General features: G+C 36.5%; 3 protein-coding genes and 1 long non-coding RNA gene across 15 annotated transcripts in view; 2 read left to right on the forward strand and 2 right to left on the reverse strand.

The window, feature by feature from the left end:
• The first annotated feature begins 6,892 nt into the window (after positions 1–6,892).
• On the forward strand, positions 6,893–9,479 carry LOC131954047 (uncharacterized). 2 transcript variants are annotated; one of them, XM_059317530.1, is made up of 2 exons: positions 6,893–6,970; positions 8,529–9,479. In XM_059317530.1, the coding sequence occupies exon 2, from the start codon at positions 8,546–8,548 to the stop codon at positions 9,293–9,295; it is 750 nt and encodes a 249-aa protein (XP_059173513.1). In that variant the 5' UTR covers positions 6,893–6,970; positions 8,529–8,545; the 3' UTR covers positions 9,296–9,479. The 2 variants fall into 2 exon arrangements, with proteins under 2 accessions (XP_059173513.1, XP_059173514.1); XM_059317531.1 differs by lacking the exon at positions 6,893–6,970 and adding an exon at positions 6,994–7,097.
• Positions 9,480–10,309: 830 nt separating this feature from the next.
• On the reverse strand, positions 10,310–24,346 carry LOC131954075 (glucokinase regulatory protein). Of its 8 annotated transcripts, XM_059317587.1 has the most exons (20): positions 24,331–24,342; positions 22,396–22,479; positions 21,688–21,749; positions 20,412–20,480; positions 20,155–20,220; positions 19,804–19,877; positions 18,865–18,931; positions 18,162–18,310; positions 18,003–18,043; positions 17,768–17,832; positions 17,329–17,432; positions 16,971–17,066; positions 16,653–16,750; positions 16,344–16,361; positions 16,222–16,280; positions 16,009–16,099; positions 15,699–15,775; positions 15,231–15,485; positions 11,738–11,872; positions 10,310–11,118 (listed from the first exon to the last, which is right to left on the reverse strand). In XM_059317587.1, the coding sequence occupies exons 1-20, from the start codon at positions 24,335–24,337 to the stop codon at positions 11,008–11,010; spliced, it is 1,728 nt and encodes a 575-aa protein (XP_059173570.1). In that variant the 5' UTR covers positions 24,338–24,342; the 3' UTR covers positions 10,310–11,007. The 8 variants fall into 8 exon arrangements, with proteins under 8 accessions (XP_059173570.1, XP_059173571.1, XP_059173569.1 ...); XM_059317588.1 differs by lacking the exon at positions 16,344–16,361 and having other exon boundaries at positions 16,222–16,298; positions 24,275–24,346; XM_059317586.1 differs by lacking the exon at positions 16,344–16,361 and having other exon boundaries at positions 16,222–16,298.
• A 269-nt stretch (positions 24,347–24,615) lies between these two features.
• LOC131954068 (uncharacterized) lies at positions 24,616–56,266 on the forward strand. 4 transcript variants are annotated; one of them, XM_059317571.1, is made up of 21 exons: positions 24,716–24,892; positions 27,409–27,706; positions 28,160–28,283; positions 28,838–28,964; positions 30,691–30,789; positions 30,985–36,226; positions 36,491–36,870; positions 37,105–37,286; positions 38,656–38,759; positions 38,945–39,137; positions 39,434–40,201; positions 40,376–40,628; positions 40,775–40,940; positions 41,303–41,442; positions 41,666–41,741; positions 44,661–44,717; positions 45,337–47,202; positions 47,233–49,980; positions 51,552–53,945; positions 54,416–54,471; positions 55,191–56,266. In XM_059317571.1, exons 2-21 carry the CDS (start codon positions 27,451–27,453, stop codon positions 55,458–55,460), a joined length of 15,501 nt encoding a protein of 5,166 aa, XP_059173554.1. In that variant the 5' UTR covers positions 24,716–24,892; positions 27,409–27,450; the 3' UTR covers positions 55,461–56,266. The 4 variants fall into 4 exon arrangements, with proteins under 4 accessions (XP_059173552.1, XP_059173554.1, XP_059173551.1 ...); XM_059317569.1 differs by lacking the exon at positions 24,716–24,892 and adding an exon at positions 24,616–24,684 and having other exon boundaries at positions 45,337–49,980; XM_059317568.1 differs by having other exon boundaries at positions 24,717–24,892; positions 45,337–49,980.
• A 14,198-nt stretch (positions 56,267–70,464) lies between these two features.
• The window catches only part of LOC131954076 (uncharacterized), an 8,904-nt gene continuing 7,279 nt past the window's right edge, over positions 70,465–72,089 (reverse strand). The window contains exon 5 of the long non-coding RNA XR_009388731.1: positions 70,465–70,518. This is a non-coding gene — a long non-coding RNA (uncharacterized LOC131954076). The remainder of the gene's footprint in view (positions 70,519–72,089) is intronic.

A 72,089-nucleotide genomic window follows, 5' to 3' on the forward strand; every position in this document is an offset into this window, starting at 1 on the left:
TTTTTAGTGCATCATTACATAAAAGCTTGTTATTAAAACGTTTTTTATGAATTTTTTTTCAGTACTTTACATGTTTTATCTACAATAGAGTTACATGACTAAAAACCATTGCGCGCCTACTGAATATCACGTTCAGTAGGCGCGCAATGGTTTTTGAACGCAGCCATTACGTGGTCGTGATGGCGCAGCTATTGATGACGCGTGTGGTGTGGTTGGCTAGACAAGCCTACTAATTCGGTCCAAATTTTAATTAATTCATAAAAAATTAATTAGGCATCCAATCAAGTCAAATTTAGTTTCAGATTGCATTGTCTTCATGTCTTGACCCACGTGCTAACTTTGAATCGTATCGGTCAAGTAGAACTGTCCGAATTTTCACTCCTGCGTTTCCGTCTAGACTGACGACTGACGACAGACTGACGAGGAAGTGAGTTAAATAAAAGCTTGTAACAAGACACAATAACCAGGCTACAAACCATTGTAAAATCGAAATCATATCAGCGCCATAATAGCGGACTACTTAACTAAAAACCACAACAATCCTCAAAGGAACATAAAAAGCGACATTCGCCTTCTTAGTTACAAATAATTATAATAACAGATAAACACACTCCAGCCGCTCACATACACGCCCCTTAAAGCTTGCGGTCACCGCAAGCTAACAAACTTGAAAAAAATCAGCCCACAGGGCATAATCATAAATGTTACAAAAAAACAACAAAACTTTGCAAAAGAACTTGCAAAAAAATCAGCCCACAGGGCACAATCATAAATTTTACAAAAAAACATTGCCAAAAAAATCAGCCCACAGGGCACAATCACAAGTCTAGCCTACTAGGGACTCTGCGCTCCCTGACCGACCTACGCAGAGGTATGTCAGGTGCTGTGGGGTTACCGGCTGCTCTGGTCCCCGGTATTTGGACCTTATAAATTATGTGGCTGTAGCCTGGAGCAGCCGGCGGTATCACTTTGACCGGCCTTGGGGATTGAGCCCTGGCAGGCACATATCTGGTAATCTGGGTGCTTGCCACCCGGCGGGTGCCAGAAGGGCCATCTTTCTTTTTAATGGCGTAACACCCGCCGGTGATCGGAGGTACTTCGACCACGACATAAACTGTCGGGTCGTCCAGGTCTGCCATTTTGCGTCTGCCTAGTGGGGGTTGTCTCAGAAGGACCAGATCGCCTATGGCCAGTTCAGCTACAGGTGCCTTTTTGACCTGTTTGTCCTTCTTGCTTGACTCTGTCTGGGGGCATGCCCCAGCACCCGGTACCTTAATTAAGGATGGGTTAGGTGGAACCATTGCCTCTAGTTCCTCAGATTGGTCCACCTTTACACTGGTTATGCTGGCGCGTAGGCAGGATGTTGGGCCTGATACCACTGACGGATCTGGGTGAAAAGGTTGGTCTAATGGCTGTACCACCTTGTCGTCCTTCATTCTGGGGTCTCCTTTCGTCGCCTGAATGGTTGGTACACTCTTGGCAGGCACCAGAGTCCTTTTGTGGGGGCGGAGGACCTTGTCCCCTCGCCATACCTTCGGTGTCACCCCTGGGGGCTTGATCAGGTGGGCCAATGTGGTCAGGTCCTGGAGAACGTTCATGCCCAACAAACAGGGTGGAGCTGAGCCACCCACTGGATCCTTTATCACAAGGAACCCCTTGTCGCGTATTTCTTCCTTGTCGACCTCCAGGTCAGTAATAAAATAGCCATTGTATGGGATGGCCAACCCATTTGCTGCCCTCAGGGACAGGGGTGTGTCTGTTCTTAGGATAGTGTTCTTGAGGCTACTGTAAAAAAATGTTTCAGTGACCGTGCTGACTTGCGAACCACTGTCTATAACGGCCGTCACCGGTACACCTTGTAAATAAACAGTCAGGGTGGGGCACTGTCCAGCCAGCTTGTGAATGGTGGAGCTTGGGCTCTGCCCACCAGCAGTAGTAAGACTCTGAATCACCGCGGCCTCCTGCTTCTTTGAGTTTTGACAATGGCGGGCGAGGTGACCTTGCTGGTTACAATTGTAACACATTCTTGTTTCCGCCTCTGGACGTCGGCGGGGTACCCTTCGGCTAGATGACACTTGAGTGTTCTGTGCCAAATGAGTCAACAGAGCGGATAGCTGCTCTGCAAGCTTGTCCACCCTGTCTTCCAGCTTGGACCTGGGCAGGGTGGGTTCTTCCTTGGGGTGGGCATGTAGAGCTGCCACATAGGCAGGTTCTGTCCCGGGGTCCTCGTCTCCAGACCATCGAATGGCCGCATCCCGTATGGCCAGGAAAGGGATCTTAGGGTCCCTGAAAACTAGCTCTTGCAACTGGCGTCTGACTGAGGACTGGCTCAGCTTTTCCATAAACTGGTCCCTTAGGAACTCAGCATTCGTCTGAGGGACCTGCAGGGTGCCCTGTCTGGCAACAAGGGTCTTGAAGGCCCGGTGTAGGCGGTGTGAGTAAGCCCTCACAGACTCGTGTTGGCCCTGTACAACCCTCTGAAACTGGGCCATGAGCTGCGGTACGCCCCTCTTCTCGCCGTACACCTCTCGGAGGAGCCTGAGGATGGCTTCTGGGTCATGCTGCAGGTCATCACCCCTGCAGCTCAGCTCCTCTCTCACCGCTTCCCCCAGGTACTGCCAGAGGAGGTCCTTCCTCTCTTCTACTGAGAGGTCTCCCCTGGCCCTCCAGAGGGACTGGACCTCTTTGATGAACCGGTCCACCTCATAGCCATGGCTGTCCACATGAAACTTCCTGATGAGGATCTCCCTGGGTGGAACGATGATGATGGTTGGTGCCACCTCTGCCATCTCGTCCGAATTGGGTGTTTTAAACAACAAACGATTCCTACACTAAACAAAAACTAAACACATATCGTTCCATAAAGGGCCTATCAAGAAACAAAAATTTATCTAAGCTACACTAGCCCTAGAAAAACAAAAATTTAACTAGACTAAAGCACTGACCCCACTCGTGCTACCAATTTGTAAGCCCTGCTAGGGGGGGATACCTAAAATCTACCCTTCTAGGCTTATCTAACTAACTACCGTCCGGTCAGTGCAATCCCGGCTAAACCCAGGCTGGTTAATAACCTAACCTTAGTCTAAATAATGAAAACAAAAAAAAGCTTTAACAATAGTATAAAATTTATTTAACAAAATATGGAACCAAAGTTAAAAAAAAAAAACTAGAATCTAGATCTAGACAAAATAAAACACTCAAGACATACAAAACAAACAGAACTCAACGAAACAAAACACCCAATCTCGGACCACCGTCCATACACCACATAAACGTGACACAGAAACTCTTCAACTCACAGGCCTCGACATTCCAGCAGAATGTCCCTCCATGTCGACACACCACATTCACGAACCAAGAAACCAATGCTACACACAAGAAAATAGTCCCTAATACAATAATAAGTAACATTCAGGACATAAAGCAAAGTGGAGCAACAATCCAAAACAAAGTTTGCATAAATAATAACATTAAAATATAAACAAGACACAATAACCAGGCTACAAACCATTGTAAAATCGAAATCATATCAGCGCCATAATAGCGGACTACTTAACTAAAAACCACAACAATCCTCAAAGGAACATATATATATATATATATATATATATATATATATATATATATATATATATATATATATATATATATTATTTTCAAGGGATCTAAGCCTTCCTTAACTGCGCCCAAGACCATTAAAATTGCCACCAAAACCAAGAAGAAAAGATTAAAAATTAATTATTTCAAAATATTATTTCAGACAAAAATTCAGATGAATTTTAAAAAATATATAACACGCCGTAAATTTCCAAATTTTAATTATACTTTCCAAGCTTTGTTTGTTCCCAGCTACGCCCATAGTTCGGCCTATGAAGATCTTTATAACATCATCTGGATAAAGTTTCATATAAGAACACTTGCCTGTCTGGCTATTGAAGTAACACTCCCCACATTGCCTTTCATTAAACACAATATACCAGTGGCGGAACAAGACAAAAAGGGCCACCCCGCAAAAAGATTTTTAGCCCCCCCCCCCCCATATATATATATATATATATATATATATATATATATATATATATATATATATATATATATATATATATACAAACATATTGTATTTATATTATTAATTTTAAATACATTTCCTTTTTATTCAATGTCATTCTTTGGTAAGTACTTTGTAAAAAAATTATAATTAAGAGAAGTAATTGCTTTTTAATTTGTTTAGTACAAAATCAATTAAAAGGAGCTTATGAGCACCCTTATTTGACTATTTAAAAAAGGGGAAATAAGTCATGGAAGTGTTTTGAACATTTGCTTATCTTTGATAAGTTTGATTTTAGGAGAAAGAGGACTCGGCTTTCACAGTGGTTTAAAAACAAAGGGAAAAAGAACATACAAGAATGTGGGGTGCTGTCTATAGAATAACGATAATCCAACCGCAGCTACGGTAATCTTTTTACAAAACAACCATCAAGTCAAAAATGAAAAAAAATGTATTTATTTTTAACTATAAAAAAAATATTATGGTCGGCTGTGGGCCCCTAAATGGCGTGGGCCACCCCACATGGCGGGGTCTGGCGGTACTGTAGTTCCGCCCCTGCAATATACACTGTCTCTACCCTGGAGCACAGTTGTGTTTTGACCATGGGTTACAGGTAGCTGGGCGTTGTTTTATGATTCAACGAAGACTATAAATTCCGTAAAACGAAAGTGGAAACAGTTCCAAGAATTTAGAGTGCTGGCTGGTCGCAATTTATTTTTGTCATTCGATTGTGTACACATTAATAACAGCCTGAAAGTATGGTAAAGTAGCTTTCTAAAATAACAATCAGTTTAATATCTTGCAATGTGATCAATCAGATACTCTGTACTCTCAACATATACCTCTATATCTCAAGAAATAGGGTGTGGCCTAGACTCGCTAAACACCCGACCACCAGCTGTAGCCCCAACACACGACCACCAGCTACCAGCTGTAGCCCCAACACACGACCACCAGCTGTAGCCCCAACACCCGCCACCAGCTGTAGCCCCAACACCCGACCACCAGCTGTAGCCCCAACACCCGCCACCAGCTGTAGCCCCAACACCCCACCACCAGCTGTAGCCCAAACACCCGACCACCAGCTGTAGCCCCAACACCCGCCACCAGCTGTAGCCCCAACACCCGACCACCAGCTGTAGCCCCAACACCCGACCACCAGCTGTAGCCCCAACACATGATCACCAGCTGTAGCCCCAACACATGATCACCAGCTGTAGCCCCAACACCCGACCACCAGCTGTAGCCCCAACACACTGACATTATCTTAGACGGGGACAACACACCATATGGAGGAATAACAGGAATAAAGACATTGGTTCAATATCCACTTAATCGGTTTGTGGTTGGATATTGATCAGCCTTACTTTCCCAATGTCTTACCGATGTGTTTCATGAAAACAGTTTCGATTTAAAATCAGAAGTTGTTTTATTGCGTGTTACCACCACCGTCAAGATGGCGGAACTTGAAGCACAGAGGCGTGCCATAATCAACTAGTACAATAGTGTCATGACAATAACATTAAAATAATTTTATTATTTAAACTTGGAATAGAAATTCAAAATTTGGGGCACACATCTTTTTAAGCTAATGCATGGTGTAGTAGATGGAAGTGGGGGTGGGGGTGGGGGGGGGGTGGGAAGAGGGGGGGGGGAACAGAGTGTTTAAGTGCTTCAATTTTCGATTCCTTCACGGCGCAAAAATTTGGATCCCCTATATATATATATATATATATATATATATATATATATATATATATATATATATATATATATATATATATATATATATATATATATGTAGCCTGCTGCACTAAATTTTAAATTAATCTATTCCCTAATTTTGTAATTTTACCTCTTTCATTGCAAAATATAACCACCCTGAGACAACAAGCAAGGCAAATATATTTCCAAACCTATTTCGGAACTCAAATAATCAAGGTTTTAAAATGTTATCGCATGTCTTGTTTGCCAAAATATAAGCTTGATTTGTGTAATGGTTTCTTGCGTTATGTTTATTTTTATGATTTTTTAAATTTAAATATTATTACTTTTGAATCTATTTCTTTTTTATAGCTATACCATTCTTTGGTAATGGTATGTCTTTTAAAATAACCCTTAAGAGAAGCAATCGCATTTTAATTTACTTAGTACACACCTATTTAAAGGAGTATTATGAGCACCCTTATTAGACTATTTAAAAAAGGGCAATAAGTCATGGATGTTTGTCAACGTTTGTCTATATTTCACACTACAGCTCATGTAGATTTTAAAAATAGTTTCATACGCAACAATGTGTGTTAGGTAACTGTAGATTCTACAGTGTAGAACAACTACTGTTATAGTAAAGTTCCATTTCAAACCTGACGGTCTATAGTGCAAGTGAAGTAGAGTTCACTTGTTTCTGTGACCTCGGCATATGAAGAGATAGTGTGGTCAGCACTATGCCCAGCCGCCTTTAATTTCCCTAATGTGAGTTAGGTACCCATCAGAGTTGGATGGACTCAGGGACGGTCTACTGACTTGAACCCGGAATCGAACTCGAGACTTACGGGTTAGCAGTCCAGCTCTCTACCGCTAGACCACTCCGTCCCATACTGTTATAGAATACCTGTTTTTTTCTTTTTACAAAACCACTATCAAGGTGGACGAAAAATTTATGAAACAAAATTCATTTTTTTGGTCGGATTTTGGGCCCCCTAAACAGCATGCCCCCCGCCCCCTTGACATTGCGTGGCCTGTCGGCATGGTAGTTCCGCCCCTGATGGTCGGACACAACAAAATTCGACTTGGCTGACGTTGTTTCTAAGAAACGTGTGGCCGTAATGGTTATTTCCAGAAAACCAGTATAAAAAGCACCAGACCTCCCCCACACTATCAGAATTATTGGAGCAAATGCGGAAGTAAAACGTAGATCTATCTGTGAGGAATATGTTGTTTTCTTGCTTGGTTATAGTTTGATAATTGTTCAAATTATTGGACGGTTTTTCTGGACGGTGTTATGCGTAATTAAAACAGTTCGTGTAACTTTTGAAAACTTTCAGCGAGGGTATGGAGAAAAAAAATGTGTTTTAAAATGATATAACAAAACACTAGATAGTGGCTTTGTGATTTTAGAATTTTTTATATATTCATTCCGATTGTTGATCCAACTGCTTATGAATAAAAAAAAGTAAAACAATCTTTAACAAAAAAAAAATGGACACACCTTTGATTTAATCGACACTTAAAATTACAAACCTTATACACAGTTTTTCTTCCAGACTTTTTTTCTCCGGGAGGGGGGGCACTTGAAAATATTTCGGGGGGGGGGGGGCAGTCAACATTTTTCGGGGGGGGGGGGTGGCGACACTAGTAAAAGTGTATGTTTACTATATATACTATATGTTTACTATATAAAATCCATCTCGTTCGGGGGGGGGGGGTGCGGTAGACTTTCTTCGGAAAAAACTCTGCGTATACAAAACAATTTCCTTACATCCCCCAGAAGTGTGAATTAAATAAATAAATAAATATATATATATATATATATATATATATATATATATATATATATATATATATATATATATATATATGGAATAAAATACATTAACATCGAGAAAGTACTTTTCATTTTCTCGAATACCTAGGGTGATTGCTACCCGTCCGCGTCATTATCTCGTTATCATACGGATGACGGACTTAGAATTCATAAAGTCGTTTCTTATAAATAACTGTTGATGTAATTGTTGTTTAGAAAAACGTACATAGACCTTGACCACAGTCTACTTGGAGAAGTTGTCGTGCTGTAAAACCAATGTCTCTGGTCCTGTTTGGTTGTCAAGTCGCCCTGGCCTCTTCCACTCTCTCCTTATGTTTCCGTTTGTGGCTGTGCTACTCCATCCCATGTCAATCCTCCCCTTATTTTCTTACATCAGCTTTTCCCTGTTGGATACATGATACATGGGGCCGCCACAGAAAGCTTTCCACATTTGTTGGTCTCTAGTAATGTAATTTTTCTCTGCAATATTTAAATTTGAAAAACGTTTCACCAGCCTATTCACTATTTGTGCCCCCGAAAGTTTCAGCCATATTTTTTTCCGCATATATTCTTGACAACAAAATGAACTCATCAGTAAATGCATCTCCATATCTGGTAACCTACCAATGCTAAACATACCTAGGTCATATAAAGACCTGCTTCAAGAAACATTTCTAGTTCTATAAGTTAGAGTTATGATTATAACTCACCCTTCTGAAGCGTAAAATGTTAAAGCTAGAGACATATATATATCTAGTATTATTTTATCACTAAACCAAAACCAAACTTACAGTCGTATATTTGAATAGGTATTGGGTGTTTTCGCTATTGGAATACAGAGACCACGTATAAAATAAACAATCTATAAATTGTGTAAAGCCATTTTTTTAAAAATATTTAGAACAATTTCAAAATGGTTTTTTACTTTTAAAAACGTAATTTTTTTCTTTCTATTAGCCTGACTAATTTAAAAAATGGAGAATTCCCCTTGTACCTTCACCATCAATCCTGATCCTAGCCGTGCTGATCTAATTAAACTGGGCGCGTTGAGAGCTAAACTCATTGATGAAATAAGGAAGCAAGATGACGACGTGGTTAATCGCATCAGAAACGGTAACCTCCTCACCTGGATTGAGTTCAAGTTGGGCAATGTTCAAGCCGCGCTTGAGGCCAACAACAACGTTCTGGAATGGTCTAACGACAGCGACATGGCGGCCCTGGCTAACAAGGTCCATCTGCTACAGCTGACCCACCAAGATGCCTCGGCTGCTAAAGCTAGACTAGCTGAAGTACACAGACGACTTGGAGCAGCTGGTATTGCTGCCGCTAAAGCTGACCAGGCATTTTCGTACTCTAGAATTGGCGGACCAGCCAACCAACAGAGTACGATTGATCTTTACGAAGAAGCTCTACAAACCTGCCCGGACAACGTCCACTGGAAATTCGGACTTGCCTTGGCCTACAGAAGAACAGTGCACGAGGGCATGTCGGACTACCAGAATTTTAAATCTTCATTCCAAGAGCGAACCAAGAAAGCTGCCAAATTCTTGTTTGACATTGTCCAGTCGCCGGACGCCACGTATCGTAAACGTGGCTTTGCGGAGTTATCTTTTCTTAGAGTAATTGCCCAGGGAAGCAGAAAGTTGCCTTTACATGAAATGAATGTTATCTTTAAAAACATGAGCGTTCGCGATCTTAAACAAGAATCGCAACGAACCAAATGAACATTCACAAGTAAATGTCCATTAAATTCGAAAACAGGAAATACTTCCATCAATTGTTCTTTAGTAACAGATTGTGACCTTAATTTCAACGGAAATGTCATGTTATTCAAAATTGATTCACACCACTACATCCGCAATAAAAGATTTTATTAAACCCCTGGTTAGCCTACATTGATAATAAAATATTAACAAATATCTTAAATTGTTTTACCTCTACTTTTTTAACTGGTTGGTACAAATGGAATGTATTTTTATTTAGGTCATGTTTATGATACTAGGCCCTATCAACGTTTATTTACATAGGTTATGTAGACTATATTTCGCAACGGGGAAGTGAATTATGTTGGTAATCATACTGGAATATAGCAATCGTTGACACAGTTAGGTCCTTCTATTAGAGGACCATTTCGACTGTTTAAAGCTAGGTCCTAGTATTAGTGGGGAGGGGCAGGGCGGGGGGGGGGGTGCAATGCGACTGTCTAAATTTAGGACATGGTATTAGGGGGGGGGGGGTCAATGCAACTGTCTAAATTTAGGTCCTATATATTTGCACTTGTTTGCATCAATTAAAAAAAGTGGTAGACTTTCGGGATTTCAAATATAACGCAATGGTCTAAGAAACCTTGATGATCTAGTGCTGAATTGGGTCCTTCGTGGGATGAAGTTTGCTCCACGAGAGATAGGCAAAACACATGTTGGACCAGTGCTAATCACTAACAAGTCCCCATCATCAAATGCTGACGTCAGAACTTAACCTGCTGTCAGATGTGGCCTACATTGTAATTAACTTGCTGTCACTATCCCTTCATATAACGAGGTCTCTGAAGAAGATGAACTCTACTTCATCTGCCCCATGTGTCTTGGGCACAAACTGGAAAAGATGATGACAATTAGGCCTACCGTTGAGACAAATATTTACTGATTATTAAATTGAACAGGCTGATCATAGTGGTTTGTTGAATCTTACAGATAAATTTATTTGAAATGTAAAAAAAAATGCGTAAATTTGGGTTAATTAATTTTTATTTATGCATGAATGATCAGTGTATAGTTGATTAAAATATATATTTAATTAAAAACAGCACCATCAAATCAATATTAATCACAATGCTTTCAAAATATCTATCACAGTTATTTAAATCAAAATGTAATCATTTATTAAATAGTTGATATTACAATTAACACCAAAACCAATAACATAGAAACTCTGATTATAAGCAATTGACCATGTGTGTAAGACCTTTTATGTTGTTCTAAGCCAAAATATTTTTCTGGTTATTGCTGACATATGTGCGTAAGTCTGCGGACTCAAAAGTTTGGTAAAAATGTGGCTCATTTAAATTTTAAGATCAGTTAATTGAAGCCCTACACAATTGCATTTACTTAACAATTCAAGAAAAATTGTATATTTATTCCAAAAAAAAGTATTTTTATTTCCAAAGTAGGTAGGCCTGTATAATTAAATGATTTTCCATATTCCATCTCAAGTAAGTCATTAAAGAAGTAGGCCTAATTTTAAAATAGCTTGCGATTGATCTAATTTAATTTAACCTCCAGGTCTTTCTAATGAACATTTAACAATTTAGTTCAACAGAATGCTCGACCTGAACAGAATCACAGAGTCAAAGGTCAAATAGCCTGTGCACCACCTTATGCCCCCTAGAGATGGGCCTACAGTTTTTTTAAACTATTTCTCAGATTTCTGATTAATTTTAACCCTCGACCAGCAGCAACTTTCTGATGATTGGTTGTTTTTTTATCAAATCCTTAGCGCCCTCTACAGTGCAGTGAAGGGAAGCAACCAAAATGGCAACAGGAACAATCTGTAAGAAAATTTGTATGTTGTAGATTAGGTGTGAACATGTCAACAAGGTTTAAACAGCATCAGTAAGGGCAGGACAAACCAGAGTGAGTAAGAAGATAATAAAAGATGGGGACCATACGTTAAGGACACTGGCAACAAATATTACCATATATGGCAGTTCTTGAAATACACAAGCATCAAGAAAAGGAGGGAGACAGAAAACCACAAAGTGTAGGGAAATTGAATAAGTTATATAAAAGTTTTAATAACTGTTTAGAAAATTATGTGGTGAAATATAGACCTACATAAATATATAACTAAGTAAAAACCTAAACAAATGATCTGTAATAGCCTTGTATTAAGGTAGCATTGTCTACTGAAATATTGTTCAAATGTGTCCTGAAATATGGTTGAATTGTGAACTGAAATCTTGTTGAATAGTGTACTGAAATATGGTTGAATTGTGTACTGAAATATTGTTCAATTTTGTACTGAAATATGGTTGAATTGTGTACAGAAATATTGTTGAATTGTGTACTGAAATGTTGTTGAATTGTGTTGAAATATGGTTGAATTGTGTAATGAAATATTGTTCAAATGTGTACTGAAATATGGTTGAATAAAGAAAGGTTTGTTACCAGATCTTTATTAGCTGCAGCTCCAATATGGCTGACAACAGAAGCAGATGTGTGGTCATCTGTCAGACAGTCAGTCCCATATATGGACTTAAGTAAACACTGCTGACTCTCCTCTGTGGTGAGGTGGGAATATTTCTAGCCATTGAAATAGAAAATACATTTTAATTATTTGTGAGAAACATTGCATATCTGGGACATGAGTGAAAACATGAACAACTAAATAGGAGTCAACCATACAGAATAACACAATGATCACATACCTAAAGGAGATAAAGTGTTTCTAAAGGGTGAGGTGAAGTGTTAAGAAATGTCAAGTAGCATTCCATATATTTTGGAGTTTGTTTAGGGTGATAATGGTGAATAACATGACATTTCCATTGAAATTATGGTTAAATGAGGGAAGTGAAGGCTTAAAAATAATTTTGTAATATCAGTTTGGGAAGGTGATTTTGAGATTTGGGTTTAAGTGAAAACTCTTGAAGACAGTCAGATGATAAAAGCTAGCACTGAAGATAGTCATGTTATAAAAGCATTGAAGACAGTCAAGTGATAAAAGCATTGAAGACAGTCAGGTGATAAAAGCAGTGAAGACAGATGATAAAAGCTAGCACTAAGACAGATGTTAAAAGCTAGCACTGAATACAGATGATAAAAGCTAGCACTGAAGACAGATGATAAAAGCTATCACTGAAGACAGTCAGATGATAAAAGCACTGAAGACAGACAGATGATAAAAGCTAGCACTGAAGACAGGTGATAAAAGCTAGCACTGAAGACAGTCATGTAATAAAAGCATTGAAGACAGTCAGGTGATAAAAGCATTGAAGACAGTCAGATGATAAAAGCTAGCACTGAAGACAGTCAGGTGATAAAAGCAGTGAAGACAGATGATAAAAGCTAGCACTAAGACAGATGATAAAAGCTATCACTGAAGACAGTCAGGTGATAAAAGCATTGAAGACAGTCAGATGATAAAAGCTAGCACTGAAGACAGTCAGGTGATAAAAGCAGTGAAGACAGATGATAAAAGCTAGCACTAAGACAGATGATAAAAGCTAGCACTGAAGACAGGTGATAAAAGCTAGCACTGAAGACAGATGATAAAAGCTAGCACTGAAGACAGTCATGTAATAAAAGCATTGAAGACAGTCAGGTGATAAAAGCATTGAAGACAGTCAGATGATAAAAGCTAGCACTGAAGACAGGTGATAAAAGCACTGAAGACAGATGATAAAAGCTAGCACTGAAGACAGATGATAAAAGCTATCACTGAAGACAGATGATAAAAGCTAGCACTGAAGACAGTCAGATGATAAAAGCTATCACTGAAGACAGATGATAAAAGCTAGCACTGAAGACAGTCAGATGATAAAAGCTATCACTGAAGACAGATGATAAAAGCTAGCACTGAAGACAGATGATAAAACCTAGCACTGAAGACAGTCAGATGATAAAAGCTAGCACTGAAGACAATCAGGTGATAAAAGCTAGCACTGAAGAAAGTCAGATGATAAAAGCTAGCACTGAAGACAGTCAGATGATAAAAGCTAGCACTGAAGACAGTCAGATGATAAAAGCTAGCACTGAAGACAGATGATAAAAGCTAGCACTGAAGAAAGTCAGATGATAAAAGCTAGCACTGAAGACAGTCAGATGATAAAAGCTAGCACTGAAGACAGTCAGATGATAAAAGCTAGCACTGAAGACAGTCAGATGATAAAAGCTAGCACTGAAGACAGTCGGGTGATAAAAGCTAGCACTGAAGACAGATGATAAAAGCTATCACTGAAGACAGATGATAAAAGCTATCACTGAAGACAGATGATAAAAGCTAGCACTGAAGACAGATGATAAAAGCTAGCACTGAAGACAGTCAGATGATAAAAGCTATCACTGAAGACAGATGATAAAAGCTAGCACTGAAGACAGTCAGATGATAAAAGCTATCACTGAAGACAGATGATAAAAGCTAGCACTGAAGACAGTCAGATGATAAAAGCTATCACTGAAGACAGATGATAAAAGCTAGCACTGAAGACAGTCAGATGATAAAAGCTATCACTGAAGACAGTCAGATGATAAAAGCTAGCACTGAAGACAATCAGATGATAAAAGCTATCACTGAAGACAATCAGATGATAAAAGCTAGCACTGAAGACAGATGATAAAAGCTAGCACTGAAGACAGTCAGATGATAAAAGCTAGCACTGAAGACAGTCAGATGATAAAAGCTAGCACTGAAGACAGATGATAAAAGCTAGCACTGAAGACAGACAGATGATAAAAGCTATCACTGAAGACAGATGATAAAAGCTATCACTGAAGACAGGTGATAAAAGCTATCACTGAAGACAGATGATAAAAGCTAGCACTGAAGACAGACAGATGATAAAAGCTATCACTGAAGACAGATGATAAAAGCTAACACTGAAGACAGACAGATGATAAAAGCTATCACTGAAGACAGATGATAAAAGCTATCACTGAAGACAGGTGATAAAAGCTATCACTGAAGACAGATGATAAAAGCTATCACTGAAGACAGATGATAAAAGCTAGCACTGAAGACAGATGATAAAAGCTATCACTGAAGACAGTCAGATGATAAAAGCTAGCACTGAAGACAGACAGATGATAAAAGCTAGCACTGAAGACAGACAGATGATAAAAGCTATCACTGAAGACAGATGATAAAAGCTATCACTGAAGACAGGTGATAAAAGCTATCACTGAAGACAGATGATAAAAGCTAGCACTGAAGACAGACAGATGATAAAAGCTATCACTGAAGACAGATGATAAAAGCTAACACTGAAGACAGACAGATGATAAAAGCTATCACTGAAGACAGATGATAAAAGCTATCACTGAAGACAGGTGATAAAAGCTATCACTGAAGACAGATGATAAAAGCTATCACTGAAGACAGATGATAAAAGCTAGCACTGAAGACAGATGATAAAAGCTATCACTGAAGACAGTCAGGTGATAAAAGCAGTGAAGACAGATGATAAAAGCTATCACTGAAGACAGATGATAAAAGCTATCACTGAAGACAGATGATAAAAGCTAGCACTGAAGACAGATGATAAAAGCTATCACTGAAGACAGTCAGATGATAAAAGCTAGCACTGAAGACAATCAGATGATAAAAGCTATCACTGAAGACAATCAGATGATAAAAGCTATCACTGAAGACAGTCAGATGATAAAAGCTAGCACTGAAGACAATCAGATGATAAAAGCTATCACTGAAGACAGTCAGATGATAAAAGCTAGCACTGAAGACAGATGATAAAAGCTAGCACTGAAGACAGTCAGATGATAAAAGCTAGCACTGAAGACAGATGATAAAAGCTATCACTGAAGACAGATGATAAAAGCTATCACTGAAGACAGTCAGGTGATAAAATCAGTGAAGACAGATGATAAAAGCTATCACTGAAGACAGATGATAAAAGCTATCACTGAAGACATCCATGCAAACAGGTACCTGGACAATCCCAACGGCTCTGTGGAAGAGTTTGTTGTTGCTGACCTTGACATCAATCATCATGTTCTGACACACCTTGCCTTTCAGGATGTGGGCACCTGTGGACAAGCTGTTGACCACCCACTTGCAGGCCACTTCCTCCAGCACCTGTTTGCTGACATCTCTGGCCGGTGCCAGGACCATAGATTCAAGTTCTGGCACGCTAATGTTGACCATCAAATTAAGGTCCACATTTTTTAGTTCAGCTGGTGGAAGCTACAAGCATGAGACACAAACAAGCAAGAGTAGGACTAGTTATAGCCAAATATTTTTCATTTCCAACCATGGTCTGAAGCAACTTCTTGGCTGAAGACACAAAAAACTAATATTGCAAATAAACTTACTGATAAAAACGAATAAAACTCTAATATAATTTTTAATTTTAAGTAGTTCTTACTGTGCTAAATGTAGACTTTAAATTTCACTTACTTCTTCCCAATAAAATGAAACATAAGCCTTTTTGCAAGGTGCATCAAAAACTGATGGACTGATTTCTTTTAAAACTTCTGAGAGGAAAAGATATATTTTGATTGTTTCAACAAAAATATAGAATCTTCTTTAAAAAAGTTTTAGGTTACTGGTTGTAAACTATCAACTAATGTTATTTGCTGTTGTCAACACAAACCATAGATTAGTAGATTCCCACATTTTTTTAAATTATAAAAGTTAAAATACAAAATACAGAAATAATTGTTAAGAAAGCTTTAGTCAGACTAAACTTAAGAAAAGTTGACAATACCTTCCCCAAGCAAAACAACGAAGTCTTGTGAGGTCAGGGTTGGTATGACATCACTTTCAAAGTCCTGTATGGAGATTTTATACTGCCAGCCCTGGACATTAAGTTTCCAATCAATTTTTAGTTTACAGAATCCTGACTTACAAATTATGAACTCAAATTAATTATTCTATGTTCAAGGTGGAACTAAAAGGTTAATTAAAGTCCACAACTCACCAGGTGAGAGAGATCCCCATCATTGTTGTTTAAATGTAAAAAACCACCAGTCACAAAACCTCTGATGTCAAGAAAAGCTAAGCCACAGAGAGAAAATGTAAAAAAAAAAGCAGTTACAAAACCTCTAATGTCAAGAAAAGCTAAGCCACAGAGAGAAAATGTAAAAAAAAAAAGCAGTTACAAAACCTCTAATGTCAAGAAAAGCTAAGCCACAGAGAGAAAATGTAAAAAACCAGCAGTTACAAAACCTCTGATGTCAAGAAAAGCTAAGCCATAGACAGACTGTGTTGATACACTTCAGTCCAATTATATAACAGAAAATTTAAAAATCTTGCTAATAAATTTTTAAAATATGTGTTTTTAAAACACCATTTATCAAATAAAAAAAGATATCAAAATTTGAAAATAAAAGATTTGGTGAAAAGGCTTACAGGCTCCATATGTAGGTGGACACTCTGAGGCATCAATCATGGCCATTAGACCCAGCCCACTGTGACCTAGGTAGTAAACATGACCTTTAGCTGTCAGGCTGAGAAAAGATATTGCTCTAGCTCATTAGTTTCATATATATATATATATGTCAAATTGTTGTAGCTCATAAAATAATTTTAATGCAACCAATTTTCAATGTAATTATCATCTGGTATACCAAATACAAATAAACATGACGCAACTTTAATGCTACTGTCTGGTCATAATGCTAATACTACCAGCATCTTTAGGCAACTTTTAATGAGGAGAGTTCTTACCTGTCACCAGCCAGCTGCATCAGACCAGCCAAGGACTCAGTGTGTTTGTAAACACTGCCACACACTGACTCATACATTGATATACAGGTTGGAATGCTGGGGAAATGTTGTACAACAAACTTTAAACACTGCCACACACTGACTCATACATTGATATACATGTTGGAATGCTGGGGAAATGTTGTACAACAAACTTTAAAAAAAACCTGACAAAATTTCAAAAGAAAGAGTTGTTAAACTATTTCTACTTTTATCCAGGTAAATTTGGTGAATAAAATAAAGTTAACCATTACATGTACTAATGTAATTATGTGCTTGCATAAATAATGGTGAAGAGGAAAACTAAATACTGACATACCTTGACTTAGGAAACTGATGTATAGCTGTTATTGATAAAATTTCTAACAGAATTCTAGTAGTTGTGCCAGACTTCATTCGAGATGAACCTGTTATAGGTTCTGGCTAGGTATAAATATTATTTGGTTACAGTTTGTTTTAGATTATTTAGAAAAAGAAAATGCATTCCAAATAGTAAAATAGAGCTTAGGCTATTGGCCTACATTATTTCAGTAAATAAATTTCAATCCAAGAATTTTACCTAAACTGTAACTGATTAAGGGACTGGTACATAGGTTTTGGGTCATGGAATTTATTTTCTTGTGATCTGTGGTCACAGCAAGAGGTGTACTCTACTTCACCAATGCTGCAGACTGTCAGTTCCAACATCTATTCAAGTAAATGTGTATTATACACCCCTGCCACCCATCCCCATTTGTTTGAAAATAAAAGAGACCTACCCCAACAATTGGGTTTAGAATAAATGCTTCATCCAACTTTTCTGCTTTTTCTAACTCTTTAACAACTATTGATTGAAAATGAAGCATAAGCTTATAAAATGGCTATTCCTTGCACTTTTTACAAGAGTCAATACAAAAATTGCACTTTTCAGATCAATTAAATACTTCATCACTGTAATTAATTCTCTGATCAATTTTAAAATGTTTTTTTAAATATGAAAATGTAGCAAGTTACCTGTCAAAAAAGTTTTATACCATTTTTCAATCTGTATATTTCTGTTTAAAAACAGATACAAATTATGCCAAACTAACTTAAGCAAACATTTATTTCTATTTTTATCAATTAATTTTCACAATAAGGAGGAAAATAATAAAAAGAAAAAAAGAAAATGACCTAGCTTGGTGTGGATAATTAAATCCCATTAAAACAGGTGTAAACTTGCTTGTATGTGACAAACAAAAATCTAGCTGGCCAGCAACAAAAGGGGCTGAGAAACCACAGGTCACTCCAATGTAAACAACTTCAGTTTTATCTTCAGTAACCTTTAAAAGGTAGCATTTCTTAGATAAACAACAATACAAGAATTTATAATTAATAAACAAATACTTTATGGAAGAATTTTAATAACAAAAAGACCCCTTTCAAACAATATGGTCAAAGGGTAATTTGAAATAGAGTTAATGTGTTTCTTTGAGACTGATATATAAGGGGACAGTATGGTCAGTACATAATTCTTACCCACTTTTACTATCTCTAACTCAAGCCAAGTATCTATTAGAGCTGGGTGTTACGTCCGGGTTAAATTCTATCTAACCTACAACTGACCCGTAACACTGGGTAAACTCAGGGGCACCCCATGGTCTCAAGTCTATAAACTGGACTCAAGAGCTAGTAATCAAGTGCTATACTACATGACCACAATGTCCCTCAATTATAAAGGTAAACAGAGGTTCTTTTTTGTCTCGTCTTACTTGCTAGCTGTTAGAACTGATTCATACATGGGTAAAGTTCTAATTTTGTTAATAAAGAATACATTGTTAAATATAGATCTTTTTTCTCATATCTAGAGATAATTTGAAACAGTTAAAGATGCTACCTCTTTTAGTGTTTTAGCACCAATAAACGGATCATCCTCAGCAAGTTCTATTGATGTAAAGAGGGCCCTGAAATATCAACACAAGAGTTTAAAAAAATCTTTTCAACCAAATTTTTTTCTAATTAGAGAAAAAACATTCAATATAAGAAAGTTTTGAAGACTATTACTTTCTATAATTTATGATTTTTTCACTAACTCAACTAACCCATTATCTAATGATATTACATTTATAATTATTTGTGCCAAACTGGGAGGCAGTGTTTCTTCCAGACTTTTTTCTCCGGGGGGAGGGGGGGGGGGGCACTTGAAATTTTTGGGGGGGGGGGGGGGGTAGACTTTCTTCGGGGGGGCGGACACTGTTAAAAGTATATATTTTCTATATAAATTATATAAATTTCATTTCGTTCGGGGAGGCGGTAAAAATTTTTCGGGGAGGGGGGGGGGGGCAAAGCCCCCCCGAAGAGATGCCTGTAAGAAACTCTGCTGGGAGGCTGCCTCCCTGTTGAGGCATTGAGTTGCAATAGGGGAGGTGCAAAAAATATCAGAAAAACGTACAACTTAAATTTAAAAAAGCATAAAAAAGCATTAAAAAAAAGAACTTAGTTCCTGGAGATACAAAATGAAATATGCATCAGCTCTATCCTATCCTGTATTGTCTTTTCTATACCTATCCCAGAACACTAAGTTATTTTCTTTCTGGTTTTAAAATTGTTCACATACTCACAATTAGCTATATTGAAGTTTATGCCAATAAGAGTTATTGTTACAGCAATATATATTTTAATATAAATTTAATATTTTAAGGAATAAGAGAAAGTGGGTAGAGGCTAAGATATAGATTTTTTTTTCAGGGGTGACAATTGACGAAAAGTTTGGAAACCACTGGTCTTTACTCGCATATCAATCTTAGCAATTTTATTAATAACAATCACCACTAACCTATCACTTCCTGCTATTATGTAATGAAAACAGGGATTCTTGCCTTTCATTTTCAAATATTTGTTGAAAGTTCTCTGAAATAAAAGCAAATAAAACCACTGGCCTAAAAATAATTTACTTATATCCAATTAAAACTGGTGTAAACTTGCTTGTATGTGATAAGCAAAGACCTAGCAAGCCAGCAACAAAAGGGACTGAGAAACCACAGGTCACTCAAATGTATATATATATATATATATATATATATATATATATATATATATATATATATATATATATATATATATATATATATATATAAGGAAAAGTTGATCTTTGTTACATTAAGGAAGCTAAGAGAGTTGAACTTACTGCTGTTAAAAAAGCTATCCTCCCAGATGTGCCACACCCACTAATGACAACAGCACCTTTAGGATTCTGATTTGTAAACAATTTTAAATTAGTTCAATTGTTAAAAGCCATATTAATAGCATTTTCACATTTATATTAGAATTTCCATTAAATAAATATGTTATCTAAGAAACACACAAAGAATAAATCTTAATTTTAAATTAAATAATTATTATTTCCCTATAATAAAGAAGACAAAACTCAAGAAAAGACAAGACCTCAATTGTTTGGGAAATCTTGTTTGCAACCTTGTGCATCTTCTCCACAACTGTTTCATTATTGACTCCCTGAAACATTGTTTGGGAAAGTATAACAATGTGCTTATTTCTATCAACAGATACATACCAGCCATGTCAAGCTAGAGACATAAACTACAAACCAAGCAAGTAGTCTAGTCTGTCAAGGGAGAGAACATACAACATGCAAAGCAGATGATTGCTGGTAGTGGGCAAAGATAAGGTAGGTATTTTACCAGGTCATCACCATGAAGGCTATCTGAGGTTAGACCTGAAAAACCTGGCTAATGGGGGGATCTGTTGAAACTACCTAGGCTAGTCACCCATCAGTGGGTCATAATGTTCACAGAAACCTGAGATCACACTTTAATACAACAGCAGAGGCGTAGCAACCCTTCCCGGCGCCCGGGGACAAACTTTTCGATTTGCACCCCCCCACTAAGGTCGGCGCCCGGGGACATAAGCCCCCCCCCCCCGCTATGCTACTGTACAACAGACAGAATTCAGACGGCTATTTTCACAGGGCAACATGACAGAAGTGAATAAAAATATAGTTGAGTTTGTTGGCAAACAGAATTCAGACAGCTATCACCACTTAGGACAAAATGACAGAAGTGAAGAAAATAGTTGAGTTTGTTGGCAATGTGTTTACTCAGTTCTATACTCAAAGAGAGTCAAAAAGAATTTCAAGAAATTGGGCAAAGACTACATATTTTTTTTCAATATTTCACAGTCAATATCTTTAACTCAGACCATGTCAGTCCAGTATCCATTCTTTTTTTTCTCTGCTCATCTTCTTTAAGGTGGCAACCTAGTTCTGTATTTGAACTTGTTAGCGTCATTTTTGAATTCATAGCAATCAACAGTCCCAAATTCACATTATAAAAACAATATTTCTGAGTATGCTATATAAAAGGTTGCTAGTTATGACAGAGGCGTAGCGAGGGGGGGGGGGCATATGCCCCCAGGCGCCGATCTTAGGGGGGCGCCAAATTGAAAGTTTGAGGGGGGGGGTATAAATGAAAAGTTCGAGGGGGGGGGGGGTGCAAATCGAAAAGGTTGTCCCCGGGCGCCGGGTAGGGTCGCTACGCCTCTGAGTTATGATAATGGAGCAGAAAAAATCTTCCAATTGTGTCATTAAAAAGTTTTTAAACTTAAAAAGTAATTAAAAAAGACATTAAATATTGTCAAATTGCTGTCTGTTGTGTTAAACGAGTTGTTCTCTAAAATCAAACAGACTACAAAGAGCACAACTTACTTTGCCACCATCCCATCCATTAAAAATTTCTTGATCACAGGCATATAGGATGGAAATTATTTCTGGAAAAAAAAGTAAACAACTTGCTAATTGAAGTTAAAGCGCAAATTTTATAAAACAAGGAATTGTTTTCTTAAGTAGCAGTGCCAATATGTTTGATTTACATGTATGTGTAAAAATGTAAGTACCCTATTATTTTTTTTATATTTGGCTAAAATTACCCCCAACCCTTGTCAATAACCCTAGTGCCCTGCCTCCTCCCCCACCTCTCTTTGCCCAAAAAGCAGGAGTAGAGCATCAATCCCTGGTTGATTAATAATTGACCCTATACATACCAAATCGGAAGAGGAGTATTTTTTTGGGATTAGGAGTAGGGTTATAAACAAGGTTAGGGTTATGGATAGGGTTAGTTTTTGCAATAGGTAAAGGGATAAGTTAATATTAAGTTAAGGAGAATTTCTTAATAGGATTAGGGATAGGTCAAGGATAAGTTAGGGATAGGTATAAGACATATTTAGTTGGATACAGAAATTGATAAAGTGTTCCATGGGAGGCGTAATGTCCTAGACCCAGGGGATTTGTATTTTTCAGGGGATTTGACCAGGGGTAATGTCTTAGACCCAACCTGGTTTTCATCAGACATTTTTCTTTTGGGGGGGGGGGGGGGGGGGCTATTTATTTAATTATTTAATTAGATTCATACAATACCTTTGGAAGAAGCAATATCAATGCTCTGAGAGAGTATATTACTTTTTTCAGTTACTGGTTGCTCCATTGAAATTTTATCTAAGTCTTAGAGAAAATTAATAATTTGTAATGCAAATTAGTTATAAAAGTTAAAATCATAAATGCTTAATTATTATTACATCTTGTTTAACTAGGTCACTTAAGGCACTTTTTGTCATTGGACGAAATTCTGAGTTTGAGAAGTGGACTAGTGTTGATATATATATATATATATATATATATATATATATATATATATATATATATATATATATATATGTATATGTATATAATATAATTTATATAGAGTGCTACCTCAACAAATAAAAAAAATAAACTTCTTGGACGGGTTTATTGCCAGTGTTTCTTCCAGACTTTTTACTCTGGGGGAGGGGGGGAGGGGCGGTAGACTTTCTTCGGGGGGGGGGGGGGCGGACAGTGTTAAAAGTATATATTTTCTATATAAATTATATAAATTTCATTACGTTCGGTGGGGCGGTAGAATTTTTTCGGGGGGCGGGGGCTTTCCGAAGAGATGCCTGGAAGAAACTCTGTTTATTACCCTGGCCTGCATGGATTGGCCTGTGAGGAAAGTCTAAAGAAATAAAGACCAGCGGTGAGCAAAGCAGTCACGAAAATTAAGCGAAGGTGACACTTATGTTCAGTGAAGTTTAAGTTTGGGCATAAATATAAGCATTAAGTGTGTAACAAGTTAGTGAATTAAAGTGACAGAAAGAGCTTAGCATTAACAGTGAGTAAGTAAACAAAGTGAAGTTTATCCACCGGTCTCCTCCATCCTTCACCTTCACAAGCATCTTTTATAAGCTCGTCAGCTAATTTTAAAGGTTAATACACTAAAATATATAAAGCCAGTTTATTTCTTTGCATCCTTCTTTATTTACTTTAATATGTTATTAAACACTATTTGTCATGTATAAAAATAATTGTAAATTCATATATCTTAGTTTAAAAACATAACAAAAACAACTAGATTCTAGGTGGCATTTTGGGAAGTGGAATGGAGTAATAGCATTTTATTCAATAGATTCTATTTCAATGTGAATGGAAAATAGCTTTCAGATCGAGCAAGGAACAATTTACAACCTAGATCTACTAACTAATACTTTAAGTAGGCCTTGCCTTAGAGTTAGAGTATAAGTCAAGTAGATCTAGATTCTAATGAAAGCATTTTTAGTACATAATATTAATGATGATCCTGACAAGGGATTCAGTAGGAGGCGTTGACACCATACAATGTTTGACATGCAAACTGTAGACTAATAGTCTAATAGAGAAAACAATGTTACACCCAGTGGTATTAACAACCAACTATAGATTAAAAAAAAACATTATTAGTTTTAATATGAACAGTTTAAAGCTTTTGCTGGGGCAGGGGGGGGGGGGGGGCACCAACAGCAAAATTTTCAGAGAAAAAAACGGGGGGGGGGAGTGCCATACCGGGTTACACCCAATCTAGCGACGCCACTGAGATCAAGATCTATTTAATTTACTTTTAGAATCTATCTAGATCTAGATCTACTACTATCAACTAACTTATTATTACTAGAGTCTAGATCTAGATCTATCTGGATAGTGAGATGATAGTTCAACGTACTTACTACACTAGTACACTAGACTAGATTCTGCTAGAAGTAGAATCTCTACTAGAATCTAGATCTAGATCTACTAGATCTAGATCTAGATTCTAGATCTAGATCTAGATCTAGACTAGACTTAGACTCTAGATCTAAGATCTAGTGGTAGATTATAGACTATAGAATCTAGATAAATAGATCTAGATCTAGAATGTAGTCTATATGCTTTTGACTTTTAAACTTTATAAAACCAGATTTTTTTTTACATCTTGTACTTTGTTATGTATGTATTGTGTAGAGGCCTAGAAGAAAGAAGACCTACATCTCATCTGTTTTAGAGTACAAAGGTGATGAACTACAACCTTTGACCTATGACCTAAAAGTTATTTTGAGTAACCGCTATTTAATGGCCTTGACATCAAATCACCAACGTGCTTTTTTTTTCTTCAAAAAATATTATTTTTTTTAACAGGGACATTATATATGTCAAATATATTTAAAATAATTGTTTTTTTCCTGATAACATTTACTAAGCTCAAACAGACTTAGGTAGACCTCTTGTTAATATTAGGCTAGCATGATTCTCTCCTTGACTAATGAACTATGGCGCGAATGTTTTCTATTTATAACTTCTGCAGTAGTGTACATGCCGACACATTGGTTCGTTAATGAATCGGTAATGTTGAATCTAAATCAAGATCTAGTCTATCAATTTCACATCTTTAAAGTTAAATCTAGTCTAGATATAGATCTACTTGTTTTTAACAAAAAAATGCAACCCATTAATCCATTATTTTAACATTATGAATCGATTTTGCTTTACATCTAAAATATCAAAGTTTCTAAATTTTAGGCGTATTGATTTTCTCATTACAATAGGTTTGGTAAGTAAGAGTAAGAAGAAGTAAGAAACCATTAAAATCTAAGCAAGGAAGTGCTAGATCTTGATCCAGATATCTAATCTACTCTCTCTAGATTTTAGGACTAGATCTAGATCTACTAGATATAGATCTAGAGAAATCTAGATTTCGAGAGATAAAAAAATAGTCTAGATCTCTAGGCCTACCGTTTTTCTAGATCTTGCAACCTAGAATTAAGAATTTAAAACTTAAGCCTAGATCTAGGGCCTAGATTCTAGATTAATCTAGATCTAGTCTAGATTCTAGCCTCTAAAAGTCTAAATCTAGATCTAGATTCTAGGCCCTATACTTTTCTCTTTTTCACTCACTGCTTTCAGTTTCAGCCCTTATCCATTATTTTTATTACCCCCATGATTCATCATTCAATTCATTCATTGATCATTGTGATTGTTACTTGTTGAACTAGACTCTAGTCTAGATCTAGATATCTAGATCTAATCTAGATCTTCTAATAGTAGATTTAGATCTAGAAGATCTACTAAACTCATAAGCCAGGTCTGTGAGGGCCTCTGATAAAGCTGGCCACTCTCTCTTGGCTCACATTTCATGATGATGATGATTAAATTATTATAGAATCTAAATAGTAGGCCTACAATCAAGTCTTTTTAACTGAATTTGCAAATTAATGTAGATTCTCTATTTTCTAAACTCTAAACTTAGTCATAATTCTAGATCTAAATAATAACTCGATCGAGGCCTAATTAATAATAAAATTATTAGGGGTGCCTAGGCCTATTGCGATTCAATATGAGACTTCATATTGAATTGCAATAACAATTGAATTGCATTCACTTCATTGAAGTGAATGCAATTCAATTGTTTTGTGCATTGCTAATGACTACATTCTTGATCTAGTTCTCTAATAATATAAGCAGCGTCAGTCACCTAATCTACCACATCTATTAGAACCTAGATTGGTGGTTCTTAATCTTTTGGATTTATTGAACCCACTAGCTTATAATTATTGCATTTGCTGAATCCTTCTTAATGGGAAAAATAAAACATAGGTAGACTAGCCTATTATGGGCCTATATTTTACCATACATCACTGTGTTCAAAGAACTAAACCATAAAACATGTAGGCCTAGGCCTAATGGCACTCTGATGACTTAGTTTACTATGTCATTCTGATGCACTGTTGTATTTGAACTGTCACTAGTGACTATTTCTCTGTTGTTCGCACTGATGAACTCCCAACAGTTGGGTGTGTGTCACTGTCTTGACCTGTCTGAACCGCTGAGACTGACTCACTTAACCTTGGGGTTTGATCAAACCCAGGTTAAGAAAAATTGGTAATCTATCGCTTTAGGTACGTAAAATCGGCGGCGGCTAGTAATGTACGAAAAAGTTACCTCATTGTCAAGGCATTAATAGAAGCATATTGTGAAATATTTGTGTCAAATATTATAGATAACTGAATAATAAACCAAAATCAATGGCTAAATAAAATAAATATATCAATATAGGCCAGAAATTAACTTTAAACAGCAGTGTTTGGGAGCAAGATTTACTATATAAACAGCAGCCATTTGTAAAATAGAGTGGCTTCCCCTGAATATCCCCCTATAAGTTTAATATAATAAAACTTAAACAAGGTGGCTGCTATAGTAAATGAGCATGGTTGCATCTCATGAAAACATCGCTAGTCTTTATTTATTACTGTTTAAAAACAAGTACGTAGGCTAAATGAAACAAGGAAAAAAATTTGTATTTTTCAAAACACAAATCCTCCTCAAAATGTGAAATAATTATTAAAATTTAAGGAGTCACCTGTTTTTCACATTACTTAAAATTTAATTACTAGTCGCGGGCGATGTTACGTACCTAAAACGATTACCAATTAATCTGATAAACTAGGAGGATTCTATACCGACATATCAATGTCTAGAGCTTATTAGGTTAATGTTTATTGATAGGCTAAGCCTAGATCTATTGTCTAAAACTGTTTCTTAATTTGGAATAGTAGTTTTAAGGCTAGATCTAGGGTGCGTATTTAATCTTTTATAATTTTAATTAAAATGGAGTAAAATGTCAGCTGTCTTTTGATAGATAGCTCAAAATAAATTCTATATGCATAAACTAGTTTTATTAATCATAGAAGTAGCATAATCGAATCATTAGATAAATTTTATTTTTATTCTGCTATGGATATAACTTGGCGCTTGGGACAATCTATTCCAATAGCTTAAAAATATGGTCTAGGAAGCCTAATTAGCCAGTCTTTCATTTAGATCTAGTTATGCCTAGCATTTGAAATATACTTTTAATTTATGTGCCTGTTTCTAGATGAAAAGTGGAATGTTGATTAGTCTAATAGAATATTTTACTTAAATTTGTTTAAATACCCACTCTACTAAATTTATACTTGTGTTAGTTTATTATATTTTTTTATTTCAATTTTTGATAAATACTTGATAAGCCTATGTGCAAGGGCATATCTTATTTTTCATTAGGACATTGCATTTTTTTTTAATTCGCAGGTTACTGAAATAATTTGTTAGCGTTGGATTTTAAGACTCATAATGGAGGACTTTCCATTGGATTCCATAAATGAAGGGGCATCCCTTTATGTGTTCACTACACATATTACATCCCAAGAGCTGTTTTTTGTTCATGTTGAAGACCAGGTGGAAATACTAGATGAGATCATGGAGAAGCTTGCGGAAAGGTATACAGGCTTAGGTCCTTGTGATAAACCCTTGTTGAACAAAAGACCTGGGACATTGTGTGCAGCCAAATTTACAGATGATGATAACTGGTACAGGGCTAAAATTACAGGTAGTCATTTTATTTACCAAGAGCATTTATAGTTTGTATATTCTTAACTAATTCAATTTTCCATGAAGAAATTTTTTAGGATAGAAATAATCTTAGGTTTTTTTGTGATAACCAGATTTCCTAATTAACAACCCTTGCTTTATTGGCCTTAAAAACTTTATTAAGAGTCATTAGTAGTTGACATGCATCTATGCAAAATATAACCAGAGAAAGATTTAAAATAACTAGGATTAAAAAATGCTTGTTTAATATAAACTAGTGTGTTTACAATAATTTTAATGTAAGCATAACTTCAATATTTTTAAAAATTTAAGTTTACTCACATTACTGTAATTATGACACTTGTGACTCACACTCAGTCTTATTGTATTTTTGATGTATTAATTTTCATACCATTGCAAATTCTAATATTGCATGGTCTTAACATGAATGACGATGTTGTTTTAATTTTAGATGTGGTTAGAAACGGTCTGATCGAAGTGCAATTTGTTGATTATGGCAATACAGACTATGTTAGTGAGGACCGAGTCAAGTCATTAGACTCCGATCTTGTCTTGTATCCAGTGCAAAGCTACAGGTAAATTGTTTTAAGGTTCAGGTACAATAAGGGTATAATGGAATGGTAAGGCCCAGAAACTCACTCGCTATACAATATTTATATATAATATACTGAAACTAAGTTGATTTTATAAAGAAAGTAAAATATTGAGAGTAGACAGTTAGATTTTAAAATGATTTTTATAAATAAAATAATAGGCTCCACAATCTGACACTGATTAGATAATAGCACCTTGGAAAATAGGGTCTAAAGTCTGGGCAACAAGTTGATAAGAATCAAATATTGACCTTGAAGTAGACCCCTCTCAACACAGCTGATGGGGACAAGGAAGAGGCATTTAAACTATAATTGTGGTTATTTATAAATAGACTAGTAACACTGAAATAGTCATTTTTGAATCTTGTTTGTGTAGTTATTTTTGTTACGCCTTTTCATTTAGATTTAAGTTAATTTTTTTATATCTTTATATTCAGTTATTTTTTAGTTATAAACAAAAGTAAAGTCTTATAATAATTATTGCATACTTAAAATACTGCTGTTGACATTATTTGTGCTTACATTTTGCTACCTAGGTGTGCACTGGCTGATGTATCATGTGCCCAGGGATTTTGGTCTCCAGAACTCATGGTCCAGTTTGAAGACAGAGTTATAGACAGAAGATGTAAAGCCATTTTCAGATGTAAAAGGGATCATGATGAGGTGATTTAAGTAATATTGTAACATTACATGGGCAGACATGCCTATTGTCGTGCCTAAACTAGAATTTTTTATGCTTTTTTTTCCAAAAAATTGCCAGCCATTCTGCATTTGTCAAAGTTTTTTTCCACTAAATCGAAAAATAAGCTCAAATTTGAACAAAAATATTGAATTGAAAAAAGACATACGAGTTATAAAAATGAACAATATTTTAGAAATATTCTGTGAATTTTTTTTGGATTGGTAAATTGTAAATTATACTGTAACTTAAATATGGATTAATATAAAATATGATAAACTCACTACGCGCACAAACAAAATATTACTCAATTTGATAATAATTATTACAATGACGAGGATCTTGGGTGCCAAGCAGGTATAACGAAATACGATGCATTGCCAAGCTGTCATTCATTCAAGTATGATTATGAATAAATAAAGGATTTATAATATAGTCTTTGCCTATGTATAAAAGTGCAATTTAGAACGTTACGGTCCATGTGGTAGGTGAAGTAGAGTTCACCTGTTTCATTGACATTTGCATAAGTGCCTGATGTCGCGTTTTCGCGACATACCGTAATTAGCATAAAAAAATAAGCGAAAATTTTAAAACAACTATAAACCTCAAATTCAGTGTCAGTATGATGAGAGAAAATCAGCACAAACAATTTTTTAAACATAATTCAGGCAGTAAGGGGTTAAGCATTTGTCTGTTGGTCATATAACCAGATTCTTAATCCTGTTCGTACCCAAGACACATGGGACAGATGAAGTAGAGTTTATCTGATTCATTGACCTCGGCATATGAAGGGATAGTCTGGTCAGCACTATGCCCAGCTGCCTTTGTTTCCCTAACGTAAGTTAGGTACCCACCAGAGCTGGATGGACTCTGGGATGATCGACTGATTTGAAGCCGGGTTTGAACTCGAGACTCTCGGGTTAGCAGTCTAGCTCTCTACCGCTAGGCCATGCTGTTCCTTAATATGACCACCTACTAGTACATAACAAGTCAGTAACACATGAGCTTGGAAAGCAGAGCCAAAGAATCCAAAATAGTTTCAGATTTGTTCTTGCATCAACTACTCTAGTGTTGAATCTAACCAATGATGTTGGTACAGCTACATTTGCTCTTTTTATTTTCATTAAATGGAGGGTGTTGGTTTTACATTTTTATAAAAAGGTAAAGTAGTAGTATATAGTTTAGATGCTGCCTAAAGATGAACTTAGTATAAAACTATACTAAACCTCCTCATAATACTCAAATCTACTGTGTAAAGGCCAAATGTCTTTTTTCTTATTTTAAGTATTTTCTGATTAGCAAAGTAGTATCCACATGCATGTTCATCTGTTTTGCTTTAAATTCCTCTTTTTCTAATATGACTTCCACCTTCTGGTCACCAGGTGTAAGCATGTCTGCATGGTCTTAATTTTAAAAAAGTTAACAATGTCAGCTATATTTGCTGCACTAAAGTATTTTAACACATGCTACGACATGCCACTCTACTGGCAAAACCTGTTGTCTTTCTACTTAAAACAGAAATTTCAATATTTATTTCAAAATTTTCAATACTTATATTTACGCATAATCATTTTAAATTTTTCTTTCCTCATTTATGACTACAAGCTACATCCTTGAGGGGAAATAAATGTCACAGTCAGCTCTAGTCAAACCTCAGTAGATAAAATAATTTTTACAGAATGATTCAGGTTGTAATAATTTATTTAACAGGTTTATCTTGTGGAAATGTTTGATGAAGAGGGAAATAGTATAAATGAGCTGTTTGGGGCTGTGAAAACATCTGTTCGTTCAGCTAGTGTAAGTACTCAGGTGAGTCCTAAACATTTTTATTTATTTAAACTTTCAGTGTCTTGTGATATACTGGCATGTCATAATCAAAATCAACTGGAATACATTTATTGAGAAAAAATGAATTATATAAAAAATAATAGAAAGTGTGGAAAAATGTATTTAAAAAATTACATCTAAAGATTTTGGATTCGATTTTTGTTTTTTTCCATGCAGAGTTCTTCTGCTGACTCAATCAAAGAGACTGTTTGGAGCCCAGGGGACACAATTCAAGCATCAGTTGTTTACTGTGATAGTCCCAGCTTGTTTTGGTGCCAGGCTACAGCATTTGCCAATGAAATACTTATTTTATCTGAGGAGTTATCCCGCCTTCATATGACACAGGGTATCAAACCATTGAAACAAGTCACACCAGGGACTGTTTGTGCAGCTAAATTCAGTGAAGATGAAGCCTGGTACAGGGGAGTTGTACAGAGTGTGTCCAGTAATGCAGCCAAAGTCTATTTCCTGGATTATGGTAACACAGAGTCTGTCAGTTTAGAATTTGTTTGTAATCTCAAGCCAGAGATGAGGAAATTGCCTGCACTAGCTGTGCAATGTTGTTTAGATAGAGCACACCCAAGAGGTAGTTCATGGCACCCTGGGGTGATTGAAAAATTTGATGAACTTGTTGCTGATAAAGAATTTGATGTTAAGGTAGTGAGTAGAAATGGTAAAATATGCAGTGTTACCTTATTGGATATTGTGGAAAATAAGGATATTTTAAGTCTGTTGCAACCCTTTGTTGATAAATACAATGCAAAATCTGTGACACCAAGCAAAGAAGTTAAAAAATCGACCTTAAGTTCTTATGTCACTTCAGAGACCGGCCCAACCTTGCCTGTTGGAAGCAAGGTCCCTGTGTTTCTGTCTTGGGTTGAAAGCCCTGGTGACTTCTGGGTTCAGTGTGAAGATTCTCAAGTCCTTCTCGAGAATCTTTCAGCTGAACTTCAAAGCTTCTACAGCCAGCCACAGCCAATTGCCACACCCTCACCGGGGGCATTTGTTGTTGCCAGATCTTGTGAAGACCAGGTGTGGTATCGGGGTCTGGTTATTAGAGACCTGGAAGATGGCAATGTTAAAGTGTTGTACATTGATTATGGCAATTCTGAAACACTTGCTAAAGAAGAGTTAAGACAGGTTTCTGGAGTTTTTGGAGAAATTGTGCCTCTTGCTTCTCTTTGCAGCTTAGTAGGGGTAAAACCACTGCGCAGAGGGGATAGGTCATGGAGCGGCGACGCAAAAGATTTTCTCGAGAACCTAACAATAGATGGTTGCATGTGTGAGGTGCTCGATGCTACAGACTCCCACAGACTAGTCAGGCTGTCTAGTGGAGGTAAAGATGTGGCTAGAGAACTGGTGGGTTTGAATGTCGTGGCTGACTCCTCGCTCACCTCCAGCACACACGCACCAGCAAAATACACCAAGAAAATACACCTAACAAAGTCCCAAAGAGAGACTGTCACAGTCACTTTTGTTGAATCTCCACACAGCTTCTGGTGCCAGCTGGAGAAAAACCGTGCTATGCTGAGTGAACTTATGGACAAATTAAACCTACACTATTCTGAAAATGGTGGCACACCATTACGAGAGCCAGCTGTAGGCCAAGCCTGCATTGCACAGTATAGTGAAGATAATGGTTGGTATAGGGCAGCCATCCAGAAAGTGAACTCATCATCTTGTGAAGTTTTCTTTGTTGACTACGGAAATAAGGAGAGTGTAACTTTTGGTGTACTTTGTCAGCCTGAGCCACGATTTCTAGACTTGCCCATACAAGCAGTCCACTGTAGCCTGCCTGTGGGAGGGAACATATCAAACTTATCAGATGCCTTGTCTGATTTGGCACAAGAGAAGGAATTTGAAATGGTGGCTTTAGAAGTAGCTAGTAATCCAGTGGTAGTGGATTTGTATGATGGGCCAGTTAAAGTTACAGATTATTTAAAGTCATTAACCACTAAAATCTCTCCAGTGAAGCAACCATCTCAGTCCACAAGCCTGGCTCCAGCTAAAGCTGTTCCTCTTAACACCACTGTTAAAGCTTTCACCAGCATGGTAGAATCTCCCAGTAGCTTTTTCCTCCAATTGTCAGGAGTGGATGAAGCTTTAGGTGTGCTAATGGACAATATCGCTGTTCAGTATGTTTGTGAGATCCCTCCTCCAATCCTCTCTAACCCACAGCCTGGTCAGTCTTGTGTGGCTCTCTATCCTGAAGATGACAATTGGTACAGAGCTAAAATTTTATCTATCACAGGTAACAGCAGCCTTGTTTTGTTTGTGGATTATGGGAATAAAGAAACAATTGCATTACAGAACATCAGAGTCATGACACCTGCCATAGCTAGTGTTCCTGTTATGGCGTATGAGTGTTCACTGCATGGGATTGAAGCAGCATCATGGCCAGATAAAGCCATTGAAATGTTTGAGTCTCTGGTCATGGACGAGGAGCTGGATTGTACTTTTGTGACAGCAACATCAGTCAAGTTGGTGAGTAGAAGAATGGATGTTGTGTCTGAGCTGGTGAGAGCAGGGTATGGCAAGGCTGCCGGATCTGGTAAACCTGTAGCTCCTCGTGTCCCTGTTTCTGAATGGGAAGAGGAAGAAGACGAGACCAACAGAAGCCCAACAAAGTTTCAGGAGGAAAGAGCAAGAGGTGGGGAAACAAGAAATAGGAATGATCTTGGTGGTTTTGGTGATGCTGACAGAAGACAAGGATCGGGTAAAGAGTTCTCCAGTACTGGAGGCAGTAAAGACAGCTTCAGTGGAACAGGAAGCCAAGGCTGGAAGGATAAAGACTCAGAAGGGGGCGGTAAATTTGGTGGAAGAGATAGAGGATTTGGTGGCAGACCTGAAAGGGATGGTGGATCTGGTGGAAGAACTGAAAGTGGATTTGGTGGCAGACCTGAAAGGGATGGTGGATCTGGTGGAAGAACTGAAAGTGGATTTGGTGGCAGACCTGAAAGAGATGGTGGATATGGTGGTAGAACTGAAAGTGGATTTGGTGGTAGGCCTGAAAGAGATAGTGGATTTGGTGGCAGACCTGAAAGGGATGGTGGATCTGGTGGAAGGCCTGAAAGAGATAGTGGATTTGGTGGCAGACCTGAAAGGGATGGTGGATCTGGTGGTAGGCCTGAAAGAGATAGTGGATTTGGTGGCAGACCTGAAAGGGATGGTGGATCTGGTGGTAGGCCTGAAAGTGGATTTGGTGGCAGACCTGAAAGAGATGGTGGATTTGGTGGCAGATCTGAAAGAGATGGTGGATCTGGTGGAAGAACTGAAAGTGGATTTGGTGGCAGACCTGAAAGAGATGGTGGATCTGGTGGAAGAACTGAAAGTGGATTTGGTGGCAGACCTGAAAGAGATGGTGGATCTAGTGGGAGAACTGAAAGTGGATTTGGTGGTAGGCCTGAAAGAGATAGTGGATTTGGTGGCAAAGGCGGAAGAGATGGAGGATTTGGTGGCAGAGCTGAAAGAGAAAGTGGGTTTGGTGGCAGACCTGAAAGAGATGGTAGAACGGAAAGTGGATTTGGTGGCAGAAATGAAAGAGATGGTGGTTTCGGTGGTAGAGATAGAAAGCCTGAAGCAGGTTCAAGTATCAGTGCAGAGTTTACTTACCCTGATCTGCCTTCTGCCCCTGAAAAAGCATTATTAATACAGATGGATGATGATGGCACTTTCTATATTCAACTACTTTCTAAAGAGAAGGATATATTTTTTCTTACCAAAAAGTTGGCGAGCAGTTATAAAAATGGTGGACCTAGACTCAGGGAAACACCTGAAAAAGGAGTAGCATGCTGTGCTAAGTATGAAGACGGCAATATGTGTAGGTGTTTAATAGAGGAAGTGAAAGGAAACAATGCTGTTTTGCGTTTTGTTGATTATGGTAACATTGGAGAATATTCTGTACGAGATCTAAAAATGATATTTCCAGATATTCTTGAATTCCCAGTTCAAGCTTTACCTTGCAAACTGCGTGGCTTGAGTTGGTCATTAGAGAAAACAGAAAAGTTTGCCAGCCTGACACTTGATAAAGAGCTGGTTGTAACATTTTGTAGCTCGTCTCGTCCATATGAGGTTGACATTCAAACACCTGATGGGGATTTGCTTGCTATTTTGTCTGGGAAAAGTGCTTCACCTGCCCCACAGCTCTCACCTCCGCGCACAAGTGTTAAAGTAGAGAAATTCTCACCCAAACCAAGTCCATTTAGTAGCCCGGCTAAATCACTGCAATCTGATCAGGGCAGCGCTAGATCTGTTACAATAGAACAAAAACCATCTCCACAAAAACCACCTACACCAACTGTTGCCATTCCTAAACAAGAATTTGTTACTCAAACCATTCCAGTAGGAAGTGTGGTAGCATTCATCTCCCATGTTGGTGAAACAGGATACTTTTATCTGCAACTAGAGAAAGATACAGAGTTGCTTGAGGACATCACCAGCAAGCTTGAGGCAATGTCATCAAGTTTGGTCCACCCAAATGTTCAGGTTGGTGCAGCCTGTGCTGCTGTGTTCTCTGAAGACTCTGCTCTGTACCGTGCACAAATTACTAGCTGTGATGGAAAGAATGTTAGAGTTACTTTTGTTGACTTTGGAAATGGAGACACAGTGGCCCTCTCACATATACAGCCTTTGACCAAAGAACTACTTGCCTGTGCACCTTTAGCCTATCAGTGCCAGTTTCCTGATTTGGGTCCACTCTCGCCTGAGTTACAAGCCAAACTGACTGAATTTATAGATCTGTCCCTGACAGTAAACATCAGTGGTACCGTACCACCCTACAGTGTGAATGTTATGACCAGTGATGGGCTGGATCTGCAAGAGATCCTCTCTCCCTCAACCAGTTACAAATCTCAGGTTGTTCCCACTGAAGTCATACCTGCAGGTGTCTCTGTCATTGCTGATGACGGCAGATTTTTCATTCAACTTTACAGAGACTATTCAGCTATAGCAGAGATATGTAAAACACTGTCGTCTGTTTATAGTAACAAAGACTTGGGAAAATTGAACTCAGATGAACATGATGTTCCATGTCTAGTTTACCTTTCTGATGAAGCAGCGTGCTATAGGTCTAAGATAATAGAAGTTGGTGGAGAAACCGTAACTGTCACTTTGGTTGATACAGGTAAAACAGTTTCAGTAGCTAAAGATTCTCTTCTATCACTTCCAGTGGAGTTCCTAAAAAATCCACCTTTTGCCTATGAGTGCCGTTTGAATGGTGTAGATAGCTGGTCATCTAGTCTCAGGGAGAAATTCACAGATATGACTGAAGGAAAAATTCTCAATGCAACTTTCTTTACCAAGACTCCACCGTACAGGGTATCTCTGGCCAGAAGTATTGAGCTGGACCTGCTAGATCTGTCTGCTCCAGTCCCAGATGCCCCTGTAAAGTCCTCTTCCAGAATTGACTCAGAGCAAGAAGGTGACTATATACTAAAATTGTGTTGCTTATAACATTGTTCTCTATATGAAACATATTCAGCCAAATCTAAAATAAAATGTTTGACAAAAGTCTCTTAAACCTTTACATTTCTTTGACATGCATAATTATTGTATGTATCATTATAAGCATTATTAACAGGGGAAATAATTTACATTATCTCATAAATTAAATAATAGTGTTTTTTTTTAGTGTTACTTAGCAAAGATTGATATTTTAAATTCTAAAATTAATTTATTTTCCTAGCATTGCCGACATCTGAAGTAATTGATACAACTGTTAATAATTTAACTTCGGAAGTTAAGTCCCTCTCTCTTCAAGACAACACAAACAACAATGAGGCTTCACGTGTCAAACAGCATAGCACTGGGCTTTCAGACATAGATGGTCAGAGATTGGCAGTCTCTGTATCATTTGTGTGCAGTCCAGACCTGTTTTATTTACATCTAGAGAGAGAAAAGCCTAACCTAGACACATTGATGGATGAGATGTATGAACACTACAGCACTGCAGAAGAAGAACTTTTGGAAAGCCCAGCTGTTGGAGATGTTTGTGCTGCCCTTTATGAAGATGAGTCTTGGTACAGAGTAATGATTAAAAGTATCAGTGATAATGGTACCTGCCAGGTGAGCTCTTGTTTATTTATTCTACACTTGAGTAGCTCACTGAACCTCTATCATTACAAATGTGAAGCAATAAATCTCTTTATTGTAATCACTCTCAAATCTTGCTCTGTCTGTAGTAATAGTTTCATGTTTTTAATGGTATAAATGTATCTTCAAACACGCCACACATTGCTGCTATACAAGATAATCTTTATTTACCTGTTGTGTCACCTGAAAAACTTGTACAATTCTTAGATTTTCTACATCGATCATGGAAACACAGAAGAAGCAGAAGTGACATCTTTGCAAAAATTGGCAAAAAAATTCAAATCTGTGAAAAACACTCTGATCACAGCTAGGCTAGGTGGAGTAGTTCCTAAAGGAGAAAGTTGGTCTGATGAAGACATTGACACTTTTAGAGAGCTGGTGGAGGAAAAGTAGGTGCATTTAGACACATTATTTTTCTATTCTTTTCATAGAGGATTGGTGTAACTAGAAATTTGTGAAAAATTAGCCTGTTTTCCTACCTGAGACCCCACTTATCATGTATAACAGTTTTTCTTAACAAATTTAATCTATTTAAATTATCATGACATACATGCAAGATCTCTATAACATCTGATTTTGACACCAAAGTTAAGGTATCAAGCTTGTGGTGAAAATTGTTATGAACATAAATTCTGATTACATTTTTTTTTTTTTTTTTTTTTTTTTTGTGGTTGCTTGTTTCGTGGGTTATTTATAGTATTGTCACCAGGTAAAATATCAAATCTAGATAATTTGGGGGCCAATTTTTAAAATAATCACTTTTTTTTGTTCATTAAATCTGCATAGTTTATACTACAATTTAGTGAAAATTACAAACAATGTTCGCTAAATACTCTCAAATGGGTATACTGCTGAAAGAGACATAGTGGTTAAAAATCAACTAAATATCATATGCAGTGAGACATGATTTAAAATATGTTTTGTTGTTGTTGTTAATGCTGTTGAAATCTGGTGGGTTCACACTTGTGTGTTGTTATGTTAGAAACCTTAAATGATGCAAGATTTCGCTATAACAGCAAAGTATGGGTATTAGATTATTCACATTTAAACACAAAAGTGGCATCCATAACGTAGGTCCCATAAGATAATTTCGTTTAGATTATCCATATTTTTTTTTTTAAATTGCCTATCTGCTTTAGCTTTTAAAATAATTGTACGTATTAATTTTGTAGTTAAAAAACAAACTATTGTAACATTAAATAAAAGTAGAGTTTTGCTGTATGAATTATTTTAAAACTAGTTATCCCATCCCGTGCTTTGTTATGTGCCAATGCAATACTTTAAGAGGAATACATCTATTTTACCAATTGTGTATTTTTAAAGCTGAGTGTAAGTGTAAACAAAGCAGGCACTATATTTAGAGTGCAGGTTTGCCCACACTATCGCCTAGACTCTTCAGAGTGCTGATGAAAGTCTTAAGTGAACATTATCACCCTCTGTAATAGGGAGGCAGAATACGGTTTGACGACTGCGTCGTAGGTTGCTCTTAAAAGCCAACGGTTATACTACCACAAGGGCAAACATACTTTCACTTTCATATATATAGATAGGGTTACCAGGAAGATGTGCCGATGAAAACTGTGCAATGGAATACTGGGACATAAAAGTGCGCAAGGGCAATTTAGGTTTTTTAAATAAAGCATTCATAGACATTAAGAAAGTGTTTAAGTATAATTAATTTGTATTTGCACATTTTCTGGGAATCTTAGATAGATTATGAAATGCAGGCTGATGCTTTTGTTTTGAACTTATTTTTAGGCCTCTAATAGCTGACTTTCTGGAGGTAAATAAAGATGAATTGTGTTGTACAGTGCACCTATTATATATGGGCATTCCCATTCATGAGGAGCTGATCAAGAAAGGTGAACAATATTTTTACTACATTTTTTAAAATAGGAAAGCTTTTAGATAAATTCTAGATTTTAGAAATAAATAACAAACAGCAAAATAAAATATTTCATTAAAATTTGTCATACCATTATGTTGATTAAATGGAAGAAAAACCAATGCATCATAAATACTTGAATTATGTTTGCTGTCTGCCCAGATTGTGCAACTCGTAGCAGTGAGGTGGTAGTCAGCAGTGCCATCCAGCATGTTTTCTCAGATGCAGATAGTACCATCCTCCAAAAGTCAGATGAATTCAATTCTTTCCTGGAGAGCACCCATTTGGAGGGTGATGACAAAACAGCCAAACAAACAATGATGTCTTCCAGTGCACATGCTAATCACAAGATTGGGTATGTATGACAATTCAGTAACCTAAAAAGAAATAAAACTTTTGTTTACTGTTGCATTTTTAAAATCTAACTGAAAATACTGGGAAATATTATAATATTATAAAGGCCTCTGTTTCTTTGCTGCCTTATTTTAATCACATGTTATAATTACATGTTATAATTACATGCTTCCCCATTTTACCTAAAAATAGCAACAGTTAACCTTTTGTTGTTGTTAAATTAATATATTCAAATCAAATCACTTATCATGGTCAGATTTTTTAAAAATGTGACTTGTTTCCTACTTTAACTTTCAGTTGTGTATCCAATAATCTAGAAGAGCTGGGTGAGGTCAGTGTATTTGTCAGCCATAGTGAAAGCCCTTCACTCTTCTGGTGCCAGCTAGCCTCATCTACAGATACTTTAGAGGAGATGGCAGCATCACTGGAGTCTTCATATCGCTCTCCTCAAGCCGAAAATGAAATCAGTGGGCAGCTGAACCCTGGGGATATTGTAGTGGCCCGCTACTCAGAAGATGATCAGTTTTACAGAGCTAAAATATTACAGTGTGGTCATATAGGTGACTCAGCACAATATTCTGTAAGATTTATTGACTATGGCAATGATAGTGATGTTTCTGTGGACAGTGTCTTCAAGGTAAAGGATGACTTGTGTAGATGGCCAATGCAGGCCTTTTGTTGTTGCCTAGACAAAGCTGCACCTATCCAAGAAGAGTGGCTACCTGAAGTGAATGAGAAATTTTCAGAAATGGTGGCAGATCAGGAGCTGTTGCTGAAACTGGTGGGAAGAGAGGAGGGCAAAGTTCTGGTGGATTTGGTTATCCCAGAAACAGAGGATTCCCTGACAGCTCTGCTTGTCTCCGGGGGTCTGGCTAAAACTTGTGATACAGAGTCCAATGACAATGCTAAGGAAGCCACTAATGTAAAGCAATGTGCAGACACCACTGATGTGGACTCTTTGGAGATAACTCAGCCAATTATGGAATCAACAGCCGTGGTGGGAGAAACCACTCAAAGCGAGCTGCAGAACTTTTCCATTGATGAAGCTGAATATGGCTGCTACAGGTAGGAATGAACACATTTTTTTATCTTGTGGCGTTTTTAATAAACTGTTTTTAAATAATTTATTTTAAAATATTAGAAATGGATTTTAAATGTAGTCATTGAACAATAAACACTTCTTACCTTATCTAAGTTATTTCTATCTATGGATATTATTTAAGAAATTCTAAATTTTAGGAAACTGCGCCTAAGCATGCACACAGAGTATGATGTGATAGTCAGCAACGATGAGTTGCCCAACTCCTTCCATGTCCAGCTGCAAGAACTGAAATGCCAGTTTTCTTCCATGATGCTTGACCTAGCTGAGTTTATGGAATCCAATAATCCGTTGGAACCCCCACAAATAAAAACTGGAGACCAATGTTTGTTTCAACATTCTGATGTGTGGCATCGAGGAGAGATCATTTCACAGGAAACATCCTTATGGAATGTATGAACATTTTTTTTTTAAATTAACATACTTTTTGAAAAAAACTGTATTTTCCAACCTTAGATGCAATTATTAAATAACTATGGAATACTTAATGATGATTAAATGTTGTGCTACTGATCATAATTGTGTAATATCGTCACCAGGTAAAATCAGTGGACTGTGGCTGGGAGGCAACTGTGTCACCTGACAAAGTGGCAGAATTACCTTCTAGGTATCTTGACCTACCTGCACAAGCAGTGCCTTGTTATTTAGCTGGCGTTGTTTCTGTTGATTCTGAATGGAGCTCTGATGCCATTACATTTTTTAAAGGTAAGGTTGGCTGCAGGATCATTTTACTTGTATGAATTCATTTTAAAACTCATTTGTGTTAAGAACAATTTTTTTAGTTTATCTTTATTAGAGAAGTCAAAAAAGGATTTGCTATAAAACTACATGAATAGTATTAAAAAATTAAATTTTCATTGTTGCATGATTTGTTTTTAATCATTTAAATTTGTAAACTTAAACTAAGAATTTAATGATGATTTATTTAGGTTTAACAAGCCATTTAATAAGAATTTTCATTGGGCATATTAAATGTGTTGGAATGCAAATTTTTTAGTGTTATTCAATGTCGGATTAGTAAGCAATATTAATGTAGCCTTATGAAACATGTTTGAAACCCCTTACAGACTGCATCATTGACAGAAAGCTGTGTATGTATGTGTTGGAGAATGCTAATGATGGGAAATATGGTGTTTATCTGAGTGATTTAGACAATACAGGCACTCAGTCCATAAACAGAGCAATGGTTGACCTAGAGTATGCAGATGTAAGTCTAAAAATTACTTCATTTGATTTTTTTTCTAACCATGATAAAAAAAAAAGGTCGACTATATTAAAACATGTAAACTTCAAAAAAAATCTAAGCTTATTTTAATTTAAATAAGAAGTTAAGTTAAGGAAATTGTCTTTTTAATTGATCTTTTTTATATATAAAATTGGATTTTTGCTTTTTGAGATTAAAATACACATCACTTGTTTTGTCTGCTAAGGTGGTTCCTGGCTCAAACATTGATGTCCAGATGGAGATGGAGAAAACTCTAGATACTGACATGCTCAAGGATTTAGGTAGATATGTTTGTATTTTTAAAAGCTTATCTTTGACTCACCAAGTATGTGGGTGTATGCATGTGGCTCAGCTAATCTTGGAATATTGATTTAAGTATTAATGACCCATTCCTTCTACCAAAACACTGCACTTGATGTTCTAATGTAAGGAGCATAACTCTGTATGAACAAGTGAACCCTTTAACAAAATATTTGTTTTTGTCTAAATGAAAATAATAATTAAGATAAAAACTACTGCTTTATGTTGGAATTAATTCTGGCTTTCCAACAGTATTAAATAAAATATAATATATTCAGTAGAAGTACAGTGTAAAAATAAAATGTCAGAGAATCCTAAATAGGTCATTTTGGGTAGTCAACTTTATTTTTGACTAAACAACTATGCACTGAATTTAACAGTTGAATATAAAAATTTTGTCATGTTTAAGATATATAATTCGTAAAATACATGCCTAGATATGTTTTTAGGCATGTTTTTATTTTAATTTTAAATCAACAAATAAACAGGACAGATGAGTCAAATTTTGGGATGGAAAGAGACTAACATTATGTATATTTCAAAATTGCCATTAAAATTAGTAAACTGGAGAAGGATGCTGTAACTATCCAACTTTCTGTTTAGTTAAAAATTAGGATTTTTAGGGCACATTTTTATGAAACAAATTTAACTTTTTCTTTGTGTATTGTAAGCGGGCATTGCTGACCATCATGGGTTGCAGCGGCAGTGGGCGTTATGGGTCATTAATGGTTAACCCACTTCACATAGTCCGATTTAGCTAAAATTCAGCACATAGTAGATCTTGGATGACATTGTATCCATCGTGTATCACACTCTTTAAAACTAAAGTATGCACCGTATCGATCACGCATAGCCCAGGTGCCAAATCACACCCTACTGGGGCGCACCTGATTCAATTTAGTAAACTACTATAACCTCCAGCTTGTCCGCAAACCAAAAGATAGAAGTTAACATAGAGGACATTTAGAAGCGGCTTCTAAACTGTTATTAAAAATACTAATTAGTAAACAGTACTTTCAGTGTCTAAAATAAATAAAAGGCAGCATTTAAAATATCTGTTTTACCTACCTACCACATTGCACTTTATCAATCCGTGCTAATTATATAATTATTTTTTTCCAACACCAAAACAAACTAATAAAAAGAATATTTTTTTTATAAAGTTCAGTTTTTTTACTATATGCATGTGTTCCACAGCCCGTCCGCCTTCACATAACACAGCCACACAGTCCGCTTAATATAGTAGATTATTTATAGATTAGATGGGAGATAACGAGATATAAAAAATACTAGCGATCCGATTGCTTGATCGCCCTCAATGTTGAACTTTTTTTTTCACTTAACTGTTATGCAATTTTGTGCCCTATCTTCAACCACAAATAATTAGGGCCAGATATCTCAATTTTAGATATCACGGATTTTAACCCAAATATCTTTAGTCCTAGCCTATGTAGTGTCAATTTAATTTAAATGAATGACTAAAAAATAAAATACTTAAAAAAAACTTTTTTAAAAACCACGTTTTTCTTGTGGACTAAAAAGTAGAAAATAAATTTTCATACATTTGATGACAAAAAACGTGGGTACGTTCACCATCAAATTTCCCGACCCATCTGCCCGACCCACGTTTTTTGTCATCAAATGTATGAAAATTTATTTTCTACTTTTTAGTCCACAAGAAAAACGTGGTTTTTAAAAAAGTTTTTTTTAAGTATTTTATTTTCTCCTTTTTAGTCCGTTGCTACACATGAAAAACATTGTTTTTAAAAAACTTTTTTTAATTTGTTTATTTGCTACTATATCTAATGACTTGATTAAGTATGACTTGACTAAGTGTTTATAAATACACGGACTAAAAATCTTGAGCGACCAGGATTCGAACCTGGGTTGTCGCGGCCACAACGCGAAGTACTAACCACTATACGATCACGGCCAGCGCGCTCACATCGATTGGGGCCGAAGTAACTGTGCCAATAGGCCTCCAGTCTTGTCGGTATCTTTAGAAATCATGTCCTCAATTTTATGGTCCTTGGGGCGTAATTAAATTAAGCTAATTACGGTCTCTAATTGCTAGTTTTTATGATTGCATCTGAAATTGTTAGGCGAAAGTAGCCTACATGCCAAATTTCAGATCTATTGAGCAATCAGAAGTGGGCTAATTTTCGATGTCAATTTTAACAACAAACAAACAAATCCACAAACGCGAAGCTGAGTTAAGAAAAACGTGTTAAAAAGTGGAAAATTAATCTCACAAACTAAATATTTACTTTGTAGTGCATTTTTTCATTTTTTGATTATTTTGTACAAGCTGACCCGCATACACCGCTATTTAGTTGTTTTATTTTCTACTTTTCAGTAATTCATAAGTTGTCAATTTAACACTACCAATGCTGCAGCTGAAAATATTTTGCTTTAAAACACTATCAGTAGCTGGTAATGACAATTATCCTCACCTTCCCTCCCCACCCCTCCCGCGAACTCCGTGAAAGCAGTCGTCCGTGACGACCGTTTACAGACGACTGTGAATAGTTATGGCAGAAATTATTATTACCTTCCCTTTTAAAATCTAAAGTATCTGCCCCTAATAGCCGTCACTAAATCGACCTGGCTGTACGATTGTAAACATTTAGTGTTAACCGCAGCTCAACAGACTGGTGGGGGTGGTAGGATATGCCTAGAGAGCGGTGTGCGTTAACATGGTGTCTCACATGGTCCCCATGAAGATAATTATATATATATATATACAGCTTTGTTAAATTTATGCTAGCTTTTTTCCTTAAAAATAATTTTTTATGTGATTTATTCTAGCTGTGGAAACTTAAGAATTTTTTCAATTTATCTTCTTTTTGATACTGTAATACTTTCACTAACTGGGGGTTTACTTCTGTTGTTTTTTTAAGAGGAGTCATTCAATGAGGTTTCTATACTGAAATGCAATGCACCGTTTGATGAAGAAGGTAAGATCAGTCTTATAGCAGGTGTAGGCTAATACACCATATTTATGTTTTAGTGCTTGGTTTTGTTCTTGTTTAATGTGATCAGTACTGTTTTACCTTCATTAATTAACCAATCTAATAATAAATTGTGTTTGCACTGGGTTACAAATTGGACTGGTTATAAATAACCATAAAGCACCATGTTATTATTAACACAGGCCATACTGTCTGTTGTATATAAAATATTTGTCTTAACTCCTATGCACCATGAAGCAACAAACAGCTTGTATTTGTATCTATGCACATGTTGTGAACACTAGTCTTGTAATGTACTGCTTGCTTGTTAACATGCTCCAGGTCTAGTCTTCTAAAAACTATCAAATAAGTAGTGTTGTGTCTTGCTTTGTAACTCAACCAAATGTCATGTCTAGGTGTGTGCAAAACTTATGTTGTGTCTTGCTTTGTCTTGCTTTGGTGTGTATGACACATGTTGTTTCTTGCTTTGAAACACTGCCATTTCTAACTTTAACACTCGTCTTAACACTCGTCTTAACTCTTTAAACACCACCGATTACCAAGTCTAAGGAACTAAACACTTTTTGCATCATGCCTAGCATCTGAGCACCCTTTTTGTCTCCAGCTGTGTCAGAATTTGAGAATCCTTTAGGGGACACCTATGAAGAGAGTGAGATCTATAAAACCATAACCAAACACATGAGGAAGAATCTTGATGAGAACATTTCCCTTTCTGCCAGTGCAGACACAACAAGGGAGGCTGAGACCCCAGGGCTGGCTGTGGCTAATGCATCTACCTTTAACCTTGCTTCAGCTGTGGAGAAAATTGACCGGCTAGGGTGCATGGATGTGTATAATGAAGAAACACTGTCTGCTGTTATTGAGGAACCTGAAGATGATGTGGAGTGTAGTGTGACTGAGCTGCCAGCTGCACAGAGCTGTGTTTCTATCAAAGATGTTGTAGAATGTAGTATCAAGATACCTGAAGATAATAAAGAATTTAGAGTTGAGGAACCTGACAATGATGAATGTAGAGTTGAGGAACCTGAAGATGATGAATGTACAGTTGAGGAACCTGAAGATGATGAATGTACAGTTGAGGAACCTGATGATGATGAATGTAGAGTTGAGGAACCTGAAGATGATGAATGTACAGTTGAGGAACCTGATGATGATGAATGTACAGTTGAGGAACCTGAAGATGATGAATGTACAGTTGAAGAACCTGAAGACAAAGAATATAATGTTAAGGAAACTAAAGATTATGTAGAATGTAGTTTCAAGATACCTAAAGATGATGATGAATGTAGAGTTGAGGAAACTAAAGATTATGTAGAATGTAGTTTCAAGATACCTAAAGATGATGATGAATGTAGAGTTGAGGAACCTAAAGATGATGAATATAATGTTAAGGAAACTAAAGATTATGTAGAATGTAGTTTCAAGATACCTAAAGATGATGATGAATGTAGAGTTGAGGAAACTAAAGATTATGTAGAATGTAGTTTCAAGATACCTAAAGATGATGATGAATGTAGAGTTGAGGAACCTAAAGATGATGAATATAATGTTAAGGAAACTAAAGATTATGTAGAATGTAGTTTCAAGATACCTGAAGATGATGATGAATATAATGTTGAGGAACCTGACGATGATGAAGAATATAATGATGAGGAACCTAATAATGATGAAGAATATAATGTTGTGGAACCTAACAATGATGAATCAAGAGTTCAAGAAGCTGAAGATGATGAAGAATTCAATGCTGAGGAACCTGAAGATGATGAAGAATTAAATGTTGAGCAACCTAATGATGATCAAGAATGTAGAGTTGAAGATGATGAAGCTTATAATGTTAAGGAACCTGAAGATGATGAAGAATGTACAGTCAAAGAAGCTGAAGATGATGAAGAATTCAATGCTGAGGAACCTGAAGATGACGAATATAATGTTGAGCAACCTAATGATGATCAAGAATGTAGAGTTGAAGAAGCTGAAGATGATGAAGCTTATAATGTTAAGGAACCTGAAGATGATGAAGAATGTACAGTCAAAGAAGCTGAAGATGATGAAGAATTCAATGCTGAGGAACCTGAAGACAAAGAATATATTGTTGAGGAAACTAAAGATGAAGAAGAATGTAGAGTTGAGGAACTTGAAGATGATGAAGAATGTAGAGTTCAGGAACTTGAAGATGATGAAGAATGTAGAGTTGAGGAACCTGAAGATGAAGAATATAATGTGGAAGAAACTAAAGATGATGAAGAATGTAGAGTTGAAGAAGTTGAACATTATGAAGAATGTAGGGTCATGGAAACAAAGGTTGATTTTGAATGTAGAGTCAAGGAACCTGAATATTTATATTGTAGTGTTGATGAACCAGAAAGCCATGAATCTAAAGATATAGAAAGTAGTTTTAAGGAACATAAAGATGATAGAGAATATAGGATGGAGGAACCTGAAGATGATAGAAATTGTATGGCTGAGGAACCTGAAATTATAGATGGGGGGATAGAGGAACCTGAAAAGGATGAATATAAAAATATAAAGGAAACTAAGGAAGATGTGGAATGCAGGGTCAAAGAATCTGTAAAGGATGAATGTGAGGTCAAGCAAGTAAAAAATAAGCAAGGGAAGGTTGAGCCACCTAAAAAGGATGTTGGAAATGAAGTTAAAGAACCTGAAGATGATGGAAAATGTAGGTTTAAAGAACCTGAAATGGATGAACCCAAAAATAAAGAATGTAGCACTGAGAAAAATGTGAAAATTAGGGTCAAGGACCTCATAAATGATGAATGTAAGATTGGGTTACCAAAAGGTGGGCAATGTAGGGCTGAGGAACCTAAAAAGGATGAAGTTAAGGATGCTAGAGAATATAAGGTCAATGAAATAAAAAAGTCTGAACCTAAAGATATAAAATGTAGGGTTGAAGAACCTGAAGATGAGACAAATTATAGGGTAGGGGAACTCAGAAAAACAATAAGTACTATTTTGGAACCTGAAATTCATGAAGAATGTAGAGTCGAGGACCCTGAAGATGATAAAGTAAGTAGGATCAATGAACCTGAAGCTGATGAAGAAGGTTGGGTCAAGGAACATAAGGATGATGGAGAAAGTACGATCAATGAGCCGGAAGTTAATGTAGAATGGAGTGTCAAGGAACCTGAAGATATAAAAGGAATTGTTGAGGAACCTAAAAAACATGAAGAATATAAAGTCAAGCAGTGTAGGGTGGAGGAAACTAAAAAGGACAAAGAAAGTGGGATTAAGGAACCTGAAGTTGAGATAGAATGTAGGGTAGACGAACTTAAAAATATTAAAGGTACTGTTGAGGAACCTGAACCTCTTGAAGATATTAGAGTCGAGGACCCTAAATATGATGGAGAATATAGGATCAAGGAACCTAAAGATATAAAAGGTACTGTTGAGGAACCTGAACCTCTTGAAGATATTAGAGTCGAGGACCCTAAATATGATGGAGAATATAGGATCAAGGAACCTAAAGATATAAAAGGAACTGTTGAGGAACCTGAAAAGCAGGAAGAAAGTGAAGTCAAGCAGTGTAGGGTGGAGGAAACTAAAAAGGCTGAATGTGAGGAGGAGGAACCTGAATTGAAAAAAGGTGAACCCATAAAGATAGAATGTAGGGTCAAGGAAGCTAAAGATATAGAAGCTACTGTTAAAAAACCTGAAAAGCCTGTACAATGTAAAGTTGAGTCATGTAGGGTCAAGGAAGCTAAAGATATAGAAGCTACTGTTAAAAAACCTGAAAAGCCTGTACAATGTAAAGTTGAGTCATGTAGGGTCAAGGAAGCTAAAGATATAGAAGCTACTGTTAAAAAACCTGAAAAGCCTGTACAATGTAAAGTTGAGTCGTGTAGGGTCAAGGAAGCTAAAGATATAGAAGCTACTGTTAAAAAACCTGAAAAGCCTGTACAATGTAAGGTTGAGTCGTGTAAGGTCAAGGAAGCTAAAGATATAGAAGCTACTGTTAAAAAACCTGAAAAGCCTGTACAATGTAAAGTTGAGTCGTGTAGGGTCAAGGAAGCTAAAGATATAGAAGCTACTGTAAAAAAACCTGAAAAGCCTGTACAATGTAAAGTTGAGTCATGTAGGGTCAAGGAACCTGAAGAAGATGGAGTATTTAATGTGGAGGAAAATGTTGGGGAATATATGGTCAAGGAAATTAAAGACGATGAAGAATTCCAGGTTAAAGAACCTGAAGAAAGTAAGTTTGAACAACCTAAGGGTGGGCAATGTAGTGTTGAGGTACCTACAGAGGATGAATGTGGGGTCAAGGAATGTGAACAGGAACATCATAAAGATATTGAATCTAGTGGCGGGCAGGCTAAAGCTGATGAATGTTGGGTTGAGGAACCTAAATATTTAAAGGGTATTGTTGAGGAATCTGCAAGGCATGAAGATAGCAAGTTAAAGGAATCTGAAGACAATAGAGAAAGTATTGGTAATGAACCTGAAAAAGATGAATGTAAAATGAAGCAACCCAAAGGAGGGCAATGTAGTGTCAAAAAACCTACAGGTGTCAGAACATATAGGGTCAAGGAACTCAAAAAGCAAGAACCCAGAAATATAGAATGTGGTGTTGAAGAAAAAGGTAGTGTTGGGGAACCTGAAAAGCATAAAGAATGTATAGTAAAGGAGACTGAAGATGATCGAGAAAGTTTAGATGAGAAACAAGAAAAGGATGAAGAACATAAAGTCAAGCAACCTAATGCTGAGTTTTGGGCTGAAGAACCTGAAAATGTAGAAGAATGTAGGGTGGAGGAACCTAAAGAAGATCTAGATTGTAAGGTTAAAGAACATGAAAAGCTTGAGAAACATGAAGATGTAAAATGTAAGTTTGACAAATCTAAAAAAGATGGGGAATTTAGGGTCAGTAAACCTAAAGCCATAAAAGGTAGGATTGTGGAGCCAGTTAAGTATGAAGAATGTAGAGTCAGGGAACCAGAAGAAAATGTAGAATTTAAGGTAAACAAACCTAAAGATGAAGGAAGATTGGGAGTAAGCAAGTCTAAAGATGAAAGAGAATGTAAAGTGAATAATCCTAAAGAGGAAGGAGAATGTAGAGTGAGCAACCCTAAAAATGAAAGAGATAGTGGGGCCAAAGCACCTGAAGATGTTGGAGAATGTAATGTGTTGGAGGTGCCAAACTTACAGGTTTCCATAGAGGCAAAGAATGTAAACAATGAGCCTCTGGCTGAGGAGGAACCTTTGGGTCCAGGAGATGGACAAAGTGTGTCAATTTCAGGTACAATTTAGTTAAACATTCATTTCTGTTGGCATCCTTTGGTGCTTTTACATAATTGAAATTTGTTGGTTGCAATCTTGCTTTTTGTTTTAAAAATTTCAATTCTATTTGTTTATTATTTAAAATATTTTTCTTTGCAAAGTTTTTGAAGAAAAACAACAAAACTAAAATTTTGTTACATATAAAAACAAATTACTAATATGTTAAATATAAAGTTTATACATTTATTATTTTAGCTATTAAATAGAAACAAATTTCATATTTTAATCAATAGTGTGAAAAGATAAGTTAGATTAAAACTCAGTACCTTTATGTTGACAACTGTAAACAAGTGATAAAAGTATTTAAAGTGGCAATTACATGTAGTTGGTGTATAGTAATTGTAGCCTAGACTAATCCAATGCTAGACCAATACATCAGCCAGATGTTTTATATTTTAGTTGTTTTTTTTTTTTGTTGTTTTTTTAACCTTTACCCTATGTTGTGATTTAGCAGCCTTGGAGGATGTCATGGGTGGAATCCACTTGTATACACTTTTATTTAGAAAATTAATGTGGGTACTATACACAACCAAACAGATTAGTCTTTTATGGTATTAGAACAGTACCACACATACAGCATATTGTAAAAAAAAAATAAAAAATAACCCTACAGAGGGGAGAGGGATTTAGACTGCTTTCATGGTGATAAACCATGTAAGGGGTAAAAGGGAGGCTTTGTGTTATTTATTTAAACTTTTCTTTTTATAAATTATGGGGTGGGGGTGATGTCATTTTCAGAGTGGGTGTTTGGCCTTATACAGGTGACATGGATAAAATGAGCTGAAATAGCTTGTTGTTAGCTGTTAAGGACAACCCATAATGATCTCTTTGCTGTTAGTTATTTGTATATAGATCTAGTATTTTTAGCATGAATAAGCACCTTCTGCTATGATAAATTGATAAGACTACATACACATTTCTTCATAAAGGATGTGGTAGCTGCATCCTCTTTTTTTTTTGTATTTCCTGTGATCATCTACCTCAAAATTTCCAAAATAAAATGCATGCCAGCAGAGCCATCCTGTTTGTCTTTTCTGTGGCCACATACAATTAAAAGTTATCACTTGTGGTATAACAATCACTTTCTTTGAATGACCCAACTAGTTCCAGAACAGTCCCACTTCCAAAATTACCAAATATTTTAAGTCACCAGCTGAAGAATGAATGTTTATGTAATACTATAAGTTTTAATTGTTCTTGGACTTAGTCACAGAATGTAGCCCACCTTCAGTTTATTTTAGTGCTGGGTAGAGTTAAAACACTATACCAAATAGAGCCAAAAAAAATTAAATAATTCAGTGGATGACACCCATGACCAACCAGGAAGATCCCTTGTTTACGTTGCTTAGAACGTCTCTAGGGAAATGTTTAAATTTGGAATAATAATTACATTTTTTGTTGTTTTTCTTTACTGTCCATCTGCTTAAGCTTACAATCTTACATGCTTATATTTCTTATACTATATTGCTATTACTTTCAGCTATTAGAATAAAAAGATGCATGTTTTTTGTGACTATTTATCCCTTACAGTTTCAGCAGTAATTGACACAACTGAACAAACGCAGGTTAAATCACTGACAGGTTTTGGTAGCATCAACACAGCAGCAGACAAAACTTCTGCCACCTGTGATGGACATAAAACAGTTCAATGTTGCCAGATCATTTGTCCAGGAATCAAGTCTGATGGTGGGGTGCCCAAATATCTTTTTGATGACTCTTTTGTAGTCAAGCTGAGAACTCACTGCCAGGAAGTAATACAAGGGTTGACAGAAGTGAACAACAAAATCCTACTCACATCCAAATCTCTGCAGGTGTTGGGCATTGTTGAACTGTCAGGTCTAGACCTGACTGACTTGGTCAGGGAGCTGGAGGATCTGAACCTGGATGTTGAGCTGGCCACACAAGAGTGTGTTGTCACTTTGGATGAGCTCACTCATGCAGTTGGTCAAATAAAAACTTGCCTGTCCAGAGATAAAGGAAAGAAAGTTAGCCATGATTGTCAGGTGACAGCAGATGATGACCAGCGAGTTTTACTGAGTCCAGAAGTGAGACATGTCTCACACAGTGCATCACAGCCTAATGACTGTCTCCCATCTGGCATTGAAGAAAACCAAGGTGGGGATACTGCTGTTGTAAAAAGATGTACAGGTATGCGTTACGGGTATGACACTGGCAATGTCGCCCCAACTGAACCTTGTGATTTTTGCTCTGATCAGTGTGCCAGGAGTTTGGAACCAGCAGATGTCTCATATATGGGCTTACTGCCACTGACAGCTGATAGATTTTTGTCATCAGCTGTAGAGGAAACTGCAGAGAAATATCCATCTAAAGCTGATTGGGAAGGTCCCACAGTGGATGGGTATGAGAGCTGTATTGAACCAAGCAGCCAAGATGATGATGAGGATGATGCCAGTTGCTATGATACATCCAGTCTTGTCTTCACTGACTCCTTTGCTGGTTCTTCTCTGTGCATCACCAGCTGCAATACCACAGGGTTAGACTCATCATACTTTGGCGCAGATTTTGACTCATCGTACCTGGAAGATGTTGACTCGTCATGTTTTGGTGCAGGTTTTGACTCATCATGCTTGGATGAGAACTCTGAAATTTCTCCCTGGATGGTCACCACTGACCTGGATAGTTCAGAGCTGGACGGTACAGAGATTGACACATCAATGCTGTCTACAGACATATCACTATATGGAACACCTGCAGCAGAAACATCCATGCAAGCCACAACAGATGCAGAAACATCAACACAAGCAACAACAGAGGCAGAAACATCAACCCAGCAAACAACAGAGGCAGAAACATCAACCCAGCAAACAACAGAGGCAGAAACATCAACCCAGCAAACAACAGAGGCAGAAACATCAACCCAGCAAACAACAGAGGCAGAAACATCAACCCAGCAAACAACAGAGGCAGAAACATCAACCCAGCAAACAACAGAGGCAGAAACATCAACCCAGCAAACAACAGAGGCAGAAACATCAACCCAGCAAACAACAGAGGCAGAAACATCAACCCAGCAAACAACAGAGGCAGAAACATCAACCCAGCAAACAACAGAGGCAGAAACATCAACCCAGCAAACAACAGAGGCAGAAACATCAACCCAGCAAACAACAGAGGCAGAAACATCAACCCAGCAAACAACAGAGGCAGAAACATCAACCCAGCAAACAACAGAGGCAGAAACATCAACCCAGCAAACAACAGAGGCAGAAACATCAACCCAGCAAACAACAGAGGCAGAAACATCAACCCAGCAAACAACAGAGGCAGAAACATCAACCCAAGCAACAACAGAGGCAGAAACATCAACCCAGCAAACAACAGAGGCAGAAACATCAACCCAAGGAGTAACTGAACCAGAAGAACCACATGCTATGCGTAGTTCTAGGCCAGCTACCCCACAAGTTGTAGATGAAGCAGGGCATAGAACTGGTGGAAATACTGAGAGCTTGCCTCAAGTATCTGCTGATGATGACTCATCCTCCTCCTACACCACCTCTTCAGCTACATTCAATGTGACCACATCCAACACATCTCTCGACTCAATTGCCAATGGCCACTTGAACAACAGCCTGACCACTAAACCCAGCAATGGTGTCTCCCACTCCAGCACTAGTCCAGACGATTCTGTATCCAGCCTTGACCCTTATGATCTGTCAGGTGCTAATGCCATCCACAGCCTGTATGATGCTGATATTTCTTCTCATGTTGATGAGACATACATGCCAGCTGACCAGCCACACTCTGACAGCTCTGAACTGTCTGACATGTCTGACTTGTGGCCAGCTGATGATCTGAACACCAAGCCTACAGTAGATGGGCCCCTTCTTGACCCACGACCTCTTGAATCTTACAGCACTGATGGCACTAGGGGTCAACCAATGCTGTGTTCTACTATGCCAAAGAGTAGGTCTAGGCCATTGGTTACTGTTTAGTACTAATGTTTGAATCTGGACCTTGAATTTAATTTACTAATCTATTTTTTATTGTATAATTGAATAATGCACATTTTTTTTCCACTTAATTATGCATGTTTTCCCCATATGTTTTTATTTATTACTAATATTTGTATTTTTACAGCTTTTAAATAAGATAATTGAATTACTTGTTGCTACAAGGATGAATAACTATTTCCTTTGTTTCTGTTTGCTAATGTTTTGTTTTTACTTCTTAATTGTTAACCTCACAGGTTAAGATAATTTTGTACAATTTATTTCATCAGATTTAATTATAAATTTGATTAAATGTTGATTAACAAAACAATATGCAATAATGTTATCTTCTTTCTATTGAACATTTAAAATGTAATATGCAAATACTTCCCCAATGTTAATTAGTGCCACTGTTTTGACCTCTGACCTTTTATTTACTTTTAGATGAAGGTGATGCTGTGGATTCTGATCCCCCTTCTTTCCATGAAGACACTACTGAGGTGAGTGGTGGCTGTATTTTAGGTATTTAGTAAACCTGTTTGTAGGGTTGTTAAGTCTTAGTGGATCTGTTTGACTGGATGTTAGATCTTTAATACATCTGTTGGGTTTAGGTCTTACTAGCATGGTCAGTTTTTATAACGTAATTATTAAATTTGATTGAACTGGGGAAAACAATGAAATTTTCTAACCACTCGAAATACAAGGTAAATTGTTGAGTTAATTTCTGTAAAAAACATTTGATAAATTTAAAAATGGATTAGTTCACTTTTTTTTACTTTTAAAGGGAGTGATTTTGTGGACCCATGGGGAGGGTTGGGGTCTATGTGATTATAATTAATTCAGTGAATGTGTGCTTAGTTTAACAAGTGTGTTGTGGTTAAACAAGTGTGTTGTGGTAGCTGATCTCTGTTGGCAGTGAATGTGTGTTGTGTCAGTTCTGTAGTACTAAGTAGCTGATCTCTGTTGGCAGTGAATGTGTTTTGTGTCAGTTCTGTAGTACTAAGTAGCTGATCTCTGTTGGCAGTGTATGTGTGTTGTGTCAGTTCTGTAGTACTAAGTAGCTGATCTCTGTTGGCAGTGAATGTGTTAGTTCTGTAATACTAAGTAGCTGATCTCTGTTGGCAGTGAATGTGTCAGTTCTGTAGTACTAAGTAGCTGATCTCTGTTGGCAGTGAATGTGTCAGTTCTGTAGTACTAAGTAGCTGATCTCTGTTGGCAGTGTACACAAGAGCCAGCAGTTGACACCTCTCCACCTAAGATGGTAGATGAGGCTGGTGATGCCACAGAAGTTGTTGATTTTTACAAACTTGATTTTGGAATTGATGATGATGGACAAAGTGAAGAAACAGAAAGCCCAAAGACGGATATCCCTGAAGTTGAGTGCCCTGCTGTTGAGAGCCTTAAGACAGATGACTTAACGACAGAGGGGCCCATGACAGAAGGACCTCAGATAGTGAGCCCTGAAGCAGAGGGCCCAGTGTTAGCTTGATTCCTCTGTTGATCTGAGCATCACATTGCAAGGCATGTCTGTGTTAGCCAGCTTTGGCTTGTGACTAGAACAAACCTGACCTGTAAATAACTTCTTATTGTATAAGCTGTTTACCTTCCTCTATTGTTTCACTGAGATTGAGTGAGATGTCACGTGTTCACTGATCTATACAGCTTAATGGTGTTGTGTGTGCTTTCTGTTCATTATGTGAGCATGATGTCCTACACCAAACTATTTAATGCAAATCACAGCATCCAGATGTTGTATGGAAAGTCAGGTCTTTATTGCCTTGTCTTGACAATCTAATTGAGTTTGTCTTGTACAGCTTTTTTGTCTGCCCTATGGTAAACTAGTCTAAATCTTTAGAGTGCCTTATATACAATTAAAATCAAAATTTAAAAATCCGTTGCCTCTTATCCTGTGAGATTTTACTTTAAAAAAACAACTACTAATTAATACCCCAGCAATAAGATTTATTTGCTTGAAAGTCGTGTATATAAAATTATGTAAATTTTTTTCTTAAACGTTTTAAAGAACTTAACTACTTTCATCTTTAGTTTGTCTTGGTTTTAAATTGATGTTCAGCTATTTGATGACAGTATTAATATTATAGAGGTGTAACATTGTTGTACCAAGATGATGTACATTATACAATGGGCTAATTAATACTTTTTATAATGTTGACTACATTTGTAGTGAGACCGTTTGCTGTTTGCTTCTGTAATCAAAAGTTGTACAATATGTTTGTTAAATTTGTTATGCTTTTCAGATATTTGGGAAATAATAAATTTAATGTTTTCATGGTTTGTTCATATTATTGTTTTTATTGCTATTCCTGTTTGGTTTTTTTTTTTCATCTATTTCAAAGCCATTTCATTCATTCCGGTTTTTTAAAGATAAAGAAATATTAGTAGGTCCACACACACAAAAAGTAAGGCTTGCATGAGATTTAGGATTGCTGTTTTCTCCCTACACCCAGTCTTGTAAGGTTAGAGGTATGGGTAGTTTTATTTAGTCTAATGAAATTGAAAACTTGTTAGTTAGAACCGTATTACTGTTTCAACACGACTCCAGACACTGTTGTTTATCCATAAGTTAATCAAGATTGGCATATTTAGAATGACTTCAATCAATTGAAGATCGACTTATTCCCTTTGCGGCCTAATGTTATATTCACTTTGATTAATGCTCCCATACAACCATGATCATCTAATCGATAAATGAATTAGGACCTGTCATGTCAGCCACGCGCTGGTCAAAATAGTTTACACAACAAGAGTACTGTTTTACGGGGGGGGGGGGGGGGGGGGGGGGGGGGGAATGTGTCACGAACATGGTATCTAGGTGACTACAGTCTACGCTTGGAAAAATCAGAAAATGTACTTTAAGATAACCTATTCAATCTCCGTATCTAGTATTCGTTATTTTTAAAATATGAAAAGGTGGCTAGACACGTAGGTCAGTGAATATCTACGTGATGAGACACAACTGTTTTGACACAATCAACAACCCTTCACAGTAATCATATAACTATGTAGATGTACCGTAACACCCTCTGCCAAAGAATGCCCACATGTGTCCAGTATCAACTAATAAAACAATTATAAAAACCTTATAATGATAAGCTTTTAGATGCACTTAAAACAAATAAATAAAACGGATTTGTTTTCTTTAATAAAAGCATTGGTCGCCAAAATGTGCGAGCGACTAATGCTTTTTTCTCTAAAAAAAGTAAATTATTATTATTTTCTTATTTTGGTGCTTTTAAAAGGTTAATATAATAAAGTTTTTTTTTATGTTTTATTTTCACTATTTAGTAGTTCATTCTAAATAAAGTTGACATTCAGTACGACTAAGTACTTGCTTTAAAACCCGATCTGAAAGAAAATTATCTGCCCCTGCTTAGTCCGTGTGTGAACAAAACAGGTCACTATCGTCGTATCGTTGCTTTGCTGGTAAAGCAATCGCTAGTATTTTATCTGGTTATCCATCCTTTCGTCATTGAAGTTAGTAATATTTTAATTATTTCTATTAAATTTTAATGACCAGCCAAATGTCTAGACCAGGGGTCGGTAACCTTTTGGACAGAAGAGCCAAAAGTGACAATTTTCAAAATTTCCAAGTTTTTAAAGAGCCGCCAACATTTTTATATTATTATTATTAATATTATTATCTTTAATTTGGATTTAGTATAAATATTATTTATATATATATATATATATATACATATATATATATATACATATATATATACATGTGTATATATATATATATATATATATATATATATATATATATATATATATATATACATATATATATATATATATATGTATATATATATATATATATATATATATACATATATATATATGTATATATATATATGTACATATATATATGTTTATATATATGTATATATATATATATATGTATATATATATACATATATATATATATATCCCGTGAGCACTAAGCGTCTACCTTAGTTTTAAGAAGCACACTATAAAACGACATTCCGACATTCGATAATTAAACCGAGAAAGAGGCCGTACGCGGCGCCCCGGCGATAGTGTTATCGGATTCACGAGAGCGCCACTTACCGTCGGTAGTGATTAACGGTGATATTACGGTGAGTGATTAACTTACACTCAAGGCTTTCATACAGCACGACATGTTGGTGGGCGGTAGTGTAGGAAACCAGTGCCCATATAAATATGATCCAAACACAGGAATTGTTTACATTAAAATAACTCACGTTTTAGGAAACAAGGAAGTAGTTCTACATTGAAATATCGAGTAACTAAATGTTCTAATAGAATAGCGAGTGTTTAATGTTTATATTTATTATTATATCGTTCATTACTGAGTGTTGCAGACTAATACATTTATGAGTATTAAAAATAAAATAAAATAATTATTTATGTTTGTGCATCGAGCTGAACAGCCGCATCTTGACACCTAAAGAGCCGCATGCGGCTCGCGAGCCGCAGGTTGCCGACCCCTGGTCTAGACTAAAAACTAGATATTTTTGTCTTGTCACTGGAGATAAACATATCTGGAAAGTTTTAATGGCGGCATCAGAAGTGGGTCAAAAATTAGTTAAAAGATTCGCCACAAAACTACAAACAAATGAACAGACGCTGTAAATGAAATAAAAGCTTATATTAAAAAAAGATGAGTTACTGTTCTTGTTACACGACACAGCTTCTCTCAGCAGGTTACAAGCGACACTCCTCGAGCTAACCTCGTCAAACCGAGCAAGTCGCAATTTGTTTGACGAGATTCGCATTGCCAAACAGTTACGTCAACAGACCTGCACTCACACATCAAAGGGCATTCGTGTGTTCAGTTTTAGTTTATCAGCCTGATGGATCTCGTTAATGGACGCTCTGGTCACGTGGTACCCTCCTGCGACACCCAGCAATTAGCTGCCGTCTGGGTGCTGGTTCACGAGTCGACTTCCACTGTACTCAAGCTCGTCATTATCACGCCCATTGTGTCGTCATAAGTCGCCCTAATCACATCAAGAAGACTGCTGTCATCCACAAGTTTTTCACCTTTTAAGACATCAAGATGGTTGATATCATCCACAGTTTTGTCCCCTTTAACATCTCAAGATGGCTGATGTCATTCAAATATTTGTCCCCTTTAACATCTCAAGATGGCTGATGTCATTCAAATATTTGTCCCCTTTAACATCTCAAGATGACTGATGTCATTCAAATATTTGTCCCCTTTAACATCTCAAGATGACTGATGTAATTCAAATATTTGTCCCCTTTAACATCTCAAGGTGACTGATGTCATTCAAATATTTGTCCCCTTTAACATCTCAAGATGACTGATGTCATTCAAATATTTGTCCCCTTTAACATCTCAAGATGGCTGATGTCATTCAAATATTTGTCCCCTTTAACATCTCAAAATGGCTGATGTCATTCAAATATTTGTCCCCTTTAACATCTCAAGATGACTGATGTCATTCAAATATTTGTCCCCTTTAACATCTCAAGGTGACTGATGTCATTCAAATATTTGTCCCCTTTAACATCTCAAGATGACTGATGTCATTCAAATATTTGTCCCCTTTAACATCTCAAGATGGCTGATGTCATTCAAATATTTGTCCCCTTTAACATCTCAAAATGGCTGATGTCATTCAAATATTTGTCCCCTTTAACATCTCAAAATGGCTGATGTCATTCAAATATTTGTCCCCTTTAACATCTCAAGATGACTGATGTCATTCAAATATTTGTCCCCTTTAACATCTCAAAATGGCTGACTACATTCAAATATTTGTCCCCTTTAACATCTCAAGATGGCTGATGTCATTCAAATATTTGTCCCCTTTAACATCTCAAGATAGCTGATGTGATCTACAGACGTGTCCCATATATTTATGCATCCGCAGTGAAAATCATTCGCTCATCGTGACCTAGTGGCCGAGTTGATGGGAACCGATAGGTCAACCATTTCAAACTCTATCTGTCACAGTCACTGCGATCAGCGAAACTAAATCAGCAAACAAATGCCAGTCCTGGGATCTTTGATTCTTTTAGTGCTGTTTTGTGACGCACGTGTTCGCAGCCTGATCAATTATTCAAGCAATTAAGCGCTAATGACGTTAATGAATTCATTACAATTTGCTTCAAAGAGTTGATCAGTCTCGTTTCACGCGTAGACAGAACAAAAAATTCTAAATCTCGTTTGTGCCTGCAAATCTCGTTCAGGTACAGTTGAGACCAGAGCATTACGTTCAGGTACAGTTGAGACCAGAGCATTACGTTCAGGTACAGTTGAGACCAGAGCATTACGTTCAGGTACAGTTGAGACCAGAGCATTACGTTCAGGTACAGTTGAGACCACAACATTACGTTCAGGTACAGTTGAGACCACAGCATTACGTTCAGGTACAGTTGAGACCAGAGCATTACGTTCAGGCACAGTTGAAACCAGAGCATTACGTTCAGGGAACAGTAATTTCCAAAGGGTCATTGTATTCTACCCCCCCCCCCCCCCCCCCCCCCCCCACGTATAATATAATTACCACCCCACTACATAATATTATTTATATATAAGATAAGATGGCCAGACAAAATATCAAACAAAGACCTGTGGCGAACTTTAAAGCAACAGCCGATATAGACAGATGTCCAAGCCCGAAAATGGGGATGGATCGGACACGCATTAAGAAAGGAAAAAGAAAACATCGCAAGGCATGCTTTAGACTGGAATCCTCAGGGAAAAAGGAGGGTGGGCCGGCCAAAAAAGACATGGAGAAGAACGGTTGAAGAAGAGGCGAAAGCAGCTGGGCACACATGGGCACAGATAAAGGGGACAGCCCAAAACCGAGACCGATGGAGATGTGTGGCTGCAGCCCTTTGCTCCCCAGGGGCCACAAAGGAATAATGATGATGACATAATATTATACGATCTAGCGTACCCGTCCTGCAATTTGAAGCGCTCTCAGAAGAAAGTCTGACGCAATATTTAAAGAGGATTTGATCAATGATGCGTTATCAATGCGTGATCTCACTGTCCGATCCTCTGATGGGGTCATGTAAAAAAATAAACAAAAACATACATTGTGTCATTTGAGTGGTTCTAACTCGTTATTAATGTGAGTGGCTGGAGTGTTATTATTATTTATATGTAACTTAAAAAGGCGAATGTATCGTTTCATTTCATGTCGTAAACTGTTCGTGCTTTTTAGTTATGTAGTCCCGTATTGTGGCGCCGCTGTGTAACTGTTTATGTCCCTGTTTACGGCTAGTTTTTATATATTTTGTTTATATTGTTGTCAATGTTTATATTGAGTGTCTTTTTGTGTAAGTCTGTCTTATGTTTCGTGGCGTGTTATTTGTTGTCTGTGAATTAGGGACTATAGTATACGATTTTGTTTTATGTGAGCCTTGTGTTAAGGCTGATATCTATCTTTTGAGCTGGTAGTTTAGAGCTCAGTGTCCTGGTAATTTATTCCAGTTTGTGTTTTGTGTTTTGTTCTGTGTGAACTACAGGCGGACTGTTGATGTCAGCCTTTGATTCATAGGCTTAATGTGTACATTATCCATTTTATTATGGTGTCATTGCCTTGTATATAACCTTTTTTATTTTTAATGATTTTTGTCTATTTTTCCTCATTCTAGGACGGTAGTCCGAATTTGGGTGTTTTGTACGTTTTGTTTTGTGCGTTTCGTTTTGTATCGTTTTGTTTTGTATGTTTTTAACCTAGTTGTTTTGTCTGATATTGATGGTAGATTTTGTTTTTTTAATTATATTCTCTTTTTCATTAGCAATATTGGTTCAATTTGTTATTGTAAAATAAATTTTATTAACATGTTAAAGTTTTTTTTTGTTTTATTAACTAGTCTAAGGTTAAGGTTTTTAACCAGTCTGGGTTTAGCCGGACTTGCACTGACCAGACAGTAATTAGATAAGCCTAGGGACGTAGTATAGTTATCCCCCCCCCCCCCTAGCAGGGACAGGGTTTACATTAATCATTATTTTTAGAAATGTAATTTGGCTGACGCGTGTCTATGTTTTCTAAAACTAAGTTTTTTAAATGCAAACAGTGCCTGATTCAGTTTCGTGAACTATATAGTAACCCACAATATCCATCTTGTATCGCACTCTTTAAAACAAAAGTAGGCGCCATAATGCACATGGGGAAACCGGGGCGCCAAATCATAATCTTCCGATGCGCCGGAAGAAATAAGTTTAGTGAAATATTTTAGTAGCTCTTCGTATCCATAGCGCATCGCACTCTTTAAAACGAAAGTAAGCGCCATAGATCTAATAGGGGAGCAGTGGCGCCAAATTGCGCCTTCCAAAATTGAATGTTTTTCTCCTAGAACCCTTCCTGGGAGGATTCTCATCAACTTCCAATAGTTTCAAGGTGATCGGATGAAAATTGTAGTAATATATAATGGGCCAATACACATACACTTATATACTTTCACTTATATAGAGATAGCTATCCCTGTGTTTTTAGCGCAATTTCCATTCTGGAGAATTGCGATTATTAACTCGTCATTTCTGGGAATGGATGGATGGATGGATGGATGGATGGATGTCCGCAGCTTTAAGTCGTATCTCCTCCTCAACGAAGCAATATCGAGGACTAGTTCCAAAAGCAAATATGTTAAGCAAGTTCCAAGGATGATTGTGGGCCGAAAAAATTCCCGGATTTCCTTCCTGGATTTCCCGGAAAAGCAAAAAAAAAAACTCGAACAAATGCAGTTTTTGGTCCATATCTTGGCAACCAAACCACTTAGCGACTTGAAACATTTACCAATCGATTCCTGCCATAATTTAGACCAATATTGCCGAAGAAAGTTTTCAAAAATATCCTTTCGTTCGGTCACAAAATGTTTTTTAAAATTATTTAAACTGAGCATCTTGTAGGCCTAGGATGATATTTTAAACTGAGCATCGCGTAGGCCTACTAGAAGAAGCGAAGCGGTGAAGTTCCAAACCAAGCACACCGGCTCAGGCAGTCGCTAGTGAGAGGTAACGTCTACTTGACGCATGTTAATTAAGGATATTGAGCTTAAATTGTCACTAGACTTTTTATTAACTTGTTTTCATATCAATCACCCAATGCCTGATCCTGTTCCTAGCCAAAATTGAAAATAATTTCAATTGTCAAGGAACCCGAAAAAAAAACCCTTTTTTTGATACTTTTAAAAACGTTAATTAAGGCTTTTTTACTTTCTCGTATATACGAAGTAGACCTATAGAGAAAGTCTTGTAATCGTGCAAAAAAAAAATCGAGATTTTTGCAAATCTCGACGTTTTAGGGCTCCCTGAGCTGGAAAAATATAGTTTTGCAATCTTGTCCGTATGTCTGTGTGTATCTCTCTCTCTCTCTCTCTCTCTCTCTCTCTCTCTCTCTCTCTCTCTCTCTCTCTCTCTCTCTCTCTCTGTGTGTGTGTGTGTGTGTGTGTAAACACGATAACTTGAGTACCGTTACAGCTAGGTTGATGAAATTTCATATATAAGTATTATTTCAAAATCGTGGATCCATATCAACTTTCGAGTGATTTCCGATAAACGGAAGTGGAACTTTTTCTACTTTGAATTTTTCAAAAGCCTATAACTTGAGTACTATTTCAGATAGATAAATGAACTTTCACACGTAAGTAAAAGTTCTAATTCTCTGCCTCCTATCAAGTTTTGAGTAATTTCCGTCTACTGAAATTAGTAGTTTACGCTATTTCCGATTTTTCAAAAAAAACAAACAAAAATAAACCGGGAGTGATCTCCCCTAAGCTTTCTCGAATATTCTTATATAAAATAACAGGGGATGGGAACTCGGGCTATAGACATGATTTTTAATCCATTTTAAATACTTAAAGTTTTAAAAATAGAATAAAATCTCGTAGACAAATTAATTGCACACCAAGTGAACGCGAAATAAAAAAGCGCATAATAGTGCGCAATATTATTATTACTTTTAAAATTTACATTAGTTTTTTGAGAAATCGGAAGTAGCGTAAAGTACTACTTCCAGTCAACGGAAATGACTCAAAATTTAATAGAAGGTAGAGAATTAGATCTTTTACTTACGTATGAAATTTCATTTATCTATCTGAAATAGTACTCAAGTTATAGGCTTTTGAAAAATTCAAAGTAGGAAAAGTACCACTTCCGGTTATCGGAAATCGCTCAAAAGTTGATACGGATCTACGATTTTGATTAAATACTTATATATGAAATTTCATCAACCTAGCTGTAACGGTACTCAAGTTATCGTGTTTACACACGGACACACACACACACACACACACAGACACACAGACATACGGACAAGATTGCAAAACTATGTTTTTCCGTATCAGTGAGATGCAAAACGTCGAGATTTGCAAAAATCTCGATTTTTTTTTTTTGCACGATTACAAGACTTTCTCTATACTTCGTATATACGAGAAAGTAAAAAACAACCGCTTTTGAATTTATAAAGTAGCCTACTAATAATATCCCGCACTATTATGCACATTTTATTTGGCGTTCATTTGGTGCGCAATTCTTTTTTCTTTACGAGATTCTATTGTATTATAAAAAGTTTAAGTAATTAAAAATGGATTAAAATAAACCGGGAGCAATCTCCCCTAAACTTTCTCGAATATTCTTTTATAAAAAAAAACAGGGGATGGGAACTCGGGATATAGACATGAATTTTAATCCATTTTAAATACTTAAACTTTTTAAAATAGAATAAAATCTCGTAGAAAAAAGAATTGCACACCCGTGAACGCCAAATAAACTTGCATACTAGTGCGGAATATTATTAGTTTTAATTTACATTCGTTTTTTGAGAAATCGGAAATAGCGTAAATTAGTGCTTTCAATAAACGGAAACGACTCAAAATTTGACAGAAGGTAGAGAATTAGATCTTTTACTTACATGTGAAATTTCATTTATCTATCTAAAATAGTACTCAAGTTATAGGCTTTTAAAAAATTCAAAGTAGAAAAAGTACCACTTCCGGTCATCGGAAATCGCTCAAAAGTTGATACGGATCTACGATTTTGATAAAATACTTATATATGAAATTTCATCAACCTAGCTGTAACGGTACTCAAGTTATCGTGTTTACACACACACACACACAGACAACGGACAGAATTGCAAAGTCCAGTTTTTACGACTCGATAATGCATAAAACGCCAAAATGTTTATATATTTGTATCTATAATTTTTGCCTGATTAAAATAAGTCCTCTATACTCCGGATGTGATGAAGGACTGATGAGTAAATCGGTGAAAACTGTCAAAATTTCATGTTATTTTTGTGCACGATTACAATACTTTCTCTATACTTCGTATATACAAGAAAGTAAATAATGTATATGTCCCCAGTTGCCATCCCCCGCAGTGTTATATTAGAATATTCGAGAAAGTTTAGGGGAGATCACCCCCGGTTTATTTTATTTGTGCATTTATAGCAATCAAATTTAAACGGCTTTTATTTCACTATATCCTAAAACTTTTTTCACAACAATTTTTTGAAAGAGTTACTGTTCAGAACAGGTTTGAAAAATCGCACCCTTTTTAGCATGCAATAGTTTCAAAACTTGCATATTATTTACCATAAACCCTTTTCTATGAAAGCCATCACAATTACTGAAAATATGGTGGACATTGTTTAATAAATAAAAAAGTAGGAGTCTTTTAGTGTTAAAAAACTGCGAACTGAGAAAAACGGCAAAAATTAACGAAAAGTAGGTCACGAAAATACCATATCTGTGTAAGCCTATTGTAAGCTTTGGGTGTTTCCGAGATGATGGAAAATACAAATATCAAATACCTGAGAAATACAGCTTTCCACTGCCAAATACATTATGATGACGAATTGAAAACATTTCGCAGAGACCTTGTAAGATTGAGAAAAAAAGATTATTTTTTAATTATTAGGGCCATAACAATGGTATTTTAAACACATTAAAAAATTCATATTAAACTTATTATTTTTTTAATACAAAAAATGGACAAAGTATCCAAAAGTGCAAGAAACCAATTATGACGAAAAATCGTTTCAAACTTGACACATGGGTCAAGACGCGATGACACTGCAATCCGACATCAAATTTGACTTAAACTAATTAGGATTTAAGGCAACATTGATGCCAGTTTCTCTCTGCTTTTGAAAGTTTTTAATTTTGAGGTTTTTTTTACTATATGCATGTCTTCCACAAACATACAAACAGAGACTCTGTATAATATATTCAAGCAGTCCCGGCCAGTCCCTACACTGGCCTCTGTACAAACCCAAACTGTAAAGAACTGGGACTTGTATATTTATTAAGCAGCATATGCCGCATTGCCTGGGTTTAGCAAATATATTATTTTCCAATGAAATATTTATATGTAAATATGGACGTTTGAGAAAATCACACATAACCCTAACTCTAACTCTAAAAATAACTTTAAACTTCACCCTAACCACAACCAACTACAAACAAAACCAAACCGAAAACCAACACAAATGCAAATGCAAACGCAAACACAAAAGGAAACGCAAAAGCATACGATATCGCAAACACAAACGCAATCATAAACGCAAAAACAAATAAAAATAATAAGCATTTACTTTTTTTTAATATGTTTATAACATATGTCTTGATTACATTATTATCTTTTGGTTTGCGGATAAGCTGAGGTATTATAGTTGTTCACTAAATTGAATCAGACGCGTCAGCCGGCGCCCAATTGAAGTGAGTGCAATAGGCTATTGTTAAGTGGTTAAAATGTTTACTAAGGAATATATTGTGAGCACTATGAATTTATGTTTGCATTTACGTTTGTGTTTATGTTATGCGTTATTGTTTGCTTTTAGGTTAGAGTTTACATTTGTGTTTGTGTTGCGTTTGCGTTAGCGTAAGCGTTGGCGTTTGTGATTATATATGTGTATATGTTTTTGTTTGTGTTACTTTGAGTTTCTTTCGCATTTGTGTTTGCTTTTGCGTTTACACTGTGTTTAAGTTTTCTTTTGTGTTTGTTTTTGCATTTAAGTGTGTGTTTGCCTTTGCGTTGAGTTTGTGTTTGTGTTTTCTTTTGTATTTGTTTTTCTGTCTGTGATTGCTAGTTGCGTTTGCGTTGTTTTACGGTTGTGTTTGCGTGCTATGTTTGTATTTTTGATTGCGTTTTCGTTTGTGTTTTTTTAAAACTGAGTTTGCGTTCGCATATGTGGTTGTGCTTGCAATAATCGGTTGGAAGAGGATGTTGAACATGATTAGCTTGTCGCTGTTTTCGAATATGATACCGCAGATGTTGAATAGGAACCATCTGCACAGACGCTGCTTCGCTGAGATTTTGCATCTCTCTACCAAGAATCTGTTGGGGTGTTTCCTCTGTTTCCAGTGCCCTTTTTTTAAATATTGTGTTGAACTTCAAGAACTTCACATTGTGTTACATCTGATGCATGTGTGTGTTCATGCAGAAATCCAACAACAGTGTCGTTTTAAATTTTCATCTTTGTTTTGCATTCAGACATTTTTGTTCCATTTCCTCGACGCTTTTCACATTCTTAACTAACCACACCTCCTGCTAAATCTTTTTGTTTAACATAAACATATCCATTGTGCATCACTTTTTGAATACCACGAATACTAAGAACTTTATCCATGCTTAAATACGAATAACACAAAATTTAGTTTCTCTTATTTTGAATCATAGACTGATCGAATATTTCAGATAACTTGCATCTATAAACTGATGCGTCGAACGAGTCTACGCAAAATATATACCCGACACCGCGGTAATGACCGACTGTGAAGTAGACAACAAAAGAGAAGCCGCCTTTTGTTTGACGCGACACCGTGGGTGGCACGACGGTCAACTCAAAAGACAAACCGACGGATATCAAACGCAAGCCCTATGAGCAGCGGCAACACATTTAGGGTGTAACAAATTTCATTCGTCTGCCACACAAGTCCACTCCCCACACATGGTGCCTTCCAAAATTAGAATTATATGTACTTCAAAAGTTAAAACCGACTGGACATAAAAAGACTATATTATAAAGAGCGGCACCAAATTTAAGACTTAATTTTCGTCATTCGCTTTTAAAATCCACACCTTCACAATAAATCAAGTGAAAAAAAGCCCAAATAAGCAGTCACATTCTCAATCTCCTATACATATTATGATATTAAACTGACAGTGGGGAGGAAGGGGGGGGGGGGTAATATTCTACTACTGTTTTAAGGGCTTGGGCTAATGTCTAGGGGGGGGGGGTAGGTAATTGACAGGGGGTAATTGCTCCGGGGGATAAATACGGGGGGGGGGAAACGTCCTTCATTTGTGTTTTTTTTTTAATTGCCTCGTATAGACATGTAATTTACAGCGTCCGTTTACCCTGCCATGTTCGTTTTAGTATCACAGTTTTCATCATCTTCTTGTGAGGACTAATACAAATTTACAATAGTGACACTTTTTTCTGGCATGTGTTTTCACTCATTGAAGATCTTGTACTTAAACAGTACATAAAATGTCCAATTTTAGTTTCATTCTTAACCTAGTAAAAGTAAACTAACTGAAAATAGCACTTATTAGTTTTGCTCGTAGTCATTACTTATTTAAACATCGGATTTGCAACTTTTATCTTCTTCTTCTTCTTCGTTCCTAATTTTATTGTCAAAAAAGAATCCCAACAACATAATTGTGAGCGAGTGAATGGATGATTTATTTTGTATTATTTTTTTGTGTGCAAATCTGTGCGTAAATGGTCAAGTGGGCAGCGGCTACGGGGTTTTCCCTTCCGCCTGAGCAGGTATAAAGGCCGACTGACCGCTCGGAATCTTTCTTTTGACCCATGGCGAGATGTAGATCGGGTCAGTTTCTGTGTGGCCGCACCTCGTGCGTGAAGGTATTTGTTTTTTTAAATTTTATTTGTATGTGTGATTGGTATAAAAGTAATCTCAGCGCTGATGAACAAGCTGTTTCAAAGTCAATATATATATATATATATATATATATATATATATATATATATATATATATATATATATATATATATATATATATATATATATATATGAGCGGGTGAATGGATTATTTATTTTGTATTATCTTATTGTGTGCGAATCTGTGCGTGAATGGTCCAATGGACAGCGGCCACGGGGTTTCCCCTTCCGCCCGAAGCGGTCAGTATAAAAACTGACCGCTCGGATAATTTCTTTCTTTTTGACCCGAGGCGAAATGTAGATCGGGTCAGTTTCTGTGTAGGCACCTCGTTCTTGCAGGTATATGTTTTTTTATTTTACTTTTATATGAGTGATTTGTATGAATGCGACTGACGATGTGTTCTCGTTTTCTTTCTTTTTCGTCTAAAACGAGATCGTGAGCATCGGCGTGTCTGGTATGCATTTAGTGTGTTCTTTTTGAAAGATTTGAAATGTATTTTGGTATTTTCTAAACCCTTGGCGTGTGTTTTAGACCACGTGGTTTAGGTCGATATGTTTAGGAGTGTTTCCTAAACTGGTGTGAATGCGCGTGTGTATTTTACTATATTCTTTTAATGAATTGTTATTGTGGGTTCCCCACAACGACTAAGTTGGGCTTAGTCACAAGTAATTTTGTTGTAGTTGTCTTAGACAGTACTTAGTATATTTTAGTTTGCCTCGAGTTTTAGTTTGCTGTAAAATTAATGTGTGATGTTTCTTACAACGTCATGTTGAGTCACTTGCTTTGTGTCTGCCTTCATTGAGGTCTTAGCGGGTTATGTTAACTTAAATGTTATCAATATGGATGTTGTATAGTTAAACTAATGGCTTCGGGTTGCTCCTTGTGTAGGAAAGATTGGTTCTACAATGAATTTGTTTTACACGTTATTTTTAAGTTGCTAATTCTTGGTTAGACAGTGGTTAGTTGTGTTTTTACTAATTGATTTTAGAGTTGTAGTAGGAGAGATTAGTATTTTACTCGAGGCTTTAGCTATATATCTTTAGTAAAATTTAGTAGTATTTAAACATATGTATATATTGATGTATGTATTTGTCAAGCATTTTATTTATGTTTTCTTTATTCCAGTAAGGTTGCTTATGCAACTTGGCTGGGGTTTTGTATATATTGTTTAGTGCGTAGTGTTTTGTATATATTGTTTTGTTACGTTAAAGTCTGTTTTGTTTAGTCGTGTTTTAAGTTCTGGTTTGTTTTGTGTATGTAGTTTTTTAAATCTATTCTTTATTTTATTTTTATTATTGGTTCCATTTGTTTAATAAATTTAATACATTGTTAAAGTTTTTTTTTTGTTTTTATTTAGACTAAGGCTAAGGATAAGATTTAACCACCGTGGGTTTTACCACGGTTGCACAGACCAGATTAGTTCGATAAGCCTAGGGAAGGTAGAGTAGTGATTCCCCCCCCCCCCCCCCCCAGCAAAGCTTACATAATGGACAATGTTTTCAAAGGTTTACATCATATCAACAGCAATACCTGACACTTTGGGAACTAATGACATAGATAAACTACATAGAGAATAAAATTAACACTATTGTAAATTATTGCAGATATTTATTTTTCTAAAAGTCTCTTCTCACCGTTATTATTCCTGTCATGAAAAAAAGACATTTTGAAAATGGTTAATATAACTAACAAGAAAATGTATGAAACTACAGATGTGAGAAGGATGCAGTGTGGGAAATGTTATAACATGGGCTAGGTTTTGGGTAGAGATGTAGCAGGTTTGGGAAAAAAAGTTGAAGGATTACTGAAGCCGTTTACATTTACCAAATTTGTTGATACAATAGGTTGTAATGGCATTTTAGGGGTATCTTTGTGCATGCCTTCAATGCCTCTTTATAGGAAAGACTCTAGGTTGCACAGGATTGCTTAACGAATTAACAAAAACAAATTACAAATATATACATTAAAATCATTATTATAAATTGAATAAAGACACACAACAAAACAACAACATAAAATAAATTCTAAAATATTGCAGTTCTTCTAACATACTTAATATGTGTGAGCGGCTGGAGTGTTGTCATTACTATTTATATGTAATTTAAAAGGCGAATGTATAGTTTCGTTGTAAACTGTTCATACTTTTTAGTTGTGTAGTCCCGTATTATGGCGCCGCTGTGTAACTGTTTATGTCCCTGTTTACAGCTAGTTTGCATATATTTTGCTTATATTGTTGTCAATGTTTATATTAAGAGTCTTTTTGAATAATTCTGTCTTATGTTTTGTGGCGTGTTGTTTGTTATCTGTGAATTAGGGACTATTTTTTTAGGTGTAGTGTGTGAGGTGTGTGGAGGTCAGTTTCCGGAATGGTGGTAGCTTGTTTTTGGATGTTGTGCGGATGAAGGGAGGAAGTCTGTGTTCAGCTCCTGGACCATCCGGTGCATCAAAAGTCAGAGAAACACCATCAAACGGTTTTACCTTAGTGAATCCAATTCTTTTAAGCCTGGTTAGTTATATACTTTATGTTTTTCATTTTTATAACAGTATATCTTTTGCATAACTGTTTCCCGTCCCTGAAATAGAGGGCAAAAATGATTAATTTTAATGGAGCTCTGATACAAATGTTTGAATAATTAGCAAAAAAAAAAAAAACATAATTCCTTGTGCGCAATAGAGATTCTGTCACGTCCAGCCTAACTACCCATATTAATTGTGAATGGAATATGTTTGAGATTACTGCATGTACTTGAGCCTTCTGAAATGAATAAGTTTGAGACTACTTTACTGCCTGTACTTGAGACTTATGAATGGAATATGTGACTACTCTAGCTGCCCGTAGACTTACGAATAGAATGTAATTAAGGAAACCAACTGGGCAGAGAGACTTCTCGTCAGTAATGACGCCTTGATTAGTCTCTACAGCTGTCATTACGTGTCATGTTGTACTAGACAGCACTTCATTTACAACAATTTCTTTATTCTTGTGTTTTAGGGTGTGAATCATTGCTTAAACAAGTTGTGTGTAAGAAGAGCTGAGAGTTGAGCATTTTTTTTTTAAATGTATTCAAATTTTATTTATTTAAGAATATATCCACTTTAAAATATAATGAATGTCACGCTATTATTTTAAATTTTCCTTTTGTGCACATAGCATTTATAATTTTAGATAATTTCATGGGGCAGTTGACAATTCATGTAAGACCGCGTTTACACTTA

This window comes from Physella acuta, unplaced genomic scaffold (genome assembly GCF_028476545.2).
Source record: "Physella acuta isolate Inbredline_101_S28 unplaced genomic scaffold, ASM2847654v3 ptg000970l, whole genome shotgun sequence".
In the NCBI taxonomy this organism is placed as follows: Eukaryota; Metazoa; Mollusca; class Gastropoda; family Physidae; genus Physella; species Physella acuta.

Bases quoted from the DNA above. Each gene is read 5' to 3' on its own strand.
- LOC131954075 (XM_059317586.1), bottom strand. The intron at 18,932-19,803 runs GTTAGTGGTGAT...TTGATATTTCAG, and splicing joins ATAATAGCAGGAAGTGATAG to GGCCCTCTTTACATCAATAG. The intron at 16,100-16,221 runs GTGAGTTGTGGA...CTTAATGTCCAG, and splicing joins ATGGGGATCTCTCTCACCTG to GGCTGGCAGTATAAAATCTC.
- LOC131954068 (XM_059317569.1), top strand. From the start codon at position 27,451: ATGGAGGACTTTCCATTGGATTCCATAAATGAAGGGGCATCCCTTTAT. The intron at 40,202-40,375 runs GTAGGAATGAAC...TCTAAATTTTAG, and splicing joins GCTGAATATGGCTGCTACAG to GAAACTGCGCCTAAGCATGC. The intron at 53,946-54,415 runs GTAGGTCTAGGC...ATTTACTTTTAG, and splicing joins GTGTTCTACTATGCCAAAGA to ATGAAGGTGATGCTGTGGAT.
- LOC131954047 (XM_059317530.1), top strand. From the start codon at position 8,546: ATGGAGAATTCCCCTTGTACCTTCACCATCAATCCTGATCCTAGCCGT.